We start from the raw sequence: 72,089 nt of genomic DNA, 5'->3' as shown, positions 1-72,089 counted from the left end.
GTTGGTCCAGGTCTGTATCTCAATTGGCAAACACATGGCAAGTGCAGTGCCGCAATGTGAAGTTATCGCCTTGGCTGTTTAAAAAAAAGCAGTGCATTGTTTAAATGGTGATATATTGGAATGTGGAGAAAGTGAGGACTAGAGGTGAAAGTCGAAAAATGTGGCACTGGAAAAGCAGAACAGGTCAGGCAGCATCTGAGGAGCAGGACAGTGAACGTTTCGGGCACAAGCCCTTCATCAGGAATGATGTATGGATGTACAAAGGGGTCTCAGAGTCCCTCCACACCAGTCAATGCCAGTTGTCGGGCAGATGCAGCAGGCAATGAGCGAGGCAAGTGGTATATTACGAAGAGGAATTCAGTTCAGAAGTGGGGTCATTAAACATATTCAAGGCTAAATTCATCTGAGTTTTGAACAACAAAGAAGTGGATGGTTATGGGGGGAGGTAAGAAAATGGTTTTAAGACCAGTACAGGTCGGTCACAGAGTATGACAGCACTGAAAAGACCCTTCATCCAACTCGTCCATGCTGAGTATGTTTTCAAACTAAACTCGTCCCACCTACCAGTGTTTGGCCCATAAAGCTTCGAACCTTTCATATTCATGTACTTATCCAAATGTCTTTTAAACGTTGTAACTGTACGTGTATAAAATCATGAGGGGTATGGATAGGATAAATAGACAAACTCTTTTCCCTGGGGTGGGGGAGTCCAGAACGAGAGGGCATGGGTTTAGCATTAGAGGGGAAAGATACAAAAGAGATCTAAGGGGCAACGTTTTCACGCAGAGGATTGTACGTTTATTGAATGAACTGCCAGAGGAAGTGGTGAAGTCTAGTACGATTGCAACATTTAAAAGGCATTTGGTTAGGTATATGAATAGGAAGGGTTTGGAGGGATATGGGGCCGTGTGCTGTCAGGTGGGACGAGATTGAGTTGGGATAGTTGGTCAGCATGGACAAGTTGGACCAAACAGTCTGTTTCTGTGCTGTACATCTCTGTGACTCTATGACTTCTTCTGGACATTCATTCTGCACTCAGACCACTCTCTTAAAAACGATCCTTGTTCTGTCTTTATAAAATCTTTCTCTACTCACCTCAAAATACTTGCTCCCTGATCCTGAAACTCCCAGCTGAGGGAAAGGACACCTGTTGTTCACCTCATCCGTATCCTTCATGATTTTATAATCCTCTATATGCAGTGTGTAGTGGCTCATTGAAATAATGTCCTGATGCAGCTTCGTTTGTGGGTGTTGGGATGATTGCTTCTGTGGTTAAGCACTTGGTTTGCCTGTGTTGTTTTTCTGTAGACGCTAGTGTGAAGTTCCCTATTGACTGTTCGCTCTACTGTGACATCTAAGAATGGCACTTTGTTGTTGTTCTCCTCCTCTTCAAACCAGGGGCCCCCCTCAGGCCATAGTCTCACTACTTGGAACACCAACATACAGACTAGTCAAAGGCCTCCACTGAAGACTAAAACACCAAGTCGAAGATTCACGCCACTCCATTTATTCCATCCAAGAATTCCTGAACACCAAAGACACTAAGTTAGAAGAGGATGGAATAATGATGTCCTTTGACATAACAGCCCTGTTCACATCCATTAACATCAACGTGGCCAAAGAAAACTGGAGACACTACTCGAAGAACCAAAGACACAAACACAGCACCAACTTCATCAGCAAAGATAGCACTATCCACCTCGTGGAACTGTGCCTTAACCACCCACTTCATATTCAGTAACAAGCCTCAAACAAATCAAGGAAACACCCATGAAACCACCAGTATCAGGATTCCTAGAAGAAGCAATAATGCAGAGTCTCAAACCAACAGCCCTTCAAACGATCCAAACCAAACTTTGTGTCCGCCACAGTGATGACACTTCTGTCATCAAAAAATGAAGTAAATTAGAGGAAACCTACAACACCATCAACAATATCCTTACTGGCATAAAATTCATAAAAGAGGAGAACAACAACAAAGTGCCACTTCTAGATGTCACAGTAGAGCGAAAAGTCAATGGTCAATTCAAAACAGCGTCGACAGGAAAACAACGCACACGATCAAACTACTTAGCTACAGAAGCAATGATCCCTACACATACAAACAAGCCTGAATCAGGACACTATTTCAACGAGGCAATACACACTGCAGGAGCCAGTGACGACGAAGACCAATAAGGAACTGTCCAGCGCATTTCAGGAGAATGGGTAGGCAAAAGATCTACTAAGAAATACTTCCCTGACCGGGAATCGAACCCGGGCCGTAGCAGTGAAAACGCCGAATCCTAACCACTAGACCACCAGGGAGACAGCAGTGTTTCCTCACAGCTCTAATGTAAATTGCTTCCCTGCCCGGAAATCGAACCTGGGCCACGATCGTGAGAAGGCTTCCACCAATGTCATTGCTTGTATCCATTGCTGCCGATGCGGTCTCCTCTACATTGGGGAGACTGGAGACTCCTCGCAGAGTCAAGTCGCAGCGCTTGAGGGAATATCTCCACGACACCCGCAGCAATCAACCCCATCACCCTCTGGCCCAACATTTCAACCCCCCTCCCACTCTGCCGAGAACATGCAGATCCTGGGCCTCCTCCATCGCCGCTCACTCCCCACCCGATGCCTGAAGGAAGAACGCCCCACCTTTCGCCTCGGATAAATTCAACCCCAGGACATCAATGTGGACTTCACCAGTTTCCTCATTTCCCCTCCCCCCACCTTACCTCAGTTCCAACCTTCCAGCTCAGTGCTGTCCTCATGACCTGTCCTACCTGCCAATCTCCCTTCTCAACTGTTCGCTCCACCCTCCTCTCTGACCTGTCACCTCCATCCCCACCCCCATTCACCTATTGTACTCTTTGCTACCTTCGGCCCAGCACCCCCCAATTTATCTCGCCATCCCTGGAAGCGTCCTGCCTCTATTCCTGATGAAGGGCTTAAACCCGAAATGTCGATTTTCCTGCTCCTCGGAAGCTGTCTGACCTGCTGTGCCTTTCCAGTACCACTCTGATCTAAACTCTGGTTTCCAGCATTTGCAGTCCCCATTTTTGCCTCCCCAATAAACCCAGTGTGACGATTTCACATCAACAAACTGACACTAGCAGACAAAACGTCTGCAGAAACCCTAGCCACATTACTTTACATTAAAGACATCTGTGAAATGATTTCCAGCTAACTCAACCCTCTCAGCATTAAACAACGGCTGATGAACCTTAAATACCCTATACAAACAACCCGCAAACGTATGTTATTCACAAAATACCATACAAGGAAATATATACATGAACTCTGCCGCACAGTTCTCTGTGGCAAGAAATGCTGGAATGAGATAAGGAAGATTTTTTTCAGCCAAAACGAATCGGCACTGACTGGACAGCCATTTAAAATCAACGCTGTCAGGCCAGGATGGAAGATTGGAAGGGATAATCAGTTTTCTTATTTCCTGAAGATTTACAAAGCTGAGACTGGGTTTTTGTGTTTGTTCCCTTTCCACTCCCAGGAGCCGCAGTGGTTGGGGCGGTGAGTTGGGGAAAGTGAAATGTGCCCGTGAGCAGCATGTGGGGCTCTTTCAGCTTCCCCTCCACTGACAGCGCTGTGACGTGACTTTGATGTTCTCAGGGACAGTTACTGACGCGAGACAGTGAAAAGAGTCTCGTTCCTGCAGATCAGGAATTCAAACCTTATACCGGCTTCAGGACAATGAGAAAGATTAATTGGGGTGTGTGAAGAAGCTGTGAGCTGCATTTCAAACAGGTCGGTGGAGTCAGATGCGTCATCCATTGCGCCCCGGCCCTGTGCGGACCTGACGCCGCCATGCTGCAGAGTTCTGACGTTATACGGACATGCGCAGCAATGGGAACATTCACAAGGTCAACAGCCAAAGATAATCACCGTCACTGCTTCCCTTCCATCGACCCAACTTTGTGAAGCAGTATCTTTCACTGGCAAATAAAACACCTTTGTCCTCAGGTGCCTGCTTCATTTCGATCACGACTTCACGCCCCTCACTGTTCTCGTCTCATTTCCAAACACTTGGCTCATATCCTCAAAAGCAGCTCTGCGGGTATCTGCTTGTTCCACCCTGACAGGCAGTGGGTTGCAGATTCCCGACCAGTCCCAATGCGATTGAAATATTTCAACCCCTCCACTGATTTGCATCTTGAAAAAAAACGTCGAGCAATCTCCCTTTCTTTTTGACGACAGTTCTCAACTGTAGTCGGCAGGGTTCACACCTGCGTGGGGAAACCGCAATGGATTTCATGTCCATCGCATTCACCACTCGGCCCACCAATACAGAACCACACTGACAGCTTCATTTCCCAGGTCTCTCTGCCTGTGGAGCTGAGAAAGAGTAAATCGTTGCAGAGTTTGTTTGAATCCAATCACTTCACAGGTTTCGAAAGGGTTAAATATCTGCAAATGTCGGGTCTGGGTGTTCCATCCCGAAAGATGAAATGGACGTTCAGTTAAAAACAAAACCAGAAATTGCAGGAGCAACTCAGCAGGTCAGCCAGCATCTGTAGAAAGAGAATCGGAGACAACATTTCAGAACTTTTTTTTCCTCATCCAGGTACTGAGTTGCTCCAGCTGTTTCGCTTTCTGTCTCGGACTGTCAGCATCCGCAGTCCTTTACGTTAGAAATTCAATCAATTCAGAAACCCCTTTGTGCTTCCTCAGTGGAAAAGATTTCCGTTTGGGAAACATTTTCCTGACACCATTAAAAACGCGCATCTTTGCAGCCAAGAAAGCTGTTGGAGCGAGAACAACAAACGCACCGTCTCTGGGTGGCCTCGAACCAACAACTTCCCGGTTAACAGCCGAACGCGCTGACCAGTTGCGGCACAGAGACAGGCCCAAACTATCCTGCACAGTCTCCTTGAGGAAGTTACTATTCAATTCATAATTCAACCTGCCCCGCACAGAAGTACCATTGTCAAAGAACTGATAACATGGCAGTCTGGTGTCAGCTCGATTTCAGGTCCTGATTTCTCTGTCCTCTGGTCCCCCTGTTCCCACAGAGTAAAATGTTGTCTGTTCTCAGCTCTACTCGATTTCTGCTGAATCTTTGACCCCCTTTTACACCTTCTGGAGCAATAAAATATTTTGAGCCTCCAGGAAATGACACCTTATTTTTTCCCCCTCCTGATTTTAAAAATCTCTATAAAGTTATCTGTCAACTTGCTAGGCTTCGTTGGAAAAATGTCCCAGCTTCTTCTTAACTCAAACCCTCCATTCCCAGCAGCACGCTGGTAAAGTAGGGAATAGGGATTTGTATCAAATCACATAAATGTACTGTCTGAAAAAATCTGGCTGTGTTCTTGCCTGAGATATTGAGAGTCCCTGTTGTAAGTAATTACGAATGCAATTATTGTGGTCACAGAATTGAACAATCATTTTGCAACAAAGGGGTCTACTCTGATAAGGAGGTAGTGGTCATTTCTAGGGTAACTGAACAGTTTGTAGATCAGGGAGATGAAGTTCCAGACATTTGGGAAAGGCAAGAAATGACTGTGATAAATAAGACAAAGAACTGTGGATGCTGGAAAACTGAAACAAAAACTGACAACACTGGAAAAACTCAGCAGGACTGGAAGCATATGTGGAGAAAAAGCAGAGTTAAGGTTTCCAATCCAACAACTCCTCTTCAGGATTCTGAAATAGTTTGTGAGAACCTCTTAAGACTACTGCTCCGCTTTAAGACCATAATATACAGCAGCAGGATGAGGCCATTTGGCCCATCGAGTCTACTCCACCAGTCGATCATGGCTGATATATTTCTCCATCCCATTCTGCTGCCCTCTCCTCATAACCCTTGACCCCTTACTAATCAAGCACCTATCTCTGTCTTAAATGCCCTCAATGACTTGGCATCCTCAACCCTTCTCCTAGTGGAAACATCATCTCCACATCCACACTATCCGGTCATAGAGTAGCACAGCGCTGCCTGACCCACTGTGATCTTCAGCATTTGTTGTTTTCAGGAAGGATTCCAGCACCTACAACAACGCGCTTCTAAATTTTGTACCCAGTTGGTTAGCTCTCCCTGGATCCTGTGAGATTTAACCTGGCTCAACAATCCACTGTGTGGTACAATTAACAAAGTTCCCAGGCCCCACCTCCTTTTGCACACATAAGTCGCACGATGGATCAGTGGTGAGCACTGCTGCCTTACCGCACCACGGACCCGTGTTCGATTCCAGCCTTGGGGCGACTATCTGTGTGGAGTTTGCACATTCTCCCTGCCGTGTCTGCGTGGGTTTGCTCTGGTTTCCTCCCAAAGTCTAACGATGTGCGGTTTCGGGAGAAGTGACCATACTAAATGGGCCCAGAGTGTGCAGTAAGTGTAGTGTAATGGGATAGGGGAAATTGTATGCATGGGTTCCACTTTGGATGGTCTGTGTGGACTTGTTTGGCTGAATGGCGTGTTTCCACATTGTAGGAATTCTACGTGGCATTCCCCCAACTCCAGAGTCTCAGCACTCTTGGCTTTTCCCATGGACAGTGTTGGGGAGGGAAACAATGTTTTACACGGGAGGGAGGTTCAGCGAGTGTGAAGCTAAAAGGACACGCAGTGCATTACTTGAGCTGTTTTCCCCGGTATACCAGAGGCTGAGGGGTGACCTTACAGACGTTTTTGAGTCTTGCGAGGCATGGATAGGTTAAATAGAGAAGGTCATTTCCCAGGGATGGGAGAAGTACAGAACAGGAGGGTAGTATGTTTGGCGTGAGAGAGGCAAGTGTAAGGCATGATCTGCCGGAGGAAGTAGTGGATGTAGGTCCAATTATAACATTTAAAAGGCGTCTGGATGGATATATGAATAGGAAGAGTTCAGAGGGATATGGGCCAAGTGCTGGTAAATGAGACGAGATTAATTTAGGCTATCTGGTCGGCACGGATGAGTTGGACCGAAGGACCTGTTTTTGTGCTGTGTATCTCTATGACTCTGGCTTGCCCGTAATGTTTGCCATGCCTGTATGTTCAGTTTCTGTCTGGTGTCGGTGCCAATGCCTTGATATCTCATTTCCTCCACCTCCCCAGATGTTAACCATTCCGTGTCTGGATGTTTCTCAAGAAGCTGCATTGAAGGTTCATCCTGAATTGGTACTTTTTTTGCTTCCCAAAATCAGACTTACTCACTCCTACATATCGTGAAAGATACTAACTTTCAGGTGGAGGTATCCAAAATTCAGAGGTGTCTGTCTTGATGTTTTCACTTTTCGGTCTCTGTAAGATCCTGAATCAGTACCATGGGGAGAATTAGTTTGAGCGGAGTGAGAATAGAGGGGTGAGAGGGGGTGGGATGGTGCTTTCAATTTTGTGGAAAAAGAAAAGAATGTTCTGCGTAAAGTAGAATTGCTTGTTTGGAATTTCTAACCTGGACTGACAGTGATGATTTTTGTAATCTCTTTTTACAGATTATTTGAAGATCTGAAGACGGAAGTTTCAATATCAATAGCTGAAGGGCTTTGCCTGAAACATTGACTCGACTGCTCCTCGGATGCTGGCTGATCTGTTGTGATTTTCCAGCATTGCACTTTGACTCTGACTCTCCAGCATTTGCTGTCCTCAATTTCACGTCAATGTCTGACAGTCACTGAATCCATCGGGACTATAACAATTTTCGACCATGATTCTGTGAGAAGGAACCAAGCGTTTTAGTTCCTGTTTCAGGACGTTTTCAGCATCAGTGAGACTGGAAGAGAGACCCTACTGTTGCAGCACTTTGATTGTGGAGCCAGTAAATGTTATACAGACTGGGAAGAGGAATTCACGGCAGAGAGGTACTGTACACGCGTTTGTGTGCAGGTGAAGCTTCGGTCATGGAGAAACCTAAGGAATCCCGTCCCGTGGAGAAACCGTGGAAGTGTGGCGACTGTGGGAAAGGCTTCCGTTTCCCATCTGTCCTGGAGACTCATGGGCGCAGTCACACCGGGGAGAGACTGTTCTCCTGCTCTGAGTGCGGAAAGGGCTTCAGCAATTCCTCCCACCAGATGAGCCATCAGCGGGTCTACATTGGGGAGAGACCCTTCAGCTGCCCTGAGTGCGGGAAGATCTTCAGCATTTCCTCTGTCCTGCAGAGGTACCAGCGGGTCACACAAGCGAGAGGCCATTCTCCTGCCCCGAATGCGGGAAGGCCTTCAGCTATTCCTCCGTCCTGCTGACCCACTGCCGGGTCCACATATTGGAGAAGCCCTTCAGCTGCTCCAAGTGCGGGAAGGCCTTCAACGATACCTCTGCCCTGCTGAGGCACCAGCGGGTCCACACCGGGGAGAGCCCGTTCTCCTGCCTCAAGAGGGAAGGGCTTTACCCAGGCATCCCACCTTCGGGTCCATACCGGGGAGAGGCCCTTCCCCTGCCCAGAGTGCGGGCAGGCCTTCAGCAATTCCTCCCACCTGCTGAGGCACAGGCGGGGACCATACCGGGGAGAGGCCGTTCACCTGCCCCGAGTGCAGGCGGAGGTTCTCATCATTCTGCACCTTGCAGAAGCACCAGTGGGCACACCAGTGCTCCCAACAATCTGATTCTGCTGGTGAAACTGCTGTGGGTCACTGCGAGGACTGAACCCCTGCCCATTCTGACAGTGCTTAGAACGGGAGAGTCGGTCGGATTTTTTTGTTTTATGCCGTCGTGCTCCCCCACCCCCGCAACTTTGCTTCCAGTGGGCACTGATGCTCGTTGAGACCAGGAGCTGTTCTCTCTAGTGTTTTCTGTCCAGTTAAAAAATTATTGGTTCTGTCTGGGAACGAGCCCCAGTCTGTAAGAAATAGCTGAATACTTCAGGGTGTCCATTCACATTCAGCAGTGACTTTGAAATTAAATTTACGGTTATGTGCCTGTGAACAACTCATCATCGAAGAATTGCCCAACGGCTTGGCAATCCATTGTTGGGAATTGATTGCTTCAATTGATAATTTTAAAAATTCTCTTCATTAACTTACCCCTTAATTTTGTGTCTATGGGATGGTGGAGGACTTGATCATAAGGCTTAAATCATCGCTATTAACTGGATTATCTTGTTTAACTTTGCCCTAGTAAATTTGCGGTATTCATAATTGTTTGTTCTTGTTTAAATTATAATTCTGGTGTGCAAGATCTGTTCATCAAGTGTGGCCCTCTTGATGAAACTGCTGTGGGTCACTCCCAGGACTGAGCCCCTGTGCATTCTGACAGTGTGTGTGCAGTGGGAGAGTCAGTGGGCTTTTTTGTTTTATGCCCTTGCCCCGCCCTGTCCCGCCGCCAACTTTGCTTCCATTGGGCGTTGCTGCTTGTTGAGCCCAGGAGCTGTTCTCTCGAGATTCTACTGTCCATTTAAAGAATTGTTGGCACTTTCTGGGAATGAGTCCCAGCCTGTAAGAAATAGCTGAATACTTTGGGGTGTCTATTCACATTCAGCAGTGACTTTTAAATTGGATTTACAGTTACGTGTCTGTGAAACACTCATAGTCCAAGTCTTGCACAAAGGCTTGGCAATACATTGTTGGAAACTGTTTGTTTGAATTGGTAAGTTTTTAAAAAAATTTCTTTCTTAATTTGCCGCTGAAATTTCTATTTCTGAGATGATGGGGGACTTGATCAAAGGGTTTAATTCATTGCTATTAATTAGATTATCTACTTAACTTTGGCCGAGAAAAGTTGCCGTATTTATAATTGTTGGATTTTGTTTAAATTATAATGTTGATGTGCAAGATCTGTTCTTCATCAAGTCTGGTTAGGAACAGTTGAGAAATTGAGGGACATTGCATGTTTTAATTTCACTGTGTTGTGAATCTGGTGAGAGTGACATTCATTTGTATTTGGTTGCTTACCCTTAGTTGTAATGTCTTTCACCCCAACTATTCACTATGGGAGTGAGTTCCACAGTCTCACCACACTCTGAGGTTTTTCATGAAATCTTTAGTACAGAATTGGAAGGGAAAGTGTTGACGAGGGCAGAATATAGGGTCTTAAATGCAAAAGCCAGGAAGTCATTCGACAAAGTAAAACCATGACAATGTAGGGACAAATAAGGAACTTTGACAGCAATGAAGAGGTCACACGTCAGAGTTCAAGATAATGGTCGTGACAAAAAGAAAAAGTACTCTGCCAATATTGGATATTGTAATTAAGCAAGTTTCGAGATGCTGCAGTTGGTTGAATATGATGACGTAAGCGATGAAATAACCAAAACCACGAATGTAATTTGATGCCGGTAACCATAAAGCAAGAGTATACTGTTGCTTGATACAGGTCAATTGCGTGCAAGTAGGCCATTCAGCCCATCGAGTCAACATTGACTGACCGTCCCACCCAAAACCAGTTCGTTACCCTATCTCTGTAACACTGCATCTCCCATGGTCAATCTACAGTCACCTGCACATCCTTTGGACTGTGGGAGGAGGCCAGAGCACCAGAGGAAACCAACGCAGACACAAGGGGAGAATGTGCAAACTCCTCACAAAGGGTGGGTTCAAACTCAGATCACTGATGCCGTGAGGCAGCAGTGCTACCCACCGTGCCACCACCACATGCTGCTTTCTAAAGAAGTGAATTTCAAAGACTTGGGAACACTTGAGAGAAAAACAAAACTCTCCTATCTTAAATGAGAGGCTAGTCTCTGGCTAGAAATGAGTGGACATTACATTTACATTCAGTCCTCTCCAGATGTTATACAGCTTCATCAGATCATCTGTTTCTTCTAAACGCAAATTGATACAAGCCCAGCCTGACATCTCCTTGTCCCCGATTATAAGTTGAGTAAATCAGCGACCCTCGACCTCACTGGCATGACACAGGATGCCCTCAATCCAAGTTGACCTTAATTGTCTAACCTCTTGACGCCCACGCCACCATGTGGTCAGCCGCAACTCAGCCCTGAACCAGAGCAGAGGAACTGAATAGACAGCAGTGAGGTGGACATTGCATTCCCGGAGAATATTGTTCAAGTGAGAAAGTTGTTCAGCTCACATTCAGATCATTGCAGGGATCATATCTCCTCTCATTTAAATATCTTAGATCCCAATAACGGTCTAGTTTTGTTGTACATTGTGTGTGTTTCACCTGATTTTCTGTTGCTGTCATTCCCATTAGGGTGTGTGAATTCAGTACCAGATAATAGGCTCAGTTCTGAATTATCCTTGAGGATTGGTGTAGAACGTACTAAGTGTCAGTCATAATGGAAGAAGCTGTACTGTTTATTTAACCCTTTGCTGTCATTGTCCAGGGACTGAATGAATGGGGAAGTGTAGAGGGAGTTTTACTCTGTATCTAACCCAATGCTGTCTCTGTCTTGACAGTGTTTGTTGGGGACAGTGTTGAGGTAGCCTCACTTTCAATTTAAGAGTAGAGGAAGCTTTATTCTGATTGTAATCCCATGCTGTCCTTTTCCTGGGAGTGTGAGATGGCATCTGTAATTGAAGTGAATGCAGACTTGCTGTGGGAGTGGACGGTACTTCTACCTGAGCACACCCATCTTTGAGATTGCTGTGCTGATCAAGATACTCTCAGACACCTTCATTCACTTTTCCAACCAACCACAGGGTGGTTAAGGATGGTATAAATGCAAGCATTGCCAGCGATGCCCACACACCATGCATGAATAAATACTTTTTGTTTAAAAGTTACATTCACGTTTCAAACCCTCTAATGTATGATTACTTACATGGAGAATTCCTGTCAGTTTGGAATATCATTTTAAAACATAGGAATGTGTCAACCATGTAGAAATATAACAAGAACAACAAATGGAGAAGTTAACAGGTAATGAGCAGGACCAGAATGCTGAGTCAGTCTGACCTCCATGGCTGAGAGAGTGCTCCCAGATGTTGAAGTTACACCAGTGCCTTTTACTCTTGCAGCTTGCCAAAAGTTTGTCCCCGATGTAAGATCATTCAATGACCCGAAGAACTAACTGTTTTTATCTCCATAGCTGCTGCCAGACTTGCTGAGTAATTCCAGCCCTTCTGTTTTATTCTTTTATCGGATTTGAGCTTCCCTAAGTCAGTGTAATAAAGAACTGCAATGCTGGAGATCTGAAACACAAAAATGCACCAATTGCTGGAGAAACTCAATAGGACTGGAAGCACAAGTGGAGAGAGAAGCAGGGTTAACATTTCAAGTGCTGTGACCCTTCTTCACAACTGTTCTGGGCGCATGCCAGGATATTTACTCTGTTTCTTTCTCTCTCTCTCCACCGGTGTTGCCAGACTGGCTGAGTTTCTCCAGCACTTTCTGTTCTGACACTTTCACAAGGTTGATGTTTGTTATCCATCCCTAAGTGCAAGGTGTCTTGCTTATGCCAATTCAGAGGGCAATTTAAGAGTCAACCACATTGCTGTGTGTCTGGAATCACATGTAAGCCAGACCAGGTAAGGATGGCAGTTTCCCTCCTGAAAGGACATTGGTGAACATGGGCTTTTATGACAATTGACGTCAGTGCCATCGATACCATACTGAGACTAATTTTGTGTTCCCCATTTTTGATTTGAATTATTCACATCTCACCTCTTGCTGTGGTGGGATTTGAACTCATGTTCCCTGGATTACTCATCCTGTGACATTATGTCCACACTGTTGTTTCCCATCTTTTGCTATTTTGTGTTTGCTCTTTACGTCTTTGTCCTCAGATGTTTGGGAAATTGAACCTGTTTAAAAGATTGCCCTAAACCTGCCCCTTTGACCAAGTCTTTGGTCACCTGTCCTAATCTGTGCTCCACTCTTGTGATTTTTAAAGGAATTCCCATTATGTTCACGTGAAGCACTTTGAGATAGTTCACTGTACCACAGGTATTATTTGAATGCAGCTTGTATCCCTATCTTAATATCTGAAAATAGAGGGTCATATTTTAAAAGTAGAAGACAAAAATGAGGATGATTTTTTTTCTTTCTCATGGTTGTGTGTCTTCCTCAAAAGGCAGTGAATTCAAAATCTTTAGGCAGAGGTAGATAGGTTCTTGCTAACCAAGTGGGTGACAGATTGTCGGGGATGTGGAGGAATGTAGAGCTGAGGTTGTATTCAGATCAGCCATGATCTTATTTAATGTTGCAGCAGGCTCGTAGGGCCTAGTGGCCTACTCCCGCCCTTTGTATCAAGCAGTCTGTGTCTCCCCTCTTATAGCTATGAACTGGATAATTCCTTTCCAATATTGCGCCTTGCAGACAGTTAAGTGAACACCAGATGGTCTCCTATTGGGAGCAGGCATATTGTAGCAATTGCAATATTTCTTGTGTTAATTTTGTTGCTTCTTACTCAGTATTGCTGAGAATCATCTAAATAAAAATCAAAACACTTCTATAATTATCGCACCAATGGAAGTGTTGGTTTGGATGTAACATTATTGAATTAGCCATTCCCATCTTTTCCAGAATTCTATATTTAAAGCCCTCGAGTCTGGTTTCTACCCCTGAAACAGTTCTTATCAAGATCATATTTGACATCCTTTGTAACGGTGACAGGGATGAACATTCCCTCGTCGACCTGCGGACAGCCTTGATCAGGGTTAATGACAGTACTGACCCTCTCCAACATCGCTGTATCCTCTGGGAGGGTCTGCTTTTAGCGTCTTCCGTTCTTATTTATTTAACCGTAGCTGCTGGTGTTGGCATCTATACTGATGACATCCAACTGTGCCTGAACACCACTTCTCTCCCGACTCCTCTGTCATTCATAATTTACCAATAATTTTATCTGAATGCCTGCCCAATTTCCAGCATTGGATAACCATAAACATTCCCTTAGTTAAATATTGTGAAGTGTGAAGCCATTGTTTTAGTCCCCAAGTTCGACCTGAGCACCCCCCGCCCCTCCCCCAACCCCAGTAACTCTGTTGACATCCTTCTTGTCACATTTAAAACTAGGATCGATAGATTCGTGATCAGTCGGGGGATGAACAGTTACAGGAAAAGGGCAGGAAAGTGGATGTGGGGAATGCCAGATCAGCCACGATCCTACTGAATGGAGGAGCAGGCTCAAGAGGCTGAATGGCGTATTGCTGTTCCTATTTCTTGTGGATCCCGAGCCCTGACCTCTGATACAGGACACTGACTTCAGTTTGTGCCATTACTGAGAGTGCTGATGTTCCCTTGTGTAATATCAACAACTTAGCAGCTGCTGAAACCTCTTGCTCCTTTGTTACCTCTGAACACAATATGCCAATGTGTTCAGGGGAGACGATGGCCACTTTATTGTCACCAGACCATTCACCCAGGTAATGTTCACGGGACTTGGGTTCAAAACCTGCCACGGCAGATGGTGGAATCTGAATTCAATATAAATCTGGAATTAAGAGTCAAATGATGAAATCGTTGTGGTTTGTTGTAAAAACGTATCTGGTTTCCTGCTGTCCAAACCTGGTCTGATCTACATGTGATTCAGATCCACTGTCAGCTGGTTGAATCTTCACTGCACTTTCAATCAAAACCTCCAGCCGGAGGTTCACTATAACCTCCCTACTTTTATATTCCATTGAAAGGCCAATCTCCCTTTTGCCTTCCCGATTACTCACTGAACTTGGATGAAGAGTTCATGTCATCCTCACCACCTGCATTCTAATCAACTGTCTCTGCTGCAGTCCTGGCAATAGTACATTCACTTTACTTATCCAAGTAATTCATATAAATATGGTAAATAATTTTGTGCCCCAGCACTGATCCCTGTGGAACGTTGCTAGTTATAAGTTGCGATCCTGAGCATGCCCCTTATCCCTCCTGTATCATTGGTTAGCCAATCATCTATCCATGCGATTAGACTGTTTCCAATGTCATGTGCATATCATTGGCTCTGCCAGCAAGTCTTCCCAAACTGTCCTTGAAAAAGTGGTGGTGAGCTGCCTCTTAAATTACTTCACAAATATGATGTGGTCTATAATAAAGGTTCAGGAGCGAGTTCCAGGATTTTGATCAAAAACATCGAAGCAATGCGTATATGTCACAGTTGGAATGTTGTGTTCACACTTATCTCCTCTTGCTGGTTGAAGTGATGGAGTGGAAGTTGCTCTTGAAGAGCCGCCACTCATATAATCAAGCCAGACAGATCAATTGTGGCCAGAGACACTGCCATTTTGACTTCTCATCAATCTACATTCTTTCCATCCAAGTTTTAGTCACATCAAACTGCCTCGCAATGCTGTATGGCCACAGTAAACTATAATAACGTGAAGATCGCTGGGATGATTTTCTACATCCGACTGCAATATAATCACAAATCATTGTTTCCAGTTTTGGTGGAACAAACGACATCGTATTGGTGGATAATTACAGTTAGTGCAAACATAGCTATCCATCGATATATAGTAATTCTGATCACTTCAATGGCCAAATTTCAATTCAGAAACCAAGTGCACTCGGCTGCTTGTAACACAGACAACATGACAAAATGGCTCATAGGAGGAGAAATGGGACATTCAAGAGGAGTGTAATGTTTGCTTTTGGTCACCTCCACAATTGTTAGAAAAACAGGTTGAAAGGATTCTTAAAAGGTGGCTGAAGTAATAATGTGGCATAACACTTCAGACAGCGCAAAGTGGAAGATCACTTTCTAGTGGAAGAAAAAGACATATCTTATTTCTGAAAGAACTGGGAAACAGAAGAGGGAATGAAATCTGACTTGGGAGCTATTTCCTAATTGTTGAGAATGTTGTTTCATCACAGTCTTGGTTTAGAGCATAAGCTCTTCATCAGGAATAAAGGGTGGCCCAAGGGGGCTGAGAGGTAAATGGGAAGGAAGTGGGGCTGGATGAATGGCAGCTGGGAATGCAATAGGTAGATGGAGGTAGGGATTGATGGTAATAGGTCAGAGATGAGGGTGGAGCAAATAGGTGAGAAGCAAGGTGGACAGGTATGACAGGTCAAGAGGTTGGTGTCGAATTGGAAGGTTGGATCTGGGACAAGGTGGGGGAGAGGAAATGAGGAAACTGATGAAATCTACATTGATACCATGTGGTTGGAGGGTCCCAAGTCAGAAGGTGAGGTGTTTTTCTTACAAGCGTCGGGTAGCAAGAGTTTGGCAGTGGAGGCGGCCCAGGACTTGCATGTCCTTGGCGGAATGGGAGGGCGAGTTAAAGTGTTCAGCCACAGGGCGTCGGTCGTTTAGTTTTAGTGTCCCAGAGTTGTTCCCTGAAACGTTCCGCGAGTTGGCGTCCAGTTTCCCCAATGTGGATGAGACCATATTGCAAGCAATGGACATAATCTTATAAATAGATTGCATAAATCTTAGCCTGCCAGAGCTCTTTTCTTTAATTAAATTAAAGAAAATTTTAACTAAATTGGGTGACTGCATGAAACGGTTTGTTGGTCAGATTTGAATCATCACTCCCAAATGAGACAATGCCATGAATATCAGTGAACTGCTCTTTTTGTTAAAAACCACAAGTTCTTGATGTATTTTCACAACTTACTGGTATTCACATCTGCACATTCAATGTCAAACTCTGACATCAGAAATGAAATTACACCATTAATTTTGACTTTCAATATTTGAAGAATCAAATTAATAGCACACAGTCAATACCCAGTCTGAATAATATGAAATTAAATTTAACCAAAAAAACATAAAACCAAGCTGGGAGATAAGAAATGGGGGAAGGGCATAAAGCAAGAAATGCAGCATCATAGAAGGTGCTCCTCCAGGGAGTGTATTTTACCAACTACCGCTGCTAAATATAAACAGTCTGATATGATCCTCCGGTTTTAATGTAAACCATAGTCCCATACAGTAGGAACCATTAAATGAGTTAAAAATACAAGCCTTGAGCAAATCCAGCCTCCAGCCTTACCCCCATCTTCTTGGAGCTTGGAACTTCCTCAAGCACCGGCGGGTCGTTGAACTCCTGGGCTCCAGCTGCCACTCCTCCACTGAAGAAGCTTTGGGAAGCAGATGCAAAGGCAAGATACAGAACAGAGCACCATTGTAAATGAAAGCAGCTTACGAAGACATTGGGCAATAGCATCACATGGTTTTTACCCATCGACCTCTGGGTTATGTGCCCAGCACACTCACGCAGCACTACTCTGCTTCTGGGCTCCCAGTAGCTGGATTGTGGATCAGTTTAAAGTAGGTCCTATATCTCTGACAACATCGGTACACAAGGCAGTGAAGAAAGGTTTCAGCACACTGGCCTTCATCAATTAGGGAATTGAGTATAGATGTTGGCAAGTTATGTTGTAGTTATACAGGACGTTGATGAGGTTGCACCTGGAATATTGTGATCAGTTTTGGTCCCCTTGGTGTTCTGACTTCTTCAACTCTGGGTTTGTGTTGAACTTGATGGGATACTTTGTCCAACTCAGCATGTTTAAACAGTATCGCTCAGATGATTGATTTGAAACTTTTCAGGAAGTGAGCTCAATAAGATTGAACTATTCAAAGTTACTTGGACCCTATTTTAAAATTACATCAGTACCAGTAGTCAAAGACACGTACAGCATGGAAACAGACCCTTCGGTCCAACTTGTCCATGCTGACCTGATATCCTAAATTAATCTAGTCCCATTTGACAGCACCTGACCCATATATTCTGGCAGCTCATTTCATATATGTACCACCCCCTGCATGAAGACGTTGTCCCTTTAATATATTTCGCCTCTCACCCTAAACCTATGCCCTCTAGTTCTGGACTCCCCCACCCCTGAGAAAAGACCTTGTCTATTACCCTGTCCATGCCCCTCATGATTTTGTAACCTCTATTAGGTCACTCCTCTGCCTCCGATGCTCCAGGTAAAACAGCTCCAGCCTATTCAGCCTCTCCCTGGAGCTCAAACCGTACAACCCCCAGCATCATTCCCATAAATCGTTTCTCATGGAGAAGTTAACGTTTCAGTCCTGAAGAAGGGTTAATACCCAAAACGCTGACTACTCCACATTCTGAGGCTGTATTCTCCCAACCTCCTGCTTGCAACTTCGGGTTGCAATATGTAGTGGCTCAGTGGTTACCACTGCAGCCTCACAGCGCACGGGACCCAGGTTTGATTCCAGCCTTGGATCGCTGTCTGTGAGGAGTTTGCACAATCTCCCAGTGTCTGCATGGGTTTTCTCTGTGTGATCCTGTCTTCTTACATAAACCAAAGATGTGCAGGTCATGTTGATTGGCCATGCTTAATTGCCCATAGTGTTAGGTACATTAGTTAGAGGGAAATGGGTGTGGATGGGTTACTCTTCGGAGGGTTTGTGTGGACTTGTTGGGACAAATGGCCTATTTCCTGTAGCTAATCTCATCTGCACTAATTTTGTCTCTAACGAATGGCAGAGTAGATTCGACGGGCCCAATGGCCTAACTTCTGCTCCGATGGTCTTGCGGTCTGAGGTTTATTTGGATAATTTCATTGGCAATGTGCAGTCCCTGGCTCAATGAGCAGCAGTGCCCCCGCTGGTGCTTCCGCAAGTTGCAAGCAAACATGAACCTCTTCCCACACTCGGGCCAGCTGAAGGGCCTCCCACTGCTGAAGGACACACAGGTGTTTCAGCAGGGTGGAGGAATTGCTGAAGGCCTTCCCGCACTCAGGTCAGCAGAATGGCCTCACCCCCCCCCCCCCCCCCCCCGCCCCCGTGTGGACCAGCTGATGCTTCCGCAGTGTGGAGGAGCGGATAAAGCCCTTCCCACACTCGGGGCAGGAGAACGGCTTCTCCCCGGTGTGGACGGACTGGTGCCTCAGCAGGGCTGAGGAATTGCTGAAGGACTTCCTGCACTTAGGGCAACTGAACGACCACTCACCCATGTGGACTCACCAATGGGCCAGCAGGTCGGAGGAAAGAGCAAAGCCCTTCCTACACTCAGGGCAGAAGAACGGCCTCTCCTCAGTGTGGACCCATTGGTGTCTCAGCAGGTGGGAAGAACTGCTGAAGGCCATCTCGCACTTGGGGCCGGAGAACAGCCTTCCCCGGTGTGGACCAACTGTTGCGGCAGCAGGCAGAGGAATCACTGAAGGCCTTCCCACACTCAGGGCAGCAGAAGGGCCTCTTCCCCTCTGTGGACCCACTGGTGCTTCAGAACCCTTTCAAATTTCACAGTGTCCTTCTGATAGGAGACCAGAATTGCACACAATATTCCAAAACTGGTCTAACCAATGTCCTGTACAGCCACAACATAACTTCCCAACTCAAATACTCAGTCAGAGGATTGGGAAAGCTTTCAAAACCCACAAAAAACAAACAGGAAAGAATGGACGGCCAAACGAATTTTTGAAAGTCAGCTTGGAAGCATCAATGAGAAATCGGCGGACTGGGTTTATTGGGTACCCGTTCTCCTTAAATACACTATATACGTATTTCTCTTCTGCTCTTCGTAGTTTCTCTGTGCTGCAGTGTGTAGTGGCTCGTTGAAATAATGTCCTGATGCAGCAACGTTTGTGGGTGTTGGGATGATTGTTTCTGAGTTTAAAAATTTGGTTTGTGTGTGTTGTTTTTCTGTAGACGCTAGTTTGAAGTTCCCCATTGACTGTTCGCTCTACTGTGACATCTAAGAATGGTACTATGTTGTTGTTCTCCTCTTCAAACCAGGAGCCCCCCTCAGGCCCAAAGCCTCACAATTTGGAACACCAATATACAGACTAGTCAAAGGCCTCCACTGAAAACACCAAGTCGAAGATTCACGCCACTCCATTTACTCCATCCAAGAATTCCTGAACACCAAAGACACTAAGATAGAAGAGGATGGAATAATGCTGTCCTTTGACATAACAGCCCTGTTCAAATCCATTAACATCAACTTGGCCAAAGAAAACTGAAGACACTACTCGAAGAACCAGAGACACAAACACAGCACCAACTTCATCAGCAAAGATAGCACTGTCAACCTCGTAGAACTGTGTCTTACCACCCACTTCATATTCAGTAACAAGCCCTCCAAACAAATCAACGAAATACCCATGAAACCACCAGTATCAGGATTCCTCGCAGAAGCAATAATGCAGAGACTCGAACAAACAGCCCTTCCAACGATCCACCCAAACTTTGGGTCCACTACAGTGATGACACTTTTGTCATCAAAAAATGAAACAAATTAGAGGAAACCTACAACACCATCAACAATATCCTCGCTGACATAAAATTCACAAAAGAGGAGAACAACAACAAAGTGCCATTTCTCGATGTCACAGTAGAGCGAACAGTCAATGCTAAATTCAAAACAGCGTCTACAGGAAAACAACACACACGAACCAAGTACTGAACTACAGAAGCAATCACCCCTCCACATACAAACAAATCTGAATCAGGACACTATTTCAACGAGCCACGACACACTGCAGCACCTAGGAACGACTTTAAATAATGACACAGCGCATTTAAGAAGAATGGGTAGCCTGCACCCCTGAAAATGGTTTCCCTGACCGGGAATCGAACTCGGGCCGCGGCGGTGAGAGCGCCAAATCCTAACCACTAGACCACCAGGGAGATACGGATTCCGCTTGTCAGCGCTCCTAAAAATTACTTTCCTGCCCGGAAATCGAACCTGGGCCGCGGTCGTCAGCAAGCTTTCACCTGTGCATCCAACAATGTCATTTCTTGTATCCATTGCTCCCGATGCGGTCTCCTCTACATTGGGGAGGCTGGAGACTCCTCGCAGAGTCCAGTCACGGCGCTTGAGGGGATATTTCCAGGACACCCGCAACAATCAACCCCATCGCCCTCTGGCCCAACATTTCAACACCCCCTCCCACTCTGCCGAGGACATGCAGGTCCTGGGCCTCCTCCATCGCCGCTCCCTCCCCACCCGATGCCTGGAGGAAGAACGCCCCATCTTCCGCCTCGGATAAATTCAAACCCAGAACATTAATGTAGACTTCACCAGTTTCCTCATTTCCCCTCCCCACACCTTACTTCAGTTCCAAACTTCCAGCACAGTGCTATCCTCATGACCTGTCCTACCTGCCAATCTCCCTTCCCACCTATCCGCTCTACCCTCCTCTCTGACCTTTCACCTCCATCCCCACCCCCATTCACCTATTGTACTCTTTGCTACCTTCGGCCCAGCACACCTCAACCCCCCAATTTATCTCTCCACCCTGGAGGCGTCCTGCTTCCATTCCTGATGAAGCGCTTTTGCCCGAAATGTCGATTTTCCTGCTCCTCGGAAGCTGTCTGACCTGCTGTGCTTTTCCAGCACCACTCTAATCTAAACTCTGGTTTCCAGCATCTGCAATCCGCACTTTTGCCTACCCAATAAACCCAGTGTGTCGATTTCACATCAACAAACTGACACAAGCAGACACAACGTGTGCAGAAACCCTAGCCACATTACTTTACATAAAAGACATCTGGGAAATGATGTCCAGACAACTCAACCCTCTCAGCATCATGGTAGCCCACAAACCTACCAACACACTTAAACAGCGGCTAATGAACCTGGAATAGCCGATACAAACAACCAGCAAACGAATGTTATTTACAAAATACCATACAAGGAAATATATACATGAACTCTGCCGCACAGTTCTCTGTGGCAAGAAATGCTGGGATGAGATAAGGAAGATTTTTTTCAGCCAAAACGAATCGGCACTGACTGGACAGCCATTTAAAATCTACGCTGTCAGGCCAGGATGGAAGATCCAACAGGATGAACAGATTTCTTATTTCCTGAAGATTTACAAAGCTGAGACTGGGTTTTGGTGTTTGTTCCCTTTCCACTCCCACGAGCCGCAGTGGTTGGGGCGGTGAGTTGGAGAAAGTGAAATATGTCCATGAGCAGCGTGTGGGGCTATTTCAGCTTCCCCTCCTCTGACAGCGCTGTGACGTGACTCTGATGTTCTCAGGGACACTTACTGACGCGAGACAGTGAAAAGATTCCCATTCCCGCAAATCAGGAATTCAAACCGTATGCCGGCTTCAGGACAATGAGAAAGATTAATTGGGGTGTGTGAAGAAGCTCTGAGCTGCATTTCAAACAGGTAGGTGGAGTCAGATGCGTCATCCATTGCGCCCCGGCCCTGTGCGGACCTGACGCCGCCATGATGCAGAGTTCTGACGTTATACGGACATGGGCAGCAATGGGAACATTCACAAGGTGAACAGGCAAAGATAATCACCGTCACTGCTTCCCTTCCATTGTACCAAATTTGTGAAGCAGTATCTTTCACTGGCAAATAAAACACCTTTGTCCTCAGGTGCCTGCTTCATTTCGATCACGACTTCACGCCCCTCACTGTTCTCGTCTCATTTCCAAACACTTGGCTCATAGCCTCAAAAGTAGCTCTGTGGGTATCTGCTTGTTCCACCCTGACAGGCAGTGGGTTGCAGATTTCCAATCCCTCCACTGATGTGAATCTTAAAGAAGAAACCGGGGAACAGTCTTCCTTTCTTTTTGACGACATTTCTCAACTGTAGTCGGCAAGGTTCACACCTGCGTAGGGAAACCGCAATCGATCTCAAATCCATCGTATTAACCACTCGACCCACGAATAAAGAACCACACTGACAGCTTCATTTCCCAGGTCTCTCTGCCTGTGGAGCTGAGAAATAGTGAGTTATTGCTGGGTTTGTTTGAATACAATCACTTCACAGGTTTCGAAAGGTTTACATATCTGCACATGGCGAGTCTGGTTGTTTCATCACGAAAGATGAAATAAACTTTCAGTTAAAAGCAAAAACAGAAATTGCAGGAGCAACTCAGCAGGTCAGGCACCATCGGTGGAATGAGAATCAGAGACAATATTTCAGAACTCTGTTTTCTCCCACAGGTACTGCCAAACCGGCTGAGTTTCTCCAGCAGCTCCTCTTTGTGTCTCTGATTCTCAGCATCCGCAGTCCTTTACGTTAGAAATTAAATCAATTCAGCCTCATGTGCAGGAATGAGAATCTTTTCAATTTCCCAAAAATTGGCAGAGATTTCAAGGCATTTGGAAAAAAAAAGTAAAAGTGACATTAGGAAGAACACTTTCTTGTCCCTGTCTGACCGTGACAAGGAGGCAGATTCAAGAACACAAAAGGGAATTCGGTGGTCATGTCCAAAGTAACCATGTGGCGATTTACAGGGCGAAGGCAAGAGAATGAGACGAATAGAGACTCTCATTTACTTGCTGTGGAGAACCAGCAGAGCTAATGTGGGCCTCAAATTGCGCTGTGACACGTGTTGTGATTCAGAGTGAACTCTCAGTTCAATCAACGGAAGGTGGGGATTTAGAAAAGTTTATATTTACACAATCTCCTCACGTCAACGCAACAACAAAGTGGTATAATTATCCGCCAGTGGAGAGAACCCGGTTCCTGGAGATGGGACAAAGAGCGGGCTCAGGGATATCAATCCACATTGCTCTCTTTGCCACGAGTTCAGAGGGAGAACATTGGAGGGACAAAGGTGTGAATAACGATCTGTGTAGGAGGGTGACTAACTGTTAATGGAGACTATTCCTGGCTAACAATAAGTCGTGTGTAACAGCAGACGATGTGATAACACGGCCTCGTGTGGGTGTGGTCGGGATCAAGGGCATGGGGGAGTTCGGGTCCAAATAATATTGAACTCGATCTTGAAGACTGGAGGACTCCAAGCGGTAAATGAGGCGCTGGTCTTCCATCTGGAGCAGAGCTTTGCTGGAACACTGCTGCATGCCGGAGACAGAGATGTGGGCCAGGGAACAGGGTGGCGTGTTAAAGTGACAGGCAACCAGAAGCTCATCGCCTCTGGGTGGGCTCGAACCACCAACCTTTCGGTTAACAGCCGAACGCGCTGACCAATTGCGCCACAGAGACAGGCGATGACATGGGCTGCCCCATCGCTTCGGGGAGGCTATTAGTGAATTCATAATTCAGTCTCCCGGCCTTGAATTCCAGTTGTCGTCTATCAGTTTTACTTTTCCATAATAAAGCCTGGGACATTCATTGTGGAGACACCGGGGACAGGCTGGAGACACATCCATGTCAGGAGGAACTAGCTTTCTTACTCCGGGGCCGTCGCCCTTCGAGCCTTTCAGTGTTTTGCCTGTTCCCGAGTTCTCTCATTGGCTCGGAGGCGAGAAGGGATTTGAATTCCTGATGTGCAGGAACGACAATTCTTTCAATGTCTCAGATCAGTTCATGTTCCGAGAACATCGGAGTCAATCTCCCGGCCTCTTCAACAAGGGGACGGTGTCTGCACTGTCTCTGCTCAGTGGGACAGTTCATCTTTCATTCTCCTCTCAATCCGCTTCCCAAAGAGTTTCTGAAGATTCACAAAGCTGGAGACTGGGATTTCTGTTTTGCTTCATGAACATTTTTCCATTTCCTAACTGACAATATTTTGCCAAAATCTCTTCCCAATTATACACCTTGCGTCATGTCCAGGGATGAGGAATTTCCATTTTGGAGAGACATTCCCAAGGTTGGGAATGTTCGCTTTGGAGCAAAGAAGGTTAACTGGAGATTTCCTGGGGCTGTTGGTAATGATAGGAGAAGACGCGGTGGGAATGGGCAGATTAATGATCAGAAGAATCAATTGCCACTGACCAGAGTCAGTTACCAGAGGACAGGGATTGAAGTTCTTGAATGAAAAGCAGCACTTGTGCCTAATAAACACAGAGAATACTGCAGAAAGCCAACAGGTCGAGAAGCATCTGTGGAAAGGTAAACAGAGCTGACGTTGTGAGGCTGGTACGTTGTTTGTTCAGAAACGGAGTTTCCTGCATGGCAATCAATTCCCAGACATGAGAAAACGGGACTTTATTGAGACGGGTTTTGTGAAGTTTGAGCGATAATGCAACCAAAAGGAAGTCATTTAAAATCGCCAGCGAAGAAAGCATAGTCAGCAGGTTACCACACTGGGCGGGGGAACCCCAAAGGATCTCTACGCCAACACCTTAAGTGTTCGGCCACAGCTAAGCGCCCAAAGTTGTGGTGTAAAATTTCTCATGGAATGGTTCTAACAGGAAAGGTGAGTATTGGGCTTGTCCTGTCCGCGCCATAACCCCAACGTATCCTGTTCCCCTGGATTTGATCAGGACAGAGGAGGCTGATGGGAGATCGAACTGAACTACACACATTGATGAGTGATAGAACGGGTGGGAAGGATCCATTCCCATGCGTAGAGAGATTAATAATCAGGGCCGAAAATAAGGAGCCACTTCAAGAAATTTGGGGTTCATTCAGCAAAGCTAATGTAGAACTGTTCACAGAAAATTGTGATGAAAGTCTCTCGAATTATTTTGATGAGAAGTGTTGATGATGCTAATACAATCGATAGATGAACGTAGATTGGTAAATGTATTTGGTGACAGTTCTGTTCTAGCCCCGTGAGCGAAACCTGGATCTGAAGGAATAAAAGGGGAATTAACAGCATCGATCTGAAATTGGATACGTGACAAGAAGCAGAGCCATCATTAACAGTTGGCTTTTGAACTGGAGAAGGTTTCTCGTGAAATTAGCTTGAGGCTTGAGGTATGCAAGGTCAAGATAATTTAGGTAAAACACGGAAACGCTATCCTCATTAGCAGACAGTGAAAGGATTACAAGACGCAAATTAAACATTTTCGATAAGTCATACAGGGGTCTGGGAAGATAAGTATTATAAACTGTGAACAACGAAGTTCTGGAGCACAACACTTTCATTCAAAGACCGAAAACATCCAGGTCCTGATTAATCAGATTGCATTGTGGTGCTTTTCTGCAAAACATCCACTTGCAATGTCCTACAAAAGAGTGACAATACACATCCCTGTCAGCCCAGGATCGAGAATCCGAAGGGATGAACCTTTGCTGATTTTTTGAAGATTCACAAAGCGAAGACTGGGTTTTGGTGACTGTTTCCTTTCCACTCCCAGGAGCCGCAGTGGTTGAAGCGGTGAGTTGGGGAAAGTAAAATGTGCCCGTGAGCAGCGTGTGGGGCTATTTCAGCTTCCCCTCATCTGACAGCGCTGTGACGTGACTCTGATGTTCTCGGGGACACTGACTGACGCGAGACAGTGAAAAGATTCCCATTTCCGCAGATCAGGAATTCAAACCGTATGCCGGCTTCAGGACAATGAGAAAGATTAATTGGGGTGTTTGAAGAAGCTGTGAGCTGCATTTCAAACAGGGAGGTGGAGTCAGATGCGTCATCCATTGCGCCCCGGCCCTGTGCGTATCTAACGCCACCATGCTGCAGAGTTCTGACGTTAACACGGACATGCGCAGCGATGGGAACATTCACAAGGTGAACAACCAAAGATAATCACCGTCACTGCTTCCCTTCCACAGGCCCAACTTTGTGAAGCAGTATCTTTCACTGGCAAAGGAAACACCTTTGTCCTCAGGTGCCTGCTTCATTTCGATCACGATTTCATGCCCCTCACTGTTCTCGTCTCATTTCCAAACACTTTGCTCACAGCCTCAAACGAAGCTGTGCGGGTATCTGCTTGTTCCATCCGAACAGGCAGTGGGTTGCAGATTCCCACCAGTCCCAATGTGAGTGAAATATTTTTCCCCCTCCACTGATTTGAATCTTAAAGAAGAAGCCGGGGAGCAAGCTCCCTTTCTTTTCGACGACATTTCTCATTTTGCAGTCGGCAGGGCTCACACCTGCGTGGGGAAACCGCAATGGATTTCAAGTCCATCGCATTAACCACTCGGCCCACGAATACAGAACCACACTGACAGCTTCACTTCCCAGGTCTGCCTGCCTGTGGAGCTGAGAAAGAGTGAATCATCGCAGAGTTTGTTTGAATCCAATCACTTCACAGTGATTCGAAAGGGTGAAATATCTGCACATGGCGAGTCGAGGTGTTTCATCCCAAAAGGTGAAATGAAATTTCCGTTAAAAACAAAACGAGAAATTGCAGGAGGAACTCAGCAGGTCAGGCAACATCTGTGGAAAGAGAATCAGAGACAAAATTTCAAAATTCTGTTTTCTCCAACAGGTACTGTCAAACCTGCCGAGTTTCTCTTTTTGTCTCGGCTTCTCAGAATCCACAGTCCCTTACGATAGACATTAATTCAATTCAGAAACCCCTTTGTGGAGAGGATTTCCGTTTGGGGAACATTTTCCTGACCCCATTAAAAGCGTTGAGCTTCAAAGCCAAGGAAGAAAAGCGAACACAGCGCCCCTGGGTGGGCTCGAACCACCAACCTTTCGGTTAACAGCCGAACGCGCTGACCAATTGCGCCACAGAGACCGGCATTGGCGTGGACTGCACCATCGCTTAGGGGAGGCTATTAGTGAATTCATAATTCAGCCTCCCCGCCGAGAATTACAATTGTTGTCTTCCGCGCAGTCTTGCGAGAGATCCCGGCTTTCTTAACTTGACTTGTGCAAAAATGCCCGATTAAACTTCTCAAAAAGAACCTTCGTTAAAAGAGGCTGGGCTCCATGGATTACGAATGGGATAGGAAGTGAAATGATTGGAGATAGCATTGAACAGGTTGACGTGTTTACTTCCCTAATTTTCTTCTCCCTATGCCAATTGGCACGTGGCTTGGGCAGTAATGTTATTACACACACTGAAGCAGAGGGATTTGAACCTGAGCCTCAGGGCTCTATGGGAGACTACAGCTGCACCACAAAAAAGAACTCTAGTAAATAGGTCCTCTTCTGTTGAATGAGAGGAAACAGCTTCCTCCTCAACATGAGACACGACCACTGTACCCTCCGTGCCCATTACAATAAACTGAGCCTTCTCCTGTTGAATGAATGAGTGGGAACCCCTCTCCGAGCTCCAAGAAGCGGGGGGCCCGGCTGGAGGCTGGATTTGCTCAAGGCTTGTATCTATTAACTTATTTATATGGTTCCTACTGTATGGGAGTATGATTTACATTAAAACCGGAGGATCATGTCAGAGTGTTTGTTTATATTTAGCAGTTGTAGTTGGTAAAATACACTCCCTGGAGGAGCACATTCTATGCTGCTGCATTTCTTGCCTTCTGCCCTTTCCCCATTTGTTATCTCTCATCTCGATTTTACATTTTCAGTCAAATTTAATTTCACATTAATCAGCCTTGGTATTCACTGTGTATCATTAATTAATCTGTTGGATTGTTGTAATGGTGTAATTTCATGTATGTTTTCTGAGTTTGACATTGAATGTGCAGGTGTGAATGCCAGTAAGTTGTAAAAATAAATCAAGAACTTGTGCTTTTTAAACAAAAAGACGAGTTAAATGGTATTACTGGCGTTGTCTCCTTTGAGGATGATGATTATAATCTGACCAACAAACCATTTCATGCAGTCACCCAGTTTAATTAAAGTTTTTTGGAAAATAATTCTGGAAGGCAAAGATTTATACAACCCAAAATATGGTTGGTAATCATGTGTATTCTTATCTTTTAAGCCATAACAGATGGCATTGCGTGGCGGTTTGAGACTGAAACTTCGCTGGAAAGAATGTAGATTGATGAGGGAAGTCAAAATGGCAGAGTCTGGGGCCACAATCTATCAGTCTGGCTTGACTGCATGAGTGGTGGTTCTTCAAAAGCACCTTCCAAGTCATGATCTCAACCACCAAGAACAGACAAGTGTGAACACAGGATTCCGACTGCAAGATATATCGCATTGTTTCTTTGTTATTGACCAAAATGCTGGAACTCACTCCTCACCATTGTTACAGTCCACACCATATTTGTGAAGCAATTTAAGAAGCAGATCAGCACCACCTTTTCAAGGTCAGTTTGGGAAGAGTTGTTGGCACAGCCAATGATATTCACATCTCATGAAATAGTAAGCAAAGAGCCCACGGTGTTGGGAGGCTGTATGTTAGCATGGATAGATGATTGGCTAACTACCACAGTTGTGGTAAGTGGCATGTTCAGGATGACAACTTGTAACTAGTGGTGTACCACAGGGATCAGCGCTGGGGGCAACATTATTTACAATATATACACGAATTACTTGGATAAGTAAAGTGAAGGTACTATTGCGAAATTTGCAGAAGAGACAGTTGATGTGAAAGCAGGTGATGAGGATGACATTAGATATCTGGAGAGGGAGAGAGACAGGTTAAGCAAATGAGCGAAAGCTTGACAGATGGGAAAATGAGGTAATACAGTTTGTTAGGAGGTGAAGAACTGAATATTAAATGGAGAAAGCTTTAGAATAGAGGGATTTGGAATCACGTCCACGAATCTCTTCATCCAATTTCAGTGAGGAAAAGGGAGACAAATGGGAGGTTGGCCTTTTCAATAGAGTAGAAATGTAGGAAATGTAGGAAGGTTATAGTGAACCTATGTAAGGCATTAGTCAGGCCACAACTGAATACTGTGAACAGTTTAGGGACCTTTACCTGAGGAAAGATATATTGGCATTGGAGGCAGGCCAGAGAAGGTTGACCATGATGATACCAGGGATGGAAAGAATGTCTTATGAGGAGAACTGAATAGGTTGGACCTGTGCTTATTAGAAGTTAGAAGAATTAGAGGTAACCTTATTGTCACGTACAAGATTCTGAGGAGACTTGCCAGGCTAGACGTGGAAAAGTGGGTGAGTCTGGGACCAGAGGAAGTAACCTCCAAATAGGAGATTGCATGTTTAGGACAGATAGGAATTTCTCCGGAGGGCAGTAAATCTGTGGAACTTGATACTACAGAGGGCTGTTGAGCCTGGGTTGTTACGTGCATTCAAGGTTGAGATATATTTTTTTTAATCATTAAGCAAATTGAGGATTATAGGGAAATGGCAGCAAAATGGAGTAAATGTTTCCCAGAATAATCGTGATCTGAATAAATGGCAGAGTCAACTCAATGGGCTGAATTGAATAGTAAATAGTAAGGAAGAAAAGGATGCAACTGGCAATTACAGACCAGTCAGTGTTGAGAAGCCTCGAGATTGTAGGGTTTTTGGTAGCATTTGGGCATTGTTACTGGATTTAACATCTGGAGTTTCAAATTGATGCTGCTATGGCCCCGATGCAATTTGAAATCAATTTATGTATCTGGAATATTAACTTATCGCTGCTTTGGTGATCTTATCAATTGTCATAAGTACCTCTCTTGTTCACTAATAACCTTTTTTAAGGAAGGAAATCTTCAGTCCTTTCCCAGTTTGGTGAATGTGTCACTCTTGATCCAAAGTCCAAAGTCATGTGGTTGACTCTTAACTGCCCTCTGAATTGGCACTTGGTTATTTTTTGGGAGACCAAGTGTCACGTTCCATGAATGAATAATGAAAAATATTCAGGACAAGATTATCAATGTCACTGTCAGTGAAGGCAAGATTGTGATCTCGTGATACTGGTTAAGTAGCAGCAGCTTCAGAAGTTCATGGTCCAACTTCTGAAAAGATTTTATCTGATTTGCAGTTGTTCCTGGACTTGTAATATCGTACTGCAGCATATTGTAGATCTTCAGTAAGAGTGTCAATACTGCACTACAGAGGTCCATTTGCAACTTGAGTCCATGTGAACTCTTCGTGGAGGTATGCAGTCTGCCACATAACCCTGTTGGTTTACAGTTACATAAAGATCGAGCAAAGATCTTTGGGATTGAGAGGAAAGAATGTTCCACAGTAACGAGAATTACGTTCAGACTTTCTATCATGGACTGACTGTGATGACCTTTGCAATCACTTCACAGGAATATTACAAGAGAAGAATTTGGCGGTAGAAATCTCAGACCAAACATCACATCAAAGTCTGACAGTCACTTGATTCACGAGGACGTGGATATTGATGGCCTTGAAAAGAAAGGGGAGAAGGTCTGTCTGCTTAGTTAGGTTTTAAACGTCAGTGTGACTGGAAACTCAGAGTCTCACATACCCACACACCCGAGTAGTGACTGGAACAAGCTTTACAGACTGAATGAGAGTGTTCCAATTATCAGGGGGTTCACCAGTAACACCACACACATGCTGTAAGCGTGAGCAAGTTTTCAACAGATTGTTAAGGTCTGAGACAGACGAGGGCACCTGCATCATGGAGAAACCGTGGAAATGTGGGGAGTGTGGGAATGGTTTCCCTTCGCCATTTGCGCTGGAGATTATTGGCGTTTGCACACCGGGCAGCGGCTGTTCACCTGCACTCAGTTACACCACCTCCTGGCCCACCAGTGGGTCCACACCAGCAAGAACCCGTTCATCTGTCCCGTGTGTGGGCAGGGCTTCACTCAGTCACACCACCTGCTGCCGCACCAGCGGATGCACACCGGGGAGAAACCGTTTTCCTGCTCCGTGTACGGGAAGGGCTACACCCAGTCGTATCACCTGCTGCTCAGTTTCTGCGTCCACACTGGGGAGAAGCCGTTCACCTGTCCCGTGTGGAGCAATATCTTATGTGATTCCTTCACCCTGCGCAAACACCAGCGCATCCACACCAAGGAGCGGCCGTCCACCTGTCCAGTGTGTGGGAAGGGCTTCATCCAGTCGTACAACTTGTGGAGACACCAGCAACTTCACAAGTTAGATGGCGCAGGGATTCAGGTAGGACTCTGCTGTTACCGCTGCTGAGAGTCACATCTTGAACCCTGTTTAGTGGGTGAAGTGGGAGGGGTAAGGGGTTCCTTTATGCTGAATGGCCGCTCTGTCACCCATTTTACTTCCAGTGGGGGCTGACGCTCTCTGAGCCTGGGATTGCACCTTCCCTACGGAAACAGTCCACAGAAGCGGCTGAAGTGCAGGTAGATCTGAAATCGATACATTTGTCTCTGTCCCATTGACTCTCCAGCACAGTCGATCCAATTGGCCTCTGTCAGTGTTTATGCTCCACCTGAGCCTCCACCCACCCCTTCATCAGCATACAGGTATCCCCTGAAAGTTCACTTTACCCCCTAGCCCCTCCCCACCCAAGCCTGTGCCAATTCTTAATCCTAACTTAGACCTGCTATTTATTGCCGTTGCGTGGTTTCTCCCATTCATGTGTCTATCCAGATACACCTTAGGTGTTGCTAAGGTGCCTCTTACCACTACATCCATTGGCAATGCATTCCAGGCATCCACCATCCAACTGTGTGAAAAATCTTCCCTTTCAATTCTCCCGCAGACTGTACCCCTCTCGCCTTGAACTTGTGCCCTCTTGTCGTTGACTTTTCCACCCTGGTGGGGCGGGAGGGGGGGAGCATCTGACTATCTAACAGGCTATCTGGCCCAACACCAAACATCCAAAGAATAATCCACACAGACCCATTTCCCTACCCCTATTACTCGACATTTACCTAACTTTCACATTCCTGAACACTGTGGGGCAATTTAAGCACGGACAATCCAATTTAACCTGCCAATCCCTGGGCATTGGGGTAATTTAGCATAGCCACTCCACCCTAACCTACACATTTGGATTGTGAGACGAAACCGGAGGAAAACCATATCGACACAGGGAGAATGTGCAAACTCCACACAGACAGTCACCTGGGACTGAAATTGAACCAGTGTCCCTGGCGCTGTGAGGCATCAGTGCGAATGATTGAGCCACCATGCCGCCCCGTCCAGTCAATCTGTGTGTCTCATCATTTTGTTGTGGCCATCCCTCTGCTTCCATCTTTACAGTGAATATAATCCAGGTTTATCCCATCTCTTCTCATAATGAGACCTCCAGACCAGGCAATGTCCGAGTGAACCTTCTCTATACCCTCTCCCAGAGCATCCATGTCCTTCTAGTATTGTGGGGACCAGAACTGCACGCAATATTCTGAGTGTGACCGGAATAAATAGCTGTAACATAACTCGCCAACTCTTACACTCAAGGCTATGTGCCTTCTTGATCTCGTTACCCGCCTGTATTGCCACTTTTGGAGATCTATGTGGCCAGATCCCTCTGTATGCCAGTGCTTCTATGTGGTCTGAAATTTATCGTACAATTCTTGTATTTCCTATGTATCTGTATCCAGCTTCACCTTAATTGTGTTCCCCTTTTTATCTCTTTTCCCCCATTCTCACCCCCTCCACACATCAGCATATCATAAGATTATAGGAGCAGACATTATGCCAATTCAACCCATTGAGTCTGCTCCACCATTCAATTATGGCTGATGAGTTTCTCAACCCCTTTCTCCCCGTAACATTCGATCCTCTTGATATTCAAGAACCTCGTTATCCCCATCTTAAATATATTCAACGATCTGGCCTCCACAGCCTTCTGGGGCAGTGAATTCCATAGATACACCACTCTCTGTCTGAAGAAGTTCTCCTTATCTCCGTTCCAAAAGGTCTTCCCTTTACTTGAAGGCTGAGCCCCTGGCTCCTCGTTTCTCCTACCCATGGAAATATTTTCCCAACATCCACTCTGTCTAAGCTGTTCAGTATGCTGTAGGTTTCAATTAGTTCCCTTGTCATCTTCTAAACTCCATTGAGTATAGACCCGGAATCCTCAAATGTTCTTCATATGTTAAGCTTTTCAATCCTGGGACCTTTCTCATCAACCTCCTCTGAACATGTTCCAGGGTCAGTATATCCTTCCTGAGATATGGAGCCCAAAACTGTGTACAGTACTCCAATTGTGGCCTGACTGGAACCTGACAGATCCTCAGAAGTGTTTCCCTGCTTTTATATTCAAGTCCTGTCAAAATAAATGCCATTGTTGCATTTGCCTTCCTAACTACTGACTCAACCTGTAAGTTTACCTTGAGAGAATCCTGGGCTAGAAGTCCCAAGTCTCTTTGCTCTTTGGATTTCTGAATTTTCTCCCCATAATCCTTCTGTTCCAGGGTAGCAGCAGAGACCTCCAGACACACTGATTTGTATTCCGGGATATCCAGGGATCTCAAGAACTGCCAGTATCTCAGGAGGAATCGTTATTCTGGGAGGAGGCAGAGAGGAGCGTGGTGTGCACCTGTAAACTCCAGAGCTTCCCAAACTTAACGAGTCAACAAGAACTCTTTCTGGACCAAGAAACGAAAGGGCGGACGAGAAACTGTGACACCACAGGAAGTGAAATTAGGCCATTCAGCCCATTGAGTCTCAAAGGTGATAGGGAAAATGGGGTTAAGAAAGATATCAGCCATGATTGAATGGCAGAGCAGATTCAATACAATAAATGGCTTAATTTCTGCTAGTTAACATCCATGGAAAGAAGGAGGCAACACAATAAGTTGTTTCTTGGGACAGGCAAGATAATGTTGTTTAATAATGGTGTGACAAAAGGACAATTAATTCTGCCTGTCGAAGGAAAGCCCTGACATAGAGGGGTTAATTGCAGGGCAGGCTGTTTCAAACAGATAGCTGACCCTCAAGGATAAGAAGGTAAGCTGCAGACCTGAGGTCTCCAGCAATGTGAGGTGATGTTAGAGTCTTTAAAAAAAACTCACACCACAGATTTGAAATTGAGGAAACGCCACCAAAATTCAACTCCAGAATGATGCAGCAGCAGCAGTACTTAGAAGAATAAGACTGCATCAAACCCCTGGACACTTCCAGAGATGGGCACTGTCGGTGGAAACCCAGATAAATTCAGCCATCAACTGGGTGATAGCCAAGTTTGGTGGGGGGTGAAGCTGAATGAACTTGAGGGGTTTTATTTGTGGTTGCTACATGCAATAAAGTGCAAATCATTGTCTCAGCAGTTGATTCTCTGTGCGGTTTCTGAGTCAGGAGCCAAATTAAGGTGATTCACCCAAAACCACACCAAGATGCTGGGATTAATATTGACTCCATTGCATTCAAGAGAATGTCATCAATACAGTTACAAAGCGAAGGCTGAACCCACCCACCCCACTCACCAAGAGCTCAAACTGAAACGTCCAAAGAGTGGCACGTTGCCCTTTAATCTGTAAAGTCAGTGTGATAAGTGGTGTAACCTGCTGTAGTGTTAAAAGTAAATCCCTGACACTTTAAAATCGACAATCAGCAATTTATTTAGCCAACTCTCACGGTGAACAAATGAACAAAACTACTAACAAACTGAATAAATCCGTCCGAACTATTGGGTATTCTGGAATAAATCAAGATTCTTTGGTATGCTGTTCCAATCAATACATGTCCCACTCAGATAACGCAAAATAGAATTTAATCTCTCAGATTACAACCAGGTTATGTGTCTTCTGGAATATTCTGTGCCATCTTCTGTCGGGGATGCCTCCTCCGATTCCTCTGTCAGGAATGCCCTTCTCTGTTTTTCTAAATGATGCTTTCTCTAATATACAGATGACTGAGAGCGCCAATTCTTTATGATAGGATTGTCCTGTTGTCAAAACTTTAGGATTTAAATTTAGTAAATTTTTGGTAGCCAATGCGGCTGATTTAAATTGATTGGTGAAATTGAAAACCGTTTTCTTGTCCTGCTAACTGTACAGCCTTTTGTAACAAATGTTTCAGTTCAAGTGCTTTTTGTTGTGATCATGTTGCTCCTTTAAGATTACGTTGTTGGTTTATTTTCAGGAGGGGTTGTAAAAGGCTTCCCATTCATCTAGGATTAAGGTTTTTGCTAATGGTTAACAGATACTGGCTAATGCAACAATCCGGGAAAAGGGTTTGACATTTTTTCTTCTAAAACACTTCTACGATGAAAGGGCATTTGTCCCATTCTTTTCCCCTGCTTTTGATTTTAGCAAGCAGTCTGTCTGAAGCTGCTGCAGGAAGAGATGTTTTCTGATTCAACAGATGTTTCTGGCTGACTCTAAAGCTTCAGGGAAAATAGTACCAGCGTATTCAGCCTCTCCCTGTAGCTCAAACCTTGCAGCCCTGGCAACATCCTTCCAAACCTTTTCTCAACCCTTTCAAGTTTCACAATGTCTTAAAAAGACGTCAACTTTGCTCGACTAATGTGGGAGAATTTTCTGCATGACGCGTTCTGTCTGAAAGAGCCCTCCCCTGTGCTGTGACAGAGCTGCAGTGACTTTCAAAAGCCTGACAAATGCTGTTGTCAGTCAAAGATTCATTGGGAGAAGCTTCTCAATCACATCTGTAAATGGAGAAAGTGTTTTTAATAATGAGACATGAATAAAGGGCTGCATTAATCATTTGTTCTGAAGATTTACTCATACATCACAAAACAGAGCATATGAACCCGGTCACAAGAAGACTACGGGAATATAAGACACCACTGCCTATTTCCTGACCAGGACCGACTTTGCACAGAAAACATGGACATTTTAAATGAATGGGGTGCCATTCGTTTTAAGATCAGGTGAACTTAAGAGGCACAGCATTGGCTTAGAAATGAGAGATCCTTGACACACGCACAGCCAAAATCATCACTGCCATTATTATCAAATTAGAATTTAGGCTGGATAGGCTGGGATGTTTTTCCACTGGAGCAGAGGAAGTTGAGAGGCAATATTTCCAAACCATGAGGGGTAGAGTTGGGTTAACGGTAGCTGTCTCTTCCCTCGGGGGAGGATTTCAAGAGCAAGGACACGTTTTTATGGTGAGAGGAGAAAGATGGAAGAAAAGATGTGGGGCAAAATATTTACAGAGTGTTGTTCGCCTGGGGAAACAGCTGCCAGTGGAAGTGGTTGAAGCAGGTACATTAACAACATTGAAAAGGCGTTTCAACAAATACATGGATAGCAAAGCTTTAGAAGGATATGGGCCAAGTGCAGGGAAATGAGGTTAGTGTTGACAAACATTTTGGTCAGCATTGATCGGTTTGGGCTGAAGGACCTGTCTCTGTGCTATAGTACTCGATGACTGGCGTCTCTTTGTAACTCTGACAGTGTTGAGTTTCCACATGAACCAGGAAAAAGTGAGGACTGCAAATGCTGGAGATCAGAGTTGAGAGTGTGGTGCTGGAAAAGCACTGCAGGTCAGGCAGCACCCGAGGCGCAGGAGAATCGATGTTTCAGGCATAAGGACATCCAGATGAATATCTCACTAAATCATGCTGAATAAAATCTGATCTCATTCGTCAACTCTGATGTGGAGGTGCTGGGGGTGGACAGGTCAGAAGTCACACAACACCAGGTGAGAATCCCAATAGATTGATTTGAACTCATGAGCTTTCGAAGCACTGTTCCTTCATCAGGTGAAGTGATGAAGGAGCAGCACTGATGAAGGAGCAATGCTCCCAAAGCTTGGGATTTCAAATAAACCTGTTGGACTGTAACCTGGTGTTGTGTGACTTCTGACTTCAACTTCTTCAACTACGCATTCATGTTGTACTTAATGGGATACTTTATCCAACTCGGTATAGTTAAATCATATCGCTTGGAGGGGTTCATTTGAAACCTTCCAGGAGGTGAATTCAACAAGATTGAATTATTCAAAGTTACTCAATTCTAAACTTACCTCAGGACCAGTAGTCATAGAAGTACAGCACGGAAACAGATCCTTCAGTCCAACTCGTCCACGCTGACCAGATATTCTAAATTAATCTAGTCCCATTTGCCAGCACTTGGCCCAAATCCCTCTAACCCTTTCTATTCATGTCCCCAACCAAATGTCTTTTAAATTCTACCAGCCTCCTCCACTTCCTCTGGCAGCTTGTTCCATACACGCACCACACTGCATGAAACGTTTTCCCTTTAGGTCCCTTTTAAATCTTTCCCCTCTAACTCTAAACCTATGCCCTCTCGTTCAAACTGTTAAATCACTTCTGATGGAGATGTCAACGTTTCGGATAGAACCCTTCTTCAGTCCTGAGGGGTAATACCTGAAATGCTGCCTTCTCCACCTCCTGGTCTGCCTGCCTTGGTGTGCCCAGCCTCCTGCTTATCTATATTAGATTCCAGCATCTGCAGTTTTTTATTTTGTCTCTAACAAATGGTGGAGCAGAGTCGATGGGTCAAAATATCCTAACTTCGGCTCCAATGGTCTTGTGGTCTTAGGTTTGTGCGGGCCCTGGGCTCAATGAGCAGCAGCGCCCACTGGAAGCAATATTCACAGAACCATAGAATCACTACAGTGTGGAAACAGGCCCTTCTGACCAACAAGTTCAGAGCGACCTTTGAAGAGTAACTCACCCAGATACATTCTCCTACCCCATCACTCTGCACTTACACCTAACTAATGCACCACACTTACACATTCCTGAACACTATGGGACTATTTCGCTTGGCCAATTCGCCCAAACATGCGCACGTTTGGACTTTGGGAAGACACTGCAACACGCAGAGGAAACCCACGCAGACACAGGGGGGGAATTACATGCAAACTGCACACAGACAGTCACCCTGAGGATGGAATCAAATCTGGGTCCCCGGCGCTATGAGGCAGCAGTGTTAACCACGGAGACACCACCCCCCCTTCCCCCTCCACTCCCCCAGTAGAAAACAAAAAACCCTACCAACTCTCCCACTACCCCCACTGTCAGAAAGGGCAGGAGGTTCAGTCCTGGGAGTGACCCTCAGCAGCGTTACCGGCAGAATCTGATTGTTGGGAGCATTGGTGCCTCCGCTGGTGCTTGTTCAAGCTGCAGGACATTGTGAACCCCTGTCCACACTCGGGCCAGGCAAACGGCCTCCCCCCAGTGTGGACCCGCTGGTGCGTCAGTAGAGTGAAGGAGACAGCAAAGCCCTTCTCGCACTCGAGGCAGGTGAACGGACTCTCTACAGTGTGGACCCACCGGTGTGTCAGCAGGTGGGAGGCCTGGGTAAAGCCCTTCCCACACACAGAGCAGCTGAAGGGCCTTTCCCCAGTGTGGACCCACTGGTGCTTCAGCAGGTCGGAAAGCGTGTAAAGTACTTCCCGCAGACAGAGCAGGTGAATGGCCTCTCGCCGGTGTGGACCCGCCAGTGGGCCAGCAGACCAGAGGAATCGCTGAAGGCCTTCCCACATTTGGGGTAGGGGAAGGGTTTTTCACCGGTTCTGGACCCGCCGGTGAATCACGAGGTGGGAGGAGCGAGTGAACACCTTCCCACAATCGGGGCAGCTTCCAACCCATGTAAGTACCACATGGGAACTGACAATTTTTAATGCCATTGGATTGCTTGGACAGAACATTGGCTGGTGAAATTGGCAATATAGCTGTCTCGGACCATGTTCCAGTGTAATTAGATGGTAAAATCAAGAGTGGTGGAACGGATGCACAGCACTGGTGCATGGACCCATTCCTGTTAAGGGATAGCAAATTTGTTGAGTACATCACAAGAGTTCAGAGCCTTCTGGGATATCAACTCGGGTACGGCCAGTAATCCGGAAATACTGGAGGAGGCCACTAAGGCATATTTATGAGGCCTGATTATTTTTTATTCAACGACTAGAAGGACGCAGAGGAAGGAGCAACAACAGATGTTGGAGACCCGTCTGCAGATAGCTGAGGAAGTATAATATAATAGGCCGTCACTGGTCAAGCTGCAGCTCTCCGGGCTGCTCCCAACTGATTGCACACACTGGGAAAAAAAATGTATGCTTTGCTCAACAAAGATTGTTTGAATTTGGAGATAAGCCAGGTAGATATATGACGAGAAAGAAAATGCTTCCCAATCTATTATGTCTGTTAGATAGAAGGTTGGCACAGTTACCCGTGAGTTAAAGAAGATTAATGTTAGATTTAGGGAATACTTTGCAGGGTTATATCGGTCGGAGGGAGATGAACACAGTGCAGCGAGAATGCAGGCCTTTTTTGAGATCCTGCACCTCCCTAGTAAAAACGCGGAACAGGTTTCCTTTTGAATACGCCTTTGACGATACAGGAGGTGCAGGATGCAATAAAGCATCTCCAAGGTGGCAAAGCACCGCGGTCAGATGGATTCCCAAGTGAATTCTATAAGGAATTCATAAATGTGTTGGTGGAGCCACCTCTGGGGATGTATAGCTATTCATATGCACAGGATTAGGGAGGCTAGTATCTCCCTCATTTTAAAGAAGGGGAAAGAGCCCGAAGAATGTGCTTCATACAGACCCATTTCACTGTTGAATGTAGATTTTAAAATTCTACCCAAGACGCTGGCCCTGAGGTTGGAAAAGGTGTTGTTCTGTATTGTGAAAGAAGATCAGATGGGTTTTGTTAAGGGCCGTAGCTCCTCCAACAATATCAGGAGGGTACTGAACATGGTGCAGGTATGCCAGCAAAGGTTGATCCTGGGTTCAGTGGCCTCCCTAGATGCAGAAAAGGCATTTGGCCAGATAGAATGGCTGTACCTGTTTGTGGTCCTCAAGCGCTTTGGTCTGGGGGCAACCTTTGCGAGATGGGTGGTGGTGTTGTATAATGATCCTAAGGCAGCAGTCATCACAAATGGCACTAAGTCAGATAACTTTTATACTGGGAGAGGTAGTCGACAGGGATGTCCTCTTTCACCGCTGCTATTTACCTTGGCAATTGAGCCATTAGCTGAGGCTATCAGGAGGGATCCTGAAATAGTGGCGCCAGGAGTGGGAATGGGGGAACATAAGATTACCCCATATGCTGATGACGTCCTTTTGTTCTTGGCCAATCTGGAGGAGTCCGTTCCTCGATTGATTCAAACAATTAATTTATTTGGTAGTTTTTCAGGCTGCAGGATCAACTGTACAAAATCAGAAGCCATGCCGATGGTGGGTGGGGGGGTGGGTGAATTAGTGGAGGTGCCTGATCTGAAGGATGGAATGCAGTTCCTGTTTAGATGGTCGTCAAAAGGGTTTTTGTATTTGGGAATTTATATTACCACTGCCTTCCACCAGCTGTATAAAGCTAACTATGTACAATTACTGGAGAGGATAAAGCAGGATTTGCAGCGATGGGACGGATTACCGTTATCATGGTTAGGCCGAATAGCTCTGATTTAAATGAATGTTCTTCCTCGTCTACTGTACCCCATGAGAATGCTCCTGTTGTTGCTACCCAGATGAGTATTACTGAGGCTCAATGGTTGGCTAGGTTCTTTTATTTGGTGTCGCAGCCGCCCCCTAATTAAATTTACCAAATTGAAGCTCTCATAGGGTGAGGAGGTGTGGATCTTTTGGACTTGAAGAGATATCAAATAAGCGCTTTCTTAGCATATGTGGGTGACTGGGTACGGGGGGACTCGGGGTCGATTTTGCTTGACGTTGAAGCATTGCAGTCGAGATGTCCCCTAGTTAATCTATTATTCGTTGATAAGATGAAATCTGAGACTGAGCAGTGTAAGAGTACAATCATTTTAAATACAGTGAAAACCTGGAGGATAATGAGGCAAGACAAGGGCAATTGGCTGATGACCTCGCTGATTACCCCACTGATGGCAGCCCAAGGATTTAAACCTGGGGCAAGGGACTCCGGCTTTAAGTCATGGGAGAATAAGGGAATCTCCTGTAGGGAAGATTTATTCGAGGGTTAGGTCTTGATTTCATTTAGCCAGCTAAGTCAGAAATATGCATTGTCTAGTAGGGACCTTTTCCGGCACTTTCGGCTAAGGGATTATATACAGAGGAAGACCACGCTCCTGGCTCAGCACTACAGGACAAATGTGGAGTAAAGAGTACTCTGGTGTACAGGCGCTCTTTCAGTTAGTACGTTGTATCATTTACAGAAGGGACGTACCTTAGGGGATGTGGAGGGACTCTCCAGGATGTGGAATCGGGAGCTAGGATAGGATATTTCATTAGAAGCATGGCAAGATATATGGGAAATGAAAGGAAAATTTCAATATGTAACAAAGCACAGGGCATGCAATTGAAGATTTTACACAGGGCTTATGTGGTGCCAGAGAGGAGCATCACCAGGGTGTCCCAAATGTAAAATTAGTATAGGCACTCACACACTGCTATTGGTCATGTTGTAAGATCCAGAGATACTGGAGTGCTATAGTAAGGGAGCTGAAGGACATCCTGGGGGATTGAAGTTAAAGTGAATCCGGTATTTCTTCTTCTGGGGTTGCTAAATTTGCCTTCTCTCAGAGAACACAGGAACAGACTGTGTAAGGAAGAACATTTTAATGAATTGGATGTTGGAAAACCCCTCAGGGCTTATGGGGTGGCATATGCTGATGATGGAGCATCCCCCCCAAGATGACCTCACAAATATGGTGCACCACAAAATAGTAGTTTTACAAGACGTGGCGGCCCTTTCCAAATTATATTGATGCAGACTGATCAGCAGTGTTAATTAGTGCCGTGGTATAACTGTGGGAATCAGTCTGGGCGCTCATGGGGCCCTGGGAGGGCAAGGCTGGGTGAAAGGAATACGGGTGCAATAACTGGTACTCCCATGGATTGGAGCCTTAATGGAGGTGTGGTGAGTGAAATAGAATAAAGTAATGTGATAGAATTCAAATTAACTTAAATTATGTTTAATTTTATTTGTTTTCAGTTTGATTGTAGCTCAGTTTAAGCTAAGTTTGTTCTTGTAGAATAATAGTTAACTCATTATTAATAGTATCATAATATGACATTGTTGTACTGCTATTTTTCTGTATTTTGGTATTGTTCTTTTTTGTATATAGAGGTCTTGTGAGAGATTTGAAAAAGTTTCGAATAAAAATATTTTTAAAAAAATTTTCACCTTCCCCCATAACTATTTTTGACATTCAAAAGTCAGATGAACTCAGCTTTGAATATATTCAATATCTCCCTAACTACTGGAAGGCATCCCCACTTTGAACTCAGTTCCTCTTGCTAATATACCACTTGCCTTGCTGATTGCTTGCTGCACCAATGTGACAACTGGCATTGACTGGAGTAGAAAGCCTGAGCAGAAGGTAGCTGAGGCACGTTTGTACATCCACACATCATTCCTGATGAAGGGCTTTTGCCCAAAACGTTGACTGTTCTGCATCTCGGATGCTGTCAGACCAGCTGTGCTTTTCCAGCGCCACAATTTTCGACTCTGATTTCCGGTATCTGCAGTCCTCACTTTCTCCACATCCCTATATATCACAATTTAAACAATGTACCTCCTTTCTGTTTTTATTTCATGGGAAAGGCTATAATTTCACACTGCGTTACTACATTTACCATGTGTTTGCCAATTAAGACACATACCTGAAACAGCTTTGCTGCAAGTCAAGAACTGAACACCAGAGTGAAAAAATAAAATGGAAAAAGGGGTGAGAACAGTGTGTTGTACTCACAGATGTTGGACAGAGGAAAGAAGTTGCAGTCTGGGATGAAGTTCAATCTTCATTCATAGAGAGAGGAGCAGCAACACCTTCACAAGCGCATGGTCCAACTTCCGCATTCCGACAATAGTGAGGAGGCTCTCAATGGCAGGAGGACCACACTCCTTCCGGTCCTTCAGGGTCGATCAGAAGAATATTGAGTGCCATTTCCGCTGACAGCAAAGAGCATGCGCAGTATTTTGCTGACACCAGCGTACATGCGCAATGCTTCCTGACATCGAGAAGCATGCGCAGTATGCCCAGTGGAGATGCTGGTCCAACTGCCAATCGGAGAGAAGAAAAGGCTGGAGCCTACTTCTTTTGTTTTCCTGGAGCTCAACAGTTTATTCCTTTTGCATTTTGTCTGGCTGCTCAACTTTTGAATGTCTTTTCCCCAGGGTAGAGGGAATCCAAAACTGGAGGGGCATAGGTTTAGGTTGAGAGGGGAAAGGTTTAAATGAGACAGAACTGGTAACATTTTCATGCAGAGCGTGGTATATGTATGGAATGAGCTGCCAGAGACAGTGGTCGAGTCTGGAACAATTACAACATTTAAGAGGCATCTGAACGGGTATATGAATAGGAAGGGTTGAGAGAGATATGGGCCAAATGGTGGCAAACGGATCACCAGATTAATTTAGAATATGTGGTTGGCATGCACCGAAAGGTTTGTTTCCCTGCTCTGCAACTCTATGACTCTATTTCTACTTAATCTGAACCAACTTCACAAGACGAGTAATTGGCCATTCCATCCGTACAGCCGGCCCTCAACTGTGGCCTAATTGCACAGATTTCAATGCAAGTTTCAGAAAAATGTCTGCAGCGTTTTTTAAAAATAATTGAATTTGCTTTCAAACTTTACTGATGTTTTTGTAAATATCATTTTAGCAGTTCTCAATGTTAAAGATCAGCCTTTCTCACACCACACCCTCCCATTTCCCAGGTAGAGTGATCACCAACCGCTCTCTCTCTATCCTTAGAAGGGCTGATACAGTGATCAAAGAGCGCTCGAGGCACAAGAACGGATCAGGGTGGGGGTGCGGGTAGAGAAATTGAACAGGAAACAGAGGCTAGGGGGAAGAGAGAGAGAGAAATGGATACGGGGACAGAGCATTGGAATTAGAGAAACCCTGGGGGTGCACAGGGTGGGGGGCAGAGCGATTGTCAGAGAGAGAGAGAATGGGGTTGCAGAGTGTGGGGAGAGAGAATGGACGTGTTTCAGTGGGTGGGGAGAGAATGGAAGGGGCAGAGGGTGGAGGAGAAAGAGAGCTACAATGAATGTTCGGAGAGAGTCTGGGGAGAGAGAGGGAATAGATGGAGAGCAGAGGGTGGGGGAAGAGAGAGAATGGAGGGGGCAGAGAGTGGGAGGAGAGAGAATGAGTGTAGGGAGAGGGACTGGATGGAGGAAGGCAGAGGGTGGACGAGAGACTGGACTGGTCAGGGGGCACAGGGTATGGCGATAGAATGGACGGAGGTGCAGTGGGTGGCATGTGTGTGAGAGGGGTGAAGCTAGGGATAGCGAGAGAGAATAGACAGGGGGCGCTGTGGGCATGATTGGGTCTTGATTGAATGGGGAGTTGGTGAATGCGTCCCACCCACTCCCAGCATCCCCTTCTTTGCACATGTGCAGTGCAGATTATTGTGAATGACGCGAGAGAGAATCTGGAGCGTGAGCGCAATTACCCTCAGATCCTGGCATCAGCAAACCACTGCCTTTCTGTTTTAAAAACTAAATAAAGATGTGGGCAATATACTGGGAATGGCAAGAAGTGAGTAAGAAACTGAACCGAGAGTAAGCGCTTTCTGGTGAGGGGAGCTGGGCAAAAACAGGAGGATGGAAGGATGAATTCGAGTTGGAATCCATTGAAAGGTGGAGGAAATGGGAGACAGAGATTTCGGGTAGGAGATAGGGAAGGCTGTTGGGTACAAACTAGAATTATCTTTTCCTGCCCTGCACTGACAGCAATGATCTGTTTTCTCAAGGTATCAGCAGAGGAGGATTTGCTATGCAGGCGTGCACAAGAAATTTACTCAGGGCCTGAATATCAGCAGCGTTTAAATCCAGGAGGGGAAGTTATTTCAAACATCAACGTGACTTGAGAAGCCCCGTGATTCCACACAGCCTGCGTGGGAGTGTTCCAGGGTTCTAACTGTGCAGAGAACTTTAACTCTGTAGCGAAATGTGGACGAGTGTTTTCGCTGAAGACGAGCCCTTCTTTTGATCGTTGAAGCTGCTGAGACGCAATGACCCCTGTACCGTGGAAACTCTGTGGAAGCAAATTCAATTTCCCAAACGGGTTGGAGTGTCACCAGGACTGGCATGAAGCCAATCGATTCCTTCAATCCTGGAATGAAGTTAATCGATTCCTTCAATCCAAGACTGTGGGCGGCGTGGCAGCAGCTCAGTGGTTAGCACCGCTGCCTCACAGTGCCAGGGATTTGAGTTCGATCCCACCCTCAGGGTGTTTGTCTGTGTGGAGTTTGCACTTTCCTACCACCCCCCAATCTCTGGGTGCTCTGGTTTCCTCTCAAGATGCGCAGCTTAGAGTGGATTGGGTGTTCGAAATTCAGGGATTCGCTGTGGAGGTTATTGAGTGGGATGCTCTAAGGCGGGGGGGGGGGGGGGTCAGTGTGCATTGTTGGGCCAAAGGGCCTGTTTTCACAGTGTAGGGGGTTTGATGATTCCCCCAACGTGTCTGCAGCCTGGCTTCCAGCTGCATCTCTCTGAGGCGAAGGTCCTCCAGCATGTGTGTTCCCTAGTTTCCAGCACCCAGAACCTCCCAACATCTGCAAATCGAAAGACAAATCCCACCCTGCCCTCTCCAATGTGTGCTATGTAACTGCTCATTCAGTTTTAGTGGCCCAGCAGAGGCTAGTATCCAAGTTCGGAACACATGAGGATGGCATCAACCAGGACCTTGGATTCATGTCACATGACAGGTAACCCCACTTCACTGTCACGCGCTCTCACACCCACACAAAGCACACACTCTCACATTCACACAGATCCCTCCCTCAGACACACACACAAATACACCCTCTCACAGGCTGATACTCTATCACTCACACACTTTATCAAGCACGCACACACTCACCCATACTCTCATGCATGCGCACTTACATATAAGGCTTTAGTGTGATTTTATATTTGCAAATACATTGTGCGCTTTTTGAGCCAAATACAATCTACAGGCAGTTAATCCATGTGAGATTTTATAAATTCCTACTTTGGAAATAGAACCAGTCTCACTCAAGATTGGGATACAGACCTTCAGTTGTCTCGAATGTGTCTTCAAACAAGTTCTGGGATTTACATATTAATGAACCAAAACCTGCAACCCATTCTAAAAGATGAAAGACTTCACAACAATCTAAATTTGGTCTATATAATTTCTGTTGCATGAAACTGCGATCTTTTGTTATAAATTCTCCTACGATCCTGTTCCACAAACACCTGATGAAGGAGCAGTGTTCCGAAAGTTAGTGCTTCCAAATAAACATGTTGGACTTTCACCTGGTGTTGTATGATTTTTAACTTTGTTTCTTGTGAATACATCCCACACCTCCAGGTGCTGCCAGTAAACCTTACAATGTCGATGAAACGATGCAATACCTGCAGGGATGAAAAATTTACAATTTCTAATGATATAAGCTACTCATTCACTGCTCCTTCTGATACACGATATTGGAAACTTAGTGCAAGAGGTTGAAAGAAATGAGCAGTTTTAAAACAAAAACCTATTGGATCTCATAGCTTTCATTGACAGTCTGAGACTGGGGTTAAGTTCAAGTAACCTTTCTTGCCACCCAACTTTGTTACAGCTTCAGATCTCCCCAGCAAAAAAAGTGCATGAAAAGAAGCGTTTTTTTAAACAGCTCAAAGCTCACACACTCCTCCCAACTCCACTTCCTTTACTGTTGGTCAGCACCGAGTTGTCCCTTTATAATTGGATCCTTGGTACAGCCTTAAGCTGAAGGAAGTATTGCCTCAGTCAGCAATTTCAACCCACACACTGTATCCATTTAAGTTACTCCCACTCATTTGACATGGGGGGGAGGGGGCAGTCAATGGTCAACCATGCTGCTGTGGGTCTGGAGTCAGGTGGACGCCAGACCGATAAAGGATGCAGTTGAGATGACTGAGTGAATCCTTTCCCACAATGGCAGTTTCCTTTCCTAAATGGGACACGAGTGAATTAGATGGCACTTTCTACCCCCAAAAATGGTTTCATTATTAGATTCAGAACTCCAAATTTCTGAACGAATTCCAATCCCACTATCTGCCTCGGCTGGATTCAAACCCCGGGAATCCCCGGAACTGGGTTGATAGTCCAGTCAATAATGGCACTCGGTCGTCGCTCCTTCAATCCCCCTGCAATGACACGTGAACTCAATAGACAATAGGTGCAGGAGTAGGCCATTCTGCCCTTCGAGCCTGCACCACCATTCATTATGATCATGGCTGATCATCCTCAATCAGTATCCGGTTCCTGCCTTATCTCCATAACCCTTGATTCCACTATCTTTGAGAGCAATATCCAACTCTTTCTTAAACGAATCCAGAGTCTGGGCCTCCACTGCCTTCTGGGGCAGAGCATTCCACACAGCCACCACTCTCTGGGTGAAGAAGTTTCTCCTCATCTCTGTCCTAAATGGCCTACCCCTTATTTTTAAGCTGTGTCCTCTGGTTCGGGACTCACCCATCAGCGGAAACATATTTCCTGCCTCCAGAGTGTCCAATCCTTTAATAATCTTATACGTCTCAATCAGATCCCCTCTCAGTCTTCTAAACTCAAGGGTATACAAGCCCAGTCGCTCCAATCTTTCAGCATAAGATAGTCCCTCTATTCAAAGAATTGACCTCGTGAACCTACGCTGCACTCCCTCAATAGCCAGAATGTCTTTCCTCAAATTTGGAGACCAGAACTGCACACAATATTCCAGGCCAGCATGCTATTATCTTTCTTCACTACCTGCTGTACCTGCATGCTTACCTTCATTGACTGGTGTACAAGAACACCCAGATCTCTTTGTACTGCCCCTTTACCGAACTTGACTCCATTTAGGTAGTAATCTGCCTTCCTGTTCTTGCCACCAATGTGGATAACCATACATTTATCCACATTAAACTGCATCTGCCATGCATCTGTCCACTCACCTAACCTGTCCAGGTCACCCTGTAATCTCCTAACATCCTCCTCACATTTCACCCTGCCACCCAGCTCTGTATCATCAGCAAATTTGCTAATATTACTATTAATACCATCTTCTATATCATTAATATATATTGTAAAAAGCTGGGGACCCAGCACTGATCCCTGCGGTACCCCACTGGTCTCCACCTGCCATTCCGGAAGGGCGCCATTGATCACTACTCTTGTTTCCTGTCAGCCAACCAATTTTCAATCCAAGTCAGTACTTTGCCCCCAGTACCATGCGCCCTTAGTTTGCTCACTAACGTCCTATGTGGGATCTTATTAAAGGCTTTCTTAAAGTCCAGGTACACTACATCCACTGGATCTCCCTTGCCCATCTTCAGAGTTACATCCTCAAAAGATTCCAGAACTCGCTGGTGGCTCCGCAGGTGGGAGGAGCGGGTGAAGCCCTTTCCACACTGAAAGCAGATGAACGCCCTCTCCATGATATGGACCCTTTGGTAGATTACAGTGTAGATGTCTGAGTGAACCCCTTCCCGCACACAGAGCATGTGAACGGCCCCTCTCTGGTGTGGATCGGCTGGTGCCTCCACAAGTTGCCCATATGACTGAAGCTCTTCTCGCACTTAAGGCAGCTAAACGGCGCTTCTCCGATGTGGACCTGCTGGTGGGTCTGCAGGGTGTAGGAATCGACAAATTCCTTCCTGCACTCAGAGCAGGTGAACGGCCTCTCCCCCAGGTGAACCCACTGGCGTTTCGGGAGCTGGGATGCATCGATGAATCGCTGCCCACACAGAGAGCAGGAGAACGGCCTGCTGTGAACCTGCTGGTGTGTCTACAGGTGGGACGACTGAATGAATCCTTTCCCACAATGGTGGCAGATGAATAGCCGCTCCCTGATGTGAACACGCTGGTGTGTCTGCAGGCTGCACAGCCAACTGAATCCCTTCCCGCAAACTAAGCAGGAGAACGGCGTCTCCCCAGTGAGAACGCATCTGTGGGTGTCTAGCCCCAATGGGGAAGGGAACCCTATCCCACAGTCCCCACATTTCCATGATTTCCCCATGAGGGGAGCATTCTTTGTGTCGCGCTCACACATTCTCTCACACAGACAAAAGCAAACATTTCTTCTCGAATTGAATGGCTGCTGATATTCAAGCCCCATTGATTCAAGTGGCTCTGTCAGATGATGACGTTTCATTTGTTTTCAGATTTCTTTCTGCATGTCTTCCTGCAAAAAGAATCACAAATTGAGTGATCACTGTCAGTACTGTTAAATGAACATAACATCGGTGGCAATTCCTGTAGATTGCTAGATGAGTGCTGACCATATATTATGCAGGACGCAGAAAACCCTAATGCAACAAGATAGCCTTAAGTGTGTATGGAGGAAAACGTAATTTAGATCGCAATGACCTGGAACAAGCTGTCGACAAAGGTGTTGGAAATGGAGCTTAATCAAGAATATGATAATGAAATGTCAAGGCTGCTTGGGAAAAGAAAGCCAGTGAAGTTACTGAATGACTTCCTGCTGTCCTAGTAAATTAAAAAAAGACAAGAAATATAGAACGTAACTCCATTACTGCATTAGAAGGTGAAAAATCATAGCCACAAAGTTTTTATAACAGCCAACAATATCAGATATATACCATATGAATCAACATATGTCTTCCTCTGAAATCAATGTGCCAATCCCTTAAATACTGCTCAGTTCCATGAGAAACTACCCTTATAATTCTGAACATGAGGAAAGAAGGAAACCTTTTCCAGGGTGCAAACTCTATACGTGCCAAACTGAGGGAATACACAAGGAAAATACCTTTGAGAGGGACAGAGAGCATCTGAGCAATCCATAGAGTCACTCCAGTTGCTACAAGTGAACAGTCTCCACCCCCACCCCACACACGCACCACCCCCCCCCCCCTCCCCCCCCACGCCTGTCTCTCTCTCTCCCCCTCCCAGGTTGAGGAATGGAAAGGGGGAGACATTGCTTTGCTCCCAGATGTTGCCCAGAGGGAGAGAGTTTCACTCTGAAATTGACAGGGCTACCTCCACGTTGAGACGTCCACAATGGGGTGGGGACGCATTGCCACTGCGCTGCCCTGCAGCTGAGGCACATGGGGAGGGGAGGACACTTTGCAAACTCCTTTCGATCTCCTCCACGTCAATGCGGTTTGAGTTCAAGCAAAGCACGGGGTTTAATTTTAGCTTTACACTCTCAGAATCCAACACTCTGTGAATCCAACACTTTACTCCCCACTCCATTCCATGGAAATACCGATTTGAGAGACTCTAGAGTTGGAGTTGCTACCATACCTGCTGTAGGGGTTTGGTAGAAGCTGTTTATTTTAATGAACCATTTCAATTCAACTTCATCCTTGCCATTCAAATACTAATTTTACACAGAGGGTGGTTGATGTGTGGAATGAACCTCCTCAGGAAGCGGTGGATGCGGGTACAATAAAAGACATTTGTTTTAGTACATGAATAGGAAAGGTTTGGAGGGATACAGGCCAACAGCAGGCAGGAGAGACTGATTTAGTTTGGGATTATGGTTGGCATGGACTGGTTGGACCAAAGGTCCATGATCATGCTGTATGACTCGATGGTAAGTTCATAGTTCGCACATAGACAGCATAGTGAAGAAGGTGTTTGATATGCTTGCCTTTATTGGTCAGTGCATTGAGTGCAGGAGTCGGGAGGTCATGTTGCGACTGTAGAAGACATTAGTTAGGCCACGTTTGGAGTATTGCATGCAATTCTGGTACCAGTGATCCCACCCTGACACACCATAAACCAGAGATAGTGACTGAAATTGACTCTGATACAAAATCAAATCATTAGATCGCTGCAGTGCAGAAAGAGGCCATTTGGCCCATTGAATGCATTGTGTACAGGCGTTGGGAGGTCATGTTGTAGCTGTACAGGACATTGGTTCGGCCACTTTTCGATTCTTGCATTCGATTCTGGTCTCCCTACTGTAGGATAGGAACGATGTTGTGAAACTTGAAAGTGTGCAGAAAAGATTGATAAGGATGTCGCCATGGTTGGAGAGTTTGTGGGAAAAGGAGAGCCTGAATAGGATGGGGCTGCTTCCCTGGAGTGTCGGAGGCTGACGGGTGATCTTATGGACATTTATAAAATCATGAGGGGCATGGATAGGGTGAATAGGCTAGAGGAAGTGGTGGAGGCTGGTACAATTACAACATTTAAAAGGCATCTGGATGGGTGTGTGAATAGGAAAGGTTTGGAGGGATATGGGCCAAATGCTGGCAAATGGGACACTAGATTTATTTAGGACATCTTGTCAGCATGGATGTGTTGCATCAAAAAGTCTATTTCCGTGCTGTATATCTCTATGTCTATTTGATAACAGATGCTTTATTTCTGTTGATGTAAATATTGTTAGGGAGAGAGAATTCCTCAAGTAGGGGATGATAAGAATCCTGGGAGACCCCTAATTCTGATTTACTATCTAATGAACACACTTTAAGCGCCAAATGTGCATTTATGTCTCATTTTGTTTCATTTTTCTTGTTTTATTCCCTGCTCCGATGACTCTCTCAGTCTGGATGGTTGTCAGGCTGAGAACATTGTGGATTGGGCCTTGATCGACTGAATGTTTTATTGCTCTGGAAGGTTTAAAAGGGGCTCAAAGTTTCAGCAGAAAGCCAGCTGAGCTGAGAACAAACAACATCTTACTCTGTGGGAACAGGGAGAAGAGGACAGAGAAATCAGGACCTGAAATCCGAGCTGACACCAGAGTACCATGTTATTAGTGCTTTGATTAGCAGTGCCAACCCTCGACCTTTACCTCGCTTCCTATTCAACTTGAATGCCACGTACCCCCTCAATATTCAGATCCAATCCTTGTCATCCTGAAGCCACGTCCCTGTAAGGAGTCTCAGATCATAATTATTCTCTTCAATGTGTGCAGTCAATTCATTCAGTTTTGTTACATTGCAGCACACATTCAGCCATACAGTCTTCAGTTTCAATTCTTGTGTTCTGTAGAATCCAGTTTTGATTGATTAGATTCGATTCCCTACAGTGTGGAAACAGGCCCTTCGGCCCAACAAGTCCACACCGACACCCTGAAGAGTAACCCACCCAGACCCATTTCTTTCTGATTAATGAACCTAACACTAGGGAAAATTTAGCATGGTCATTTGACCTGACCTGCACATCTTTGGACTGGGACATTTACTTTCCGTGTCCCTTTCTATCATTCTCTGATGTTCATTTCCACATCACCACATTGCTCACCTGCCTTGATACGGATTGGCCATGAAAAATGCATGTTTATACATTTACAGTAACAGCAGCAAGAGTAGGTCATTTGGTCCATCGAACTACTCCACCATTCATTAAGATCATGGCTTATCTATCCATCGTCTCAGCTCCTCATACCTGCATTATCCTGACTATCCTAAATTCACCTACCATACAAAGTCCCATCGAACTATGTCTTGAATATGGCTGCTTCTACTGCTTCTTTGGGCAGAGAATTCCAATAGTTCACCACTCTCCGGGAAAAGCAGTTCCTTCTCCTCTGTCTTAAACCTACTCCTCCTAATCTTGTGACCTAGTCTCACTCACCAGCAGAAACAACTAGATAGGGTGGGTCTGGGTGGCATGCTCGTCGGATGGGTCAGTGTGGACTTGATGGGATGAATGGCCTGCTTCCACGCTGTAGTGATTCTATGATTTACCGCAGTTGTGTTTGCCATGGACCGCAGCACCAGAACTTCCCACCTTCTGCAAATCGAAAGACAAGTCCCACCCTGCCCTCTTGTACGTAGGTTATCAAACTGCTTAATAATTTCCAGTGAATCAAGCCCACGCCTCCCGCTGCTGCCAGTAGCCTTTACAAAGCTGATGAGACAATGCTATACCTGCAGTACTGAAAATCATAAGGCTTCTAACGATACCAGTTACTGATTCACCACTCCCACTGATGGACAGCATTGGAAATACAATGTTGGAGGCTGAAAGGAATGAGCAGTTTAAAACAAAAACTCATCTAACCCTTCATTAGGCTCCCTGCTCAGCACACTTTACTTAAATCACTTCAACTCCACATTGCAACAAATTCCCACTTTCCACCAATATCCTGAATGTCCTCACTCACTCAGTTGCTGTCTCACAAATGAAAGATTTCATTGTAGCTTCAGCTCCCAGTAAGGACAAAACATCTTTGAAAGCTGCTTTGAAAGTCCAGTCTTCACAATGACACTTCTGCTTTCCTTCAGTCCAAATTGTCCGTGCTGAACAGATATCCCAAATTAACATGGTGCTCATTTGTCAGCACATAACCCATATCCCTCTCAATTCTCCCTATTACCAGATGCCTTTTAACATGCTTTAATTAACCAGCCTCCACCACTTCCTCTGGCAGCTCATTCCATACACACAACACCCTCTGTGTGAGAAAGGTGCCTGTAAAGTTCCTTTTAAATATTTCCCCTCTTACATCACACCTATGCCCTCTAGTTTTGGACTCCCCACTCTGGGGAAAAGATTTTGGCTGTTCACCCTATCCATGCTCCTTATGAACTTCTATAAAGTCATCCCTCAGCCCCCAATGATCCAGAGTAAACAGCCCCGGCCTATTCAGCCTCTCCATATAGATCAAACCCTCCAACTCTTGCAAGAGCCTTGTAAATCTTTTCCAAATCCTTGCAAAGGTTCGTAACACTTTTCCTGTAGCAGAGAAACCAGAACCGAACACAGTATTCCAAAAGTGGCCTAATCAATGTCCTGTACAGCCGCAACATGACCTCCCAACATCTGTATTGAAATGCACTGACCTATAAAAGCAAATATACCAAAAACCTTCTTTGCTATCCTGCCTACCTGCGACTCCACTATGAACCAACAATCCAAGGTATGTTTATTCAACAACACTCCCCATTAAATGTGTAGATCCTGCCCTGATCTGCCTTTCCAAAATCCATATTTCAAAATGGGGTTGAGAAACGTATAAGCCGTGATTGAATGGTGGAGCAGATCTGATGGGCTAAATGGCTTAATTTCTGCACCAATGTCATATGGTCTCTTGCTGTCCTGGACACAGTGAGAGAATTGGAAGCAGGAATAGGTCATTTGTCTTTCCAGCTGGCACCAGTATTGAACAGTTCATAACTGGATATAAATATACCTGCATCTAGATGGAAAGGCTGGGTCTTTTTTCACTGGAGCATCAGAGGTTGAGAGGTGACCGTAGAGAGGATTATAAAATCATGAGAGGTATAGATGAGGTGAACGGCAGGTATTCTTTCTCTGGTGTGGGTGTTTCAAGATTAGGGAGCAAATTTTGAAGGTGAAGAAATAAATATTTTAAAAAGAAATGAGGGGCACCTTTTTTTAAAAAGATAAAGAGTAGTTCGTGTAAGGAATCAATGTCCAGAGGAGTTGCTGGATGCAGGTACAGTTACAATGTTTAAAAGACATTTGGATAAGTACATGAATAGGAAAGGTTCGGAGGGATATGGGACAATCACTGGCAGGTGGGACCAGTTTAGTTTCAGAACACCGTCAGCATGGACTAGTTCGATTGAATGGTCTGTTTCTGTGCTGTATGACTCTGTAACTGTTCTGTACTGGTCTTAAAACCATTTTCTTGCCTTCTCCCATAACTTCTTTGTTCTTCAAAGTCACATGAACTCAGCCTTGAATACATTCAATAACCGACCTAACTGCAGGAAGACATCCCCACTTCTGAACTCAATTCCTCTTGCTGACATACCACTTGCTTTGCTCATTGCTTGCTGCACTTTCTGACAATTGGCAATGACTGGTGTAGAAGGACAGTAAGGCCCCTTTGTCTATCCACACATCACTCCTGATGAAGGGCTTGTGCCCGAAACGTCGACTCTCCTCCTCCTCAGTTGCTGCCTGACCGACTGTGGTTTTCCAGCGCCACAATATTCAACTCTGAACTCCAGCATCTCACTTTCGTCACATCTCAACATATCACCATTTAAACAATGCACCTCCTTTCTGCTATTTTTTCACACTACAAAGGCTATAACTTCACATTGTGATATTGCATTTTCCATGTGTTTGCAAGTTGACACACAGACCTGGATCAACTTTTCCAGAGTCTGGCCCCTCCCTCGGTTCACTCTTGAACCCCAGAATGAAAAAGTGGTGAGAGAAACACTGTTGTACTCACAAATGTTAGACAGAGGAAGGAAGTTACAGTCTGGGGTGAAGTTTAACCTTATGCAGAGAGAAGAGAACAGCAGCAGCTTCACAGTTCATGGTCCAACCTCTGCATTTCCACAATGGCCGGCTCTGATTGGCAGGAGGACCAGACTCCTTCCGGTCCTCCAAGGTTCTCCATTGCTCCATGGAAAGGAGCTCGCTCGCCGTTTCTGTGGACACCCAAGAGTATGCGCAGTGCTTGCTGACACCATGGAGCATGCTCAGTGTGCAGGAATTTGTTACAAATTTTAAAGTTAAAAATCACAAAGCACCCGGTGATAGTCCAACAGACTTATTTGGAGGCACTAGCTTTCGGAGCCCTGCGCCTTCATCAGCTGATTGTAGAGTATAACATCGTAAGACACAGAATTTATGATCTTACGATCTTATATTCCACAACCACCTGATGAAGTACTAGCGCTCCGAAAGCTAGTGCTTCCAAACAAGCCGACTGGACTGTAACCTGGTGTCGTGTGGTTTTTAACTTCGTACACCTTAGTCCAACACGGGCACCTCCCGATCATGACAAATATTAAGCGTCCAAATGCTGGAAAATTAGGATTTTATTTCTTTTGCATTTTGTCTGGTTGCTCAACGTTTCTGTCTTTTCCCTAGGTAAGAGGTATTCCAAAACTAGAGGGTAAAGGTTTAGGGCGTGGGGGAAAGATTTTAAAAGATCTAAAAGACTAGGAATAGAACATTCACCCCTTACTGGGCGAAAGTGAGGACTGCAGATGCTGGAGATTAGGGTCGAGAGTGTGGTGCTGGAAAAGCACAGCAGGTCAGGGAGCATCCGAGGAGCAGTAGACTCGACGTTTCGGGCAAAACCCTTCGTCAGGAAATAGCCATGGGGAACTGCAGGGCTGTAGCCGAAACGAGTGAGTCTCAGTGGGATGCTGTTGGGAAGGTCGGTGTGAATGGCCTGTAGAGATGATATGGTTCCACTGCCTTAGCCACGCGTATTTTGAGAAATGTGGGAGGAGTGGGTTCCAGTTCGTGGGACACTGACACGAGTCCTGGAGAAGGTGGCATTTGTGCTGTCTCTTTCTTCACATTCTGCCCCCCTGTCCATTTTCTCCCCATCCACTGCCCCCTGCCTATTCTCTCTCCTCATACTGCACCCTCTATTCTCTCCCCCAAACCTCTGAACCCCAGTCTGTTCCCCTGTCCATTTTCCTCCCTTCTCCGCCACCACCAGCGACCCCTTCACCCACCCCCCCACCCCCACAATCGTCCTTTCTCGTGCCTCAGCCCTCTTTGATCGCTGTATGAAGTTTTTCTCAGGGAAGAGAGAGAATGGATGGTGATGACTTTATCTGGGAAACACGGCATGTGAGAAATAGCTGATTTTTAAAATTGAGAATAACTAAAACCAAATATTCAGAAACTTCGTTACAGTCGGGAAGAATGTTATTTTTTTTCAAAAAAAAGCTGCACAAATCTTTCTGAAACTTGCATTGATGTATGTGCAGTTAGGCCACAACAAAGGACAGGCTGTAAGGAGTGAATGAGTGAATAAAAGACAAGTCCAACCTTGCCCTCGAGGAGAAAGTGAAAAATGCAGATGCTGGCGATCAGAGTCGAGAGTGTGGTGTTGGAAAAGCACAGCAGGTCAGGCAGCATCCAAGGAGCAGGAGAATCGACGTTTCGTGCATAAGCACTTGGCACTCGGCCATCGCTCCTTCAATCCCCCTGTGATGGCGCGTGAACTCACTGGTGCCTCCGCAGGTGGGAGGAGCAGGTGAATCCCTTCCGGCACTGACAGCAGGTTAATGGCCTCCCTCCAGGGTGGAGCCGCTGGTGGGTCAGCAGTGCAGCTGACTGAGTGAAACCCCTCCCGCACATGGGGCACGTGAATGGCTTCTCTCCCTTGTGGACTCACTCATGCGTCTGCAGATGGCAGATCCGACTGAAGCCCTTCCGACACACTGAGCAGGTGAATGGCCTCACCCGCTGTGAATGCGTCTGTGGGTTTCCAGCAAGGATGGGAAAGGGAATCCATTCCCACAGACCCCACATTTCCAACGTTTCCCCTTTGGAGGGAGCTTTCCTTGTGTTGCTCTGGGATTGAAATTACAAATAGAACGGGTACATAGTCTTTCTCACCTTGAGGCGTGAGACTTTGATTCCTCCAAGCTGAGTAAATGGTTTGAAGCACTTTTCACAGTCAGCGCACTGAATCTCCCTCACTCGATGTCTCAGTATTCTTCCTGCCACAGGACTGTCCAAAATCTCTCAAACAAACAAAAGCAAACATGCCTTCTTGATTGAAATGGCTGCTGATATTCAAGTCCCAATGAATCAAGTGGCTCTGTCAGAAGTTGATGTATCATTTGCTGTAAGATTTCTTTCTGCACGTCTTCTTGCAAAGAAAAATCACAAAACAAGTGATCACTGTCAGTACAGTTAATGAACATAACATTGGTGTCAATTCCTGTAGATTGCGAGATGTCTGCTAATCACATATTATCCAGGCCACAGAAACCTGAAAACCCTCATGCAGCCAGATCGGCTTAGCTGTGCATGGAGGAAAACTTCATTTCAGTGACAATAACATGGAACAAACTGCCTACAAAGATGCTGGAAATGGAGCTGAATCAAGGATATGAAAATGAAATGTTAAGGCTGCTTGAGAAAAGGAAGGCAGTAAAATTGCTGAATGACTTCCTGCTGACCTATTAAATAAAAAATTATGACAAAAAAAGGACGTAACTCCATTACTACATGAGAAGGTGAATAATAATTACAAAGAAACTTTTACAACAGTCAACAATATCAGATATACACCATATAGAACAAAGAAAGTTTACAGCCCAGGAACACGCCCTTCAAGCTTGAGCCGATCCAAATGTACTGTCGAAATCTGTCGGTCAATCCCTCGACTCCCCACCCACTCATGCATTTACCCAGACGCATTTTAAATGAATCTACCGTGCCTGCCTCTCCTACATCTGCTGGCAACGCGTTCCAAACGCCCACCAACCTCTGTGTGAAGTAACGCACGTATTCTCTTTGAATAAGTGCTGCCCTTGCCGCGTTCATAAACTGCTTTTTGAGAGTATTGACTGGCCGTTTGCGCACAAGGCAGAGTAAGAAACAAGGGCTCGTCTGGGATTGGAACCCGGGATCTCTCGCATGCCCACGCACCAGAAGGCCCGAAGCGAGAATCATACCCCTAGACCAACGAGCCACAGGCCCAGGGCGACCTCCATTTTTTGAGCAATGTGCCAATCCCTTAAATGCTGCTCAGTTCCTTGAGAATCTCACCTTTTCGATGTGAACATGAGGAAAGGAGCAATCCTTTTCTAGGGTGCAAACTGTATACGTGCCAAACTGAGGGAATACACAAGGAAAATAGCTTTAAGAGAGATAGAAAGTATTTGAGCACCTTTGGAGTGTCTGCTCCCTCCCTGGATTCACTCCAGTTGCTACAAGTGAACAGTGTTTCACCCACACCTACCTCCCCTTCCCCCTCGCTGCTGGAGGATGGTATATGGAAAGGGGGAGACATTGCTTTACTCCCAGATGTTGCCCAGAGGGAGGGAGTTTCACTCTGAAACTGACAGGGCTGCATCCGCATTGTGACGTCAACAATGGAGGGCGGGCCGGACAGCTGTCCTGCAGTTAAGGCACGTGTGGAGGGGAGGGCACTTTGCAAATCCCACTCTCTCCTCCAAGTCTATGCAGTTTGAGTTCAAGCAAAGCAAGGGGTTTAAATATACTATAGAAAACCTCCTTTGTGCCGTGGGAAATCTCCGGCCGCAGTGTTACAGATTTAAAGTAACAGAAGCAGGAGTAGACCATTTGGTCAAGCCTGCTCCGTCATTCATTAAGATCACAGCTCCACCAACCTGGATTATCCCGACTACCCTTAATTCCCCTACCATGCAAAAACCGATCCAACTGCGTCTTCAATAAACTTCATGAAGCTGTCTCAACTGCTCTCTTGGGCAGAGAATCCCATGGGTCTCACAGAGTGACACAGATGTACAACACGGAAACAGACCCTTCGGTCCAGCTCATCCATGCAGCCCAGATATCCTAACCTAATCTAGTCCCATTTGCCAGCACTTGGCCCAAATCCCCAAAAAACCTTCCTACCCTCCAACCTCCAACCCTGGCAACATCCCTGTAAATCTTTTCTGCACCTTTTCTAGTTTCACAACATCTTTCCGATAGGAAGCAGACCAAAATTACATGCAATATTCCAAACGTGGCCTGACCAATGTTCTGTACAGTGGCAACATGAGCTCCCAACATCTATCCTCGATGCTCTGACCAACAAAGGAAAGCACACCAAACGCCTTCTTTACTATCCAATCTGCCTGCGTCTCTACTTTTGAGGAACTATCAACCTGAACTCCAAGGTCTCTTTGTTCAGCAACACTTCCAAGGAACTTACCATTAAGTGTAAAAGTCACGCTCTGATTTGATTTTCCAAAATGCAGCACCTCATATTTATCTACATTAACCTCCAACTGCCATTCCTCAGCCCATTGGCCCATCTGATCAATGTCCCGTTGTGATCTGAGGTAACCTTCTTTACTGTCCACTACACCTCCAATTTTGGTGTCATCTACAAACTTGCTAACTATACCTCCTCCATTTACATACAAATCATTTATATAAATGACAAAAAGTAGCGGACCCAGCATCAATCCTTGTGACACACCATTGGTCACAGGCCTTCAGTCTGAAAAGCAACCCTCCGCCTTCTAGCCAGTTCTGTAGCCAAATGGCTAGTTGTCCCTGCATGCCGTGAGATTAAACCTTGCTCACCAGTCTCCCATGAGGAACCTTGATGATCGCCTTCCTGAAGTCCATATAGATCACATCCATCGCTCTGCCCTCATCAATCCACTTTGTTACTTCTTCAAAAAACCCAATCATGTTCATAAGACATGATTTCCCAGGCATAAAGCCATGCTGACTATCCTTAATCAATTCTTGCCTTTCCAAATACATGTAAATCCTGTCTCTTAGGATTCTCTCCAAAACCTTGCCCATCACGGATGTCAGGTTCACTGGTCTATAGTTCCCTGGCTTTTCCTTACCACCTTTCTTAAATAGTGGCACCACATTAGCCACTCTCTAGCCTTCCGGCACCTCACCTGTGACTATTGATGATACAAATATCTCAGTAAGAGGCCCAGCAATCACTTCCCCAGTTTCCCACAGAGTTCTAGGGTACGCCTGATCAGGTCCTTGGGATTTATCCACTTTTATGCATATCAAGATATCCAGCAATTTCTCATCTGTAATATTTTGATCAACATGTCACCATCTACTTTCTCACATTCTATATCTTCCATGCCCTTCTCCACAGTAAACACTGATGCACAATATCCGTTCAGTATCTCGACCCCCCCCCCACCCCCCCCCCCCCCCGACCCCCGCCCCCCATCTACTGCAGCTCCACACAAAGGCCGCCTTGCAGATCTTTGAGGGGCCCTATTCTCTCCCTTGTTATCCTTTTGTCTTTAATGTATTTATAAAAACCCTTTGGGTTATCCATGACTCCATTTGCCAAAGCTATCTCATGTCCCCTTTTTTGCCCTCATGATTTCCCTCTTAAGTATGCTCGTACTGCCTTTATACTCTAAGGATTCACTCGATCTCTCTGCCGATACCTGATATATACATCCTTCTTTATCTTAACCAAAATCTCATTTTCTCCAGTCATCCAGCATTCCCCAACCGACCAGCCTTTCCTTTCACCCGAACAGGAATATACTCTATGTCAGACAGTCACCTGATGAAGGAGCGTCGCTCCGAAAGCTAGTGTGCTTCCAAGTAAACCTGTTGGACTATAACCTGGTGTGGTGTGATTTTTTAACTTTGTGCTCCCCAGTCCAACACCGGCACCTCCGAATCAGGAATATACTGTGTCTGGACTCTTGTTATCTCATATTTGAATGCTTCCCATTTTCCAGCAGTCCTTTAACCTGCGAACATCTGCCCCCAATCAGCTTTTGAAAGATCTTGCCTAATACCTGAGTCTTCCTCCAATTTAGAACTTCAACTTTTAGATCTGATATATTATTTTCAATCACTGTTCTAAAGTTAATAGAATTATGGTTGCTGGCCCTTAGGTTTTGCACCCTCGCCAGTATGTACATCCACATTGTGAATTAGAAAATGTCCTTGTACACACTTAACAAATTCCTCTATTTGGCAGATAGGTAAATGGGCAGGAGTTATACCTTGGGTCCACTCTTCCTTCATTCCCACCAAGCCGAACCCCATTCCCACCCCAATAGTCCAACGGCACTTTCCCCTGCAACTGCCGAATGTGTGACACCAGCCCATTTACCTGCTCCCTCTGCACTATCCAAGGGTCCAAACTTACCTTCCAGATGAAGCAGCACTTTACCTGCACTTCCCACAACCCAGTCGACTGCAGTTGCTGCTCATAATGTGGTCTCATCTACATTGGGGAAAACGCAGCATAAGCTGGGCGACTGCTGCACAGAACATCTACGTTCTACCTGCAAAAAAGACCCTGAGCTTCCAGTTGCCTGCCAATTCCACACCCCACCCTGTTCCCTGGCCAACATCTCTGTCTCAGGTTTGCTGTAGTGTTCCAGCGAAGCTCAGCACCAGCAGAACGAAGAGCACCGAATATTACACTTGGGGAGCATACATCCCTCTGATCCCAATATCGAATTCAATAATTCTCGGGCCTGAAATCCATAGTATCCTCGTCCCTTCCACACACACCAAGTCTTGTTATCACATAGTCTGTCATTACACGCTACCTATTCTTAGCCACGAACAGTCTCCATTCACCCTCCCACGCAGATCGTTATCAACTCCCTTTCCTGTCCACAGTTCTTCCCTCGCTTTGGGCTCTGTCCTGATCTATCATTTACTGCATCCGCCTTCCTCCCACAATATCTTCTGCATATAAACCAACGTTTTCCCAATCACCATCAGTTCTGTGGAAGGGTCTCCGGCAACTCCTGTTTTTTGTTTCAGATATACAGCATCCACAGTTCTTTAACCTTTTTTATTGAGGTAGAGTTGGAAATTACTTCGAGAGACAGAAGGAGAGGGGGCAGAGACAAAACACACATGAACTGTTGATCTCCGTTGTTACTCATAACGTAAAATCATTGCAGTGCGATCACTTCCCTTAAGTATGAAGAGAGGTTCCGGGTAATCCGTGAGTTTGTGGCGCAACGGTAGCGCGTCTGACTCCAGATCAGAAGGTTGCGTGTTCGAATCACGTCAGGCTCACTGTCGTCAACTTCTTACATTTCAAATCAAGAAAGGAGAACGTTCACTCCGGATATCTGTTGAGCCAAATCTTCTTCACGGAAATTTTCGATCACACGTGAAGCTTTGCTGTCTGTTTGATTTGTGAACACTGTGTCAGGGAGGTGGTGTGCCCATTGTCTGGGTAAATGCTCAGCTCCCCCAGTTCATCACCGGATTTAAACACAGCCGTCTCCCTCTGGGCAGCCGCTTCGTTTAGTTGGTTACAGCGAGGTGTGAATTAACGTAATACCGATATTTTTACAACATTATCCAGAGACTCCCAGCTTTATGTTTCAATCTATCAGGAGAGTGATAGCGAGTTCAGATAGAAATGTTTCCCACCAACAGCAAATCCTTTCCTCTCACTGGACACAGTTAAAATTATCTTTATTCAACAGAAGGAGCGGAAACTACAGTCTGACGGCCTCTCTCCACATTAACGGTGAACCTGAATTTTATAAACGGTGTCAGTAAAATCCAGTGGCGGACACTGATTTGGTTCAATCGATTTTTTTGCCAAGCGTAATTCACCGAGAGGATGCTGCTGTGTGAAACAGCGTGGGGAATTACTGCAGGGCCTCCTGCGCATGGGACACACCGCAACTGATGTGTTTCACCTTCACCAGTTTATTCCTATCTCGGAGAAGAGAGGTTTGATGATTCGGATCATAGCAGCCAGACAGAGAACAGGAGAAGAGCACTCAGCCCTTCACAAGCTTGTCACCATAGCTGGGTCATCGTGGCCCGTGTGTCAGTATGGGATAGTAATCTGCATCTACTGACTGGAAGCACAGCAAATTGGAGTGCTGGTGGGACTATCACACAGGAGAAAACGGCTTCGACCTATCAACTGGAGTGGCTCCCAATGCGCAACTCCGCTCACCTCAACTGAATAACTGTAAACAAACTACTCAGTGATTCAAAGGAATACTCGGTTTTGAATCTGCATTGTGTCATGTACCTTCGAGAATGATGTAAAAACACCTTCATTGCTGTGATGGAGTATCCTGGTGGGCAGAATATACCCGTTGTCAAATTTCCTACGTTCTGTTGGTCCAACTCCGATTTCACTCAGAATCACGAAATGTGGGACAGCGCAGACTGAGGCTACGCAGCCCACCTTAGCTCTGCTGGCTCAACACAATATGTAAATAAGTGTCTCATTCTGTCGCCTTCTCCCTGTAAATCTGCACATTGTTATATTGAACATGCCCCACCGAACTCCCGTTTGTGTCCATTGAATCTACCTCTTTGTCACTGTCAGACAGCGACTTACTGACCCCACTCCCTGTGCGAAAACGTTCTTCCTAATGTCACTTTTACTTATTTTCCTGATGACTTTAAATCTCTGCCAAATCGTTCTCCATCTTTTCAGGCCTGGGAGCATTTTCACTGCATTATTTCCTCTGTCTAAAACCCTCATGACGTGGAAAACTTCAATCAGACCAGCTTTCAGCCCTCTGTTCTCCAAAGAGAGCTGCCCCAAATTTTCCAATCTCCCTTCATTGCTGACATTCCTCAGGACGGTACCATTCACGTTAACCTGTTCAGCGCCGTCTGCAATCACTTCACTTCCCCGCTTCCTGAAGTATCACCCTCAGAATTGAGCGGAAGACAGGTGGAGGATTCATTCAGACTGGGATTGCGCGGGCGAAAACTCTGCAATACTTGTTCTCACTTTGAACAAGTGTTTCCCTTCGCCGTGTTCACTGCAATGGCAGCTCTGCGCCGTCCCTAATTCAGGCAGTCCGATCTTATTTAATAAAGCGGCTTTTTGAGAAAATTCATCGGCCATTTTTGCATATGCTCGAAGACCCAAAGCTAGATTCTTACCCCAGACTAACGAGCCACCAGCCATGGGTGCAGCCACCTCCGGAAGCAGGTGAGACCTGCTCAGTACGAAATACATTGTGCATTGCTCCCAGAATTGCAAGTAGGGAAGTGTTTCAAGAACATCTGCTTCTCAATCAGTCTCCCTGCTCCCAAGACGCTGCTGTTTGTCCCGTCCCCAGGGACCGGGTTGTCTCCACTGGTGGATAATTGAACCATTTCGTTTCTACTTGCAAGCTGTGCTGGTGGAAGGCAGAGCCCATTCACTCTTCTGCTGTCTCACACTATTACGTGAGGCAGGATAAGTCAGTTACAGTCATGCGTAGGAAATGGGCAACTTTGAACTTGTTCCAAAAGTCTTGTTAACGGAGAGATAGAAAGATGCTGTGCTGCCGGGACAGAGAGAAATGGACACTGGAGACTCTTCCCTCAGGTAAATTGATATGAGTGCATTTTTGTGCAGCCTGCTTGGTGTTCAGAATTTGTCTTGACACAGCAATCCTGCAGAAAGTCTTTTATTACACGGCTGTTGGTTTCTTTACTGCAGGAAATGGACTAAAACAGCAAGTCATGTGTTTCAACTTCACCGGTTCATTGCCACGTGAGAGGAGGTTTCAAACGAGATCAGGACACACCGACAGAGAACAGGACAAGACAACTCAGAGCTCCACAAGGGTGCCAGCGCAACTGTGTAAATTTGACTTGTGTATCGATGCGATATGTTGAGATCAGATACCCGAAGTTTTGGGAAGCAAATGACATGGCAATGAACAGAACAGAGCGCCGATATCGACATTTAGACACTCAGGAAGTCGTTTGAAAAGCAAGATGCTGAACGAAGTACCATCGCAAAGGAAAGTCGCTCAAGGAGACACTGAACAATAACAGAGGAGGGTTTCGATTCATCAATCTCTGGGTTAGGGGCCCAGCACGCTCCGGCTGCGCCACGCAGCTCCGACGCACTGCGGCGCTTCCCACGGGTCCCTTCAGCCTTTCGTCTGGCGCGTGGCATGCACGTTCGAGACTGATGTCAACCTCTCCACTGCTGTCGTCTTATCGGCTGTTGCGCAGACGTATGGAGGCTGTGTAAATATCAACTCTTTCTAACTTCCCACATTTTGTTGGTCGAACTGTGATTTCACTCTGAATCATGTGCCATAGCGCAGACAGACGCCATGCGGCCCACCTTCGCTCTGCTGGGTCGACACAGTAAGTGAACGTGGGTCTCTATTCGTATCATTCTCTTGCCTTCTCCATGTAATTCTGCACATTGTTACTTTAAACATGACCACCGGATTCCCGTTTGCGTCTAATGAATCTGCCTCTTTGTCAGTGTCAGTTAGGGATTTACTGACCCCAACCACTCCCTGTACGAAAGCGTTCTTCCTAATGTCACTTTTGGTTCTTTTCCTCATGACTTTAAAACTCTGCCGAATCGTTGCCGATCCTTTCAGGGGTGGGAGCATTTTGACTACATTACTTTCTCTGTCTAGACTTCGCATGATTTGGAAAGCTTCAATCGGGCCAGATTTCAAACTTCTGTTCTCCGAAGAGAGCTGTCCCAAATTTCCAATCGACCCTCATCGCTGACATCCCTCAAACACCGCACCACTCACGTCAACCTATTCAACGCTATCTCCAATCATTTCACTTCGCTGCTTTCTGTCCCATTGGTACGCCAGGGAGGACCTTCTTCATTTCCTGAAGAAGGGCTAATGCCCGAAACGTCGATTCTCCTGTTCCCTCGATGCTGCCTGACCTGCTGCGCTTTTCCAGCAACACATTTCCATCTCTGATCTCCAGCATCTGCAGACCTCACTTACTCCAGGGAGCCCAACCTCGTTTAACGAAGGTGCTTTTTGAGAAAATTAAATAGGTACTTTTGCACAAGTCATGAAACGCGGGCTCGTCCGGGATTTGAACCGGGGATCTCTCGCAAATCTGCGTTGACGAAGACCCAAAACGAGAATCATACCCCTAGACCAACGAACCACACCAAAGACACACCTGCGCCCCCGCTCTACCTCTTGAACCAGCTGAGGCTTGCTCAGAGTGAAGTATCGTTGACATTGAACAGGCTGGGGCTGTTTTCTCTGGAACGTCGGAGGCTGAAGGGTGACTTTATGGAGGTTTACAAAATTATGAGGGGCATGGATAGGATAAATAGGCAAAGTCTTTTCCCTGGGGTCGGGGAGTCAAGAACTAGAGGGCATAGATTTAGGGTGAGAGGGGAAAGATATAAAATAGACCGAAGGGGCAACTTTTTCACGCAGAGGGTGGTGCGTGTATGGAATGAGCTGCCAGAGAAAGTGGCGGAGGCTGGTACAATTGCAACATTTAAGAGGCGTTTGGATTGATACATGAATAGGAAGGGTTTGGAGTGATATGGGCCGGGTGCTGGCAGGTGGGACTAGATTGGGGTGGGATATCTGGTCGGCATGGACGGGTTGGACCGAAGGGTCTGTTTCCATGCTGTACATCTCTATGACTCTATGAACAGCTGCTTCTCATTCTGTCTCTTTGCTGCTGTTTGCCTGTCCCGAGGAACCGGGCCCTCTCTAATGGCAGAAAATTAAACCGTTTTCTTTCTCAACTTTTCTCTGACACCGGAGTGACCAGTGACAAGCATTGCCCTCCTCAACATAGGGTACAGAGAACCCCGCAGACCTCCACGAGTGTGTCATCTCAACTGTGCACATTGGGCCAGTGTATCAATGTGAAATATTTACGTCGAAGTTTTTTGGGAAGCAGATGAGAAGGCGAGGTGCACAACAGTGCGCCGTGATACGGGAAAGCTGCTAAAGACGACGTTGAATGAATAGGAGAGAATGGTTTCTCTTTTGGGTTATGGTCCCAACACGCACGCGTTGTGCCATTCTCCCGCATTGCTGGGCAGTTTTTCCAGAGAAGTATTCAGCTTTTCATCTGGCGTGTGGCAGGCACGTTTGAGAATGAGGTCAAAAGATCTTCACTGCTGTCGTGGCATATGCTGTTGTACAGACATATCGTCGATGTGCAAAAATAAACTGTGTCTAAATTCCCACATTCTGTTTTTCAAACTGTGATTTCGCTCAGAATCACTAATTTTCAAAACTCGCAATATTCAAACTTTAACAAAGTGCTCATAGAAATGATTAGTGAACACCTGGAAGAAATTCTTCCAAACTTACCTGGGGAATTTCGCTTTGAGGGGTCTTGAACTTTAAGTGGAAGGAAGGGAAGTTTGCCTCGAGGCTGTTTAATGTGGAGATGTGTTCTCCATGTAAACTGGTCGTAGTTGACCATCCCAGTGCTTCCCGATGCAGGGCTGTCTGGCCCACAGGGAGGTTTACTTGTAGCAACTGGAGTGAGTCCAGAGAGGGAGCAGTTTCTGCAAAGGTGCTCAAATACTTTCTATCTCTCTTTTAGGTATTTTCCTTATGTATACCCTCAGTTTGGCACGTATGCAGTTTGCACCCTGGAAAATGATTGCTTTTTTGCTCATGTTCACAATTAAAAGTGTCGTTTCTCATGGAACTGAGCCGCATTGAAAGGATTGGCATATTGATATATATATATATGTACACGTATTTAGTTTAAGATTAGATTAGATTAGAATAGAATGATGTTTTACTCGAAACACACCTAAGCCTATCTGGCTGCATGAGGGATTTCAGGTTTCTGTGTGCTGGGTATTATGTGATCAGCAGGCATCTGGCAAACTACGGGAACTGCCACCTATGTTATGTTCGTTTAAGTGTACTGCCAATGATCACTTATTTTGTGATTTTTTTTTGCAGGAAGACGTGCCGAAAGAAATCTGAAAAGAAATGATACATCAACTTCTGACAGAGCCACTTGATTCATTGGGACTTGAATATCAGCAGCCATTCCAATCAAGAAGACATGGTTGCTTTTGTTTTCTTGAAAGATTTTGGACACTGGTGCGGCAGGAAGAATACTGAGACACCGAATAAGGGAGATTCAGTGCGCTGACTGTGAAAAGTGCTTCAAACCATTTACTCAGCTTGGGGGAATCAAAGTCTCATCCCTCACGGTGGGGATAGACTATGTCCCCGTTCTGATTGGAATTTCAAACCCAGACCAACACAAGGAAAGCTCCCCCAATGGGGAAACTGTGGAAATGTGGGGACTGAGGGAAAGGATTCCCTTCCCCATCCCTGCTGGAAATCCACAGACGTATTCACAGCGGGGAAAGGCCATTCGCCTGCTCGTTGTGCAGGAAGGGCTTCAGTCGGATCAGCCATCTGGAGACGCACAAGTGAGTCCACAAGTGAGAGAAGCCATTCACTGCCCCATGTACGGGAGGGGGTTCACTCAATCAGCTGCACTGCTGACGCACCAGTGGGTCCACACCGGAGAGAGGCCATTCACCTGCTGTCAGTGCCGGGAGGGCTTCACCAGCGCGTTCACGTGCCATCGCAGGGGGATGGAAGGAGCGATGGCCGAGCGCCACTAACAACCCCGCTCTGGGGACTCTCAGGTTCGAATCCCGTCGCGGCAGATGGCAGAATTGGGATTCGGTCAGTAATCTGAACTTCAGAATCTCAGGATGAAACCATTTTCAGAGGGCAAAAACCCATCTGATTCACTCATGTCCTTTTCAGTGATGGAAACTGCCGTTGCGGGAAAGGATAAACTCAGTCGTCCCAGCTGCATGCTTTACCCGGCTGTACAAAGGATCCAGTTACAAAGGTACAACTCAACTGACCAATAATAAAGAAAGTGTGGTGGGGGGAGTGGGGGTGAGTGTGTGCACTTTGAGCTTGAGGTGCTTTTTTTTTCAAAAGAAAAGCTACTTTTTATACGCCTTGTGATGTGGAGATCTGAAGCTGTAACAAAGTTGGGTCGCAGTAAAGGTTACCTGAACTTACCGCCAGGCTCAAACTCTCATTGAAAGCTGTGAGATCCAACAGCTTCTCATTTCTTTCAGCCACTAGCACCGAGTTTCCAATGTCGTGTCTCAGAAGGAGCAGTGAATGAGTAGCTAGTATTGTTCGAAATTGTAAATTTTTCAGGACTGCAGGTTTATTGTTTCATTGGCATTGCAAAGTTTACTGGCAACAGTGGGAGGTGTGGGCTGTATTCACTGGAAACAAAGTTTTAAAATGACACAAACACCAGGGTATAGTCCAACAGGTTTATTTGGAAGCATTAGGTTTTGGAGCGCTGTTCCTTCATCAGGTAGCTGTTGAGTAGGATGGTAAGACACAGAATATATAGCAAAAGATTATAGTGTCATGCAACATAAATGATATATTGAAGAAACCTGTTAAGTCTTTCATCTTTTCAAATGGGTTGCAGATTTCGGTTCATTAATCTGTAAATGCCAGAACTTCTTTTTAGTCATATTCTCCAGGTAACTTAATGTTTTATAAAGGGAGGTGACACCTCAGGTCAGACAACGCATGAGAGCTGTGAGGTTAGAGTCTTTCTGTATCCCAGTCTTGAGTCAGACTGGTTCTATTTCCAAATATATAATCCTGCAAATGCAATTCATCCCAAAGACTTCTATGTGCGAGTGCATGCATGAGACAGAGCGTCTGTGTGTGTGCGTGTGCATGCTGGGTAAAGTGTGCGTGTGATGGAGTATAATTGTGTGAGAAGGTGTGTGCATGGATGTGAGTGTGAGGGGTGTATCAATGTGTGTCTGAGAGAGAGCCTGTCTATCAGAGAGGGTATGCACGACCGTGTGAGTACTTGAGTGTGTGAGAGAGAGAGAGTTTGTGTGTGTATTGTGTAGCTGGGTCTCCTGCAGTGAGACATGAATCCAAGGTTTCAGCTGAGGTCATTCTCGTGTGTTCCAAACTTGTTATCAGCCTCTGCTCGGCCACTAGAAATGATTAAGCAGTTAAGCAGTTTCACAACACACACTGGAGAGGGCAAGGTGAAGGGCTTATGTCTGAAACGTTGATTCTCCTGCTCCTTGGATGCTGCCTGACCTGCTGTGCTTTTTCAACACCACACTCTCGACTCTGATCTCCAGCATCTGCAGTTCTCACTTTCTCCTCATGGGCAAGGTGGGACTTGTCTTTTATTCACTCATTCACTCCTACAGCCTGTCCTTGGTTGTGGCCTAACTGTGCATATATCAATGCAAGTTTCAGAAAGGTTTCTACAGCTTGTTTTTTTTTTAAAAGAACATTCTTCCAGACTTTAACAACGTTTCTGAATATACGATTTTAGCTATTCTCAATTTTAAAAAACAGTCATTTCTCGCACACCCTGTTTCCCAGGTAGAATCGTCACCACCTATTCTCTCTCTCTCCTTAAAAGGGCTTGATACAGCGATCAAAGAGGGCTCAGGCGCCAGAAACGAGGGGGAGGGGCGCTGGTGGGGGTGGAGAAGGGAGAGAAATGGAGAGGGGGACAGAAGTTGGGGGGTAGAGAAGGACTGGTGTTCAGAGGGTTATGGGGAGAGAATGGGGGTGCAGTGTGAGGAGAGAGAATGGGCAGGGGGCAGTGGGTGGGGAGAAAATGGACGGGGGGCAGTGTGTGAAGAGAGAGACAGCACAATCCTACCTTCCCCAGAACTGGTATCAGTGTCCCACGAACGAACCCACTCCTCCCACAGCAGACTTGGGGCAATCATTTCTCAATATACGCGTGGCTAAGGCAGTGGAATCATATCATCCCTACAGGCCATTCACACCGACCTTCCCAGCAGCATCCCATGCAGACCCACTCGATTATGCTGCAGCTCTGCAATTCCACATAGCTATTTCCTGACGAAGGGTTTTGCCGGAAACGTCGATTCTCCTACTCCTCGCACGCTGCCTGACCTGCTGTGCTTTTCCAGCACACACTCTCGACCCTAATCTCCAGCATCTGCAGTCGTCACTTTCGCCCTGTAGGGGGTGAATGTTCTTTGCCGAGTCTTTTGAATCTCTTCAAATCTTTCCTCCTCACCCTAAACCTGTACCCTCTAGTTTTGGAATACCTCTACCCTTGGGTAAAGGCAGGAACGTTGAGCAGCCAGACAAAATGCAAAAGGAATAAAACGTCGAGGCACAGGGGAAAAAAAACATTGGCGTTGGCATTTTTCTCTCGTATTCGCATTTGGAGACTTAAAATTTGTCATGATCTGGAGGTGCCCGTGTTGGACTGGGGTGTACAAAGTTAAAAATCACACAACACCAGGTTACAGTCCAATCGGCTTGTTTAGAAACACAACTTTCGGAGCGTGGCTCCTTCATCAGGCGGTTGTGGAGTGTAAGATCAGAAGATCATAAATTCAGTGTTACCATGTTATACTCCACAACCACCTGATGAAGGAGCAGCGCTCCAAAAACCCGTGCTTCCAAATAAGCCTGTTGGACTATAACCAGATGTTTTGTGATTTTTAACTCTAAAATTTGTCAGTAACACCAGCATCGTGACAGAGCATACTGAGCATGCTCCGCGGTGTCAGTAAGCACTGCGCATGTCTGTCGGTGTCATCAAAGTACTGCGAACACTCCTGGGTGTCCGCAGAAAAGGCGCACGAGCTCCTTTCCATGGACCAATGGAGAACCTTGGAGGACCCGGAGGAGTCTGGTCCTCCTGCCAATCAGAGTCGGCCGTTGTCGAAATGCGGAAGTTGGACCGTGAGCTCTGAAGCCGCTGATCTTTTGTCACTGAATGAAGATTAAACCTCACCCCAGACTATAAATTCCTTCCTCTGTCTAAAATTTGTGAGTATAATAGTGTTTTTGTCAACACGTTTTTCATTTTATTTTCATTCTGGGGTTCAATTATTGATTTGTAGCAAATGAAAGAGTGAATCGAGGGAGGGGACAGACTCTGTGTCTCACTTTTCAAACGCAGTGCCACAATGTAAAGGTATAGCCTTTGATGTACGTAAAAAAAAGCAGAAAGGAGGTGCATTGTTTATGTAGTGATATGTTGAGATGTGGCGAAAGTGAGATGCTGGAGATCAGAGTTGAAAAGTGTGGCGCTGGCA

At 45.8% G+C, this 72,089-nt stretch overlaps 4 non-coding genes across 4 annotated transcripts; 1 reads left to right on the top strand and 3 right to left on the bottom strand.

The window, feature by feature from the left end:
- Positions 1–20,288: 20,288 nt before the first annotated feature.
- On the bottom strand, positions 20,289–20,360 carry trnae-cuc (transfer RNA glutamic acid (anticodon CUC)). The gene has a single exon. It is a non-coding gene; the product is annotated as a tRNA-Glu (tRNA).
- A 3,217-nt stretch (positions 20,361–23,577) lies between these two features.
- trnan-guu (transfer RNA asparagine (anticodon GUU)) lies at positions 23,578–23,651 on the bottom strand. The gene has a single exon. It is a non-coding gene; the product is annotated as a tRNA-Asn (tRNA).
- A 3,297-nt stretch (positions 23,652–26,948) lies between these two features.
- trnan-guu (transfer RNA asparagine (anticodon GUU)) lies at positions 26,949–27,022 on the bottom strand. Its single transcript has one exon. It is a non-coding gene; the product is annotated as a tRNA-Asn (tRNA).
- A 35,202-nt stretch (positions 27,023–62,224) lies between these two features.
- On the top strand, positions 62,225–62,296 carry trnaw-cca (transfer RNA tryptophan (anticodon CCA)). The gene has a single exon. It is a non-coding gene; the product is annotated as a tRNA-Trp (tRNA).
- The last annotated feature ends 9,793 nt before the right edge of the window (positions 62,297–72,089 follow it).

This window comes from Chiloscyllium plagiosum, unplaced genomic scaffold (genome assembly GCF_037043375.1).
Source record: "Chiloscyllium plagiosum isolate Xiang-an unplaced genomic scaffold, Cpla_swu_hap1 HiC_scaffold_27, whole genome shotgun sequence".
Classification (NCBI taxonomy): domain Eukaryota; kingdom Metazoa; phylum Chordata; class Chondrichthyes; order Orectolobiformes; family Hemiscylliidae; genus Chiloscyllium; species Chiloscyllium plagiosum.
The sequence above is the reverse complement of the archived record's forward strand: the minus strand, read 5'-3'. Positions and strand labels throughout refer to the sequence as shown.